Source organism: Cnephaeus nilssonii (assembly GCF_951640355.1).
Source record: "Cnephaeus nilssonii genome assembly, chromosome: 10".
NCBI classification, from domain to species: Eukaryota; Metazoa; Chordata; class Mammalia; order Chiroptera; family Vespertilionidae; genus Cnephaeus; species Cnephaeus nilssonii.
This window is the reverse complement of record NC_137081.1, coordinates 20,059,212-20,130,923: the sequence shown is the minus strand read 5'-3', so window position 1 is coordinate 20,130,923 and position 71,712 is coordinate 20,059,212. Positions and strand designations below refer to the sequence as shown.

Genomic DNA, 71,712 nt, shown 5'->3' with positions numbered 1-71,712 from the left:
TGGCATCTTCTTTTGGGGGACTTAACAGTTTCCTAATGCCTGCAAAGCTCAGAGTAATGAGCACAGTGAGCTAGAGACAACAGAGGTAGGAGCTCACCCCCACTACTTCTCAAACCTATTCACTCTCTGAACACCAGTCCTAAGGGAACGGAGGTGTGTTTCTCATTGCCAGTCAAACAGAGCGGGTCTCCTGCCCATTCTCACTCCACAGATGATGCTGACACAGGAGGTGATGGAAGCCAGGAGTTCTGATCTGTCTCCCCCGCCTCATCCCCCCTCCAACACCATTCCTGAAATAACCTGCTGTGCAGGGGCTGCCCCTCCCTCTTTTGGCGCCTCCCATCAACCCTTCTGGCAACTCCATGAATCACCAAGGCTGGTGCAAAACCCCTTCCCAGGTTTCCCCAAAAGAATTACTATTAAGTAAAACAAATGGGGGAGGGTGGTGCTTCTTGAAGGCTGATCCAGGCAGAAGCAGTTGCCAACAGGGCCTTTGTTTTCCATTACCGAGCACACCGCTCTCTTGCTGCTTCATTTTCATTTCTATTTGAGGGTGGGGGTGGGGAAGGGAGACCGCTGGGGGTGCGGGGGGGGGGGGGAGTGCTGTGAATAAACATACAGATGAAGGTGAGGCAAGTCTGGAAAAGCAGCCAGATGGCCAGGATGAAAAGCTTCTCTGTCCTAGAGTCACAATTTCTCTTTCCTTTTGGGGGCCCAAGGGAGTTCTGCTAGGCAAGGCCAACTGTCTGATGTACAGGATGTGGAAGCAAAGGGACTGCTGTGTGACGCTCTAACTCCTACACCTCAGAGAGCGCGTGCAGGAGACACAGCCACCCAATTAGACACGCACTGACCAGTCCTTGGTATGCACAAGTGCCAATGCCTTATTCATTGATTGTATCCATTTTCCACTTAATTAATTCCTATACTTGCTCAATATCATTTCACAACTTCAACCAATTGCATAATTCCCACCCCTTCTTAAGAATGAGATTTCAGCACCATCAGCTTTCCCATGTGAACTTTTCTGACACTGCCAGGATAGATTAAGTGACCCTCTTTTGTGATTCCACAACTTCCAGACCAAACCAGTGCTTATTTTAAAGAAATAATACCAAAGACTAAATTCTCAAAGAAATCCATAATTTTTTCAGCACAGCTAGCTTACCAACTACCTTATATGACCTTGGGCAGATTGCTCCTCCTCTCCAAACTCAGTTTCCTCAACTGCAAAATGAGGCGCGTGAGAGACTTGCCTCCACAGTATTGGCTGAAGATAAAACACTCTTAAGTTCTTTGTCAATTCTAAGCCAACAGAGAGATGTCATTATTCCTCATTCACTAATCACTTTACCCTAATTAGCTGTTGCACACAAAGTGAGTACCAGATTCTACCATTAAATTGTTTTATTAGAAGAGATAAAAGGCAACACAAATAAAAAATAAAATAAAAAGACAACAACCTTGTTAGCATAAGAGCACAGTGGACACAGAGCTTGAAAAGACAGTCCTGAACTGAAGTCAACAGCAGCCTGAACACATAAATGCCAACTTCCCCAACCTTTGCACCACACTCCAAAGGGCATTGGCCCCTGACTCACAGGTAACACAAATATTTTTTACTCTAATGTACTTCTTTGTTTAACATACTCATCCCATTTGCCATGGGTCCTTTCCATATGTATCAATATTATTACTGCCTTTTATGCAATAATCCCCAAATTTTGAGTGTAACAAAATGATAGGCATTTGTTTAAAATGCCAGTTTCTGGGTTCCACACCTAGAGACTCTGGGGTGGGCCCCACAAGTCTGCACCTGTACATGACCCCAGATCCATTCTTTCAGAACCTTGGCTTCAGGTTAGTTAAGTCCCTAATTAGCTGTTGCACACAAAGTATCATTTAACTGCCTGATATATCACCAATATTCAATACTCAAAAAAGATGCTTGCTAGCCCTAGCCGGTTTGGCTCAGTGGATAGAGCGTCGGCCTGTGGACTGAAGGGTCCCAGGTTCGATTCTGGTCAAGGGCACATGCCCAGTTTGCAGGCTGGATCCCCAGTAGGGGGCGTGCAGGGGGCAGCCAATCAATGATTCTCATCATTGATGTTTCTATCTCTCTCTTCCTCTCCCTTCCTCTCTAAAATCAATTTTATATATATATATATATATATATATATATATATATATATATATATATATTTATTTTTTTTTAAGATGCTTGCTAATAAATGAGATATACCAGGAATCTGAACACTTGCTTCTTAAAGGACATATGTGTTGTCCTCAATATCATTTCACAACTTCAACCAAATTGCATTATTCCCACCCCTCCTTTAGAATGAGATTCCAGCACCATCAGCTTTCCCATGTGGACTTTTCTGTCACTGCCAGGCTAGATTATGTGACCCTCCTTTGTGGGCCCTTGGCTCCCAGACTTTTATATCTACTTGCTGACTTTACTGCTAGTCTTTTCCCACCAGTAGGAAGCTTCCTCTATTCCTTGAGGACAAGAGCCGTGTCCCCTTCTCTTCCTACCATCTAGACCAGTGATCCGCACTAAATCAGCAGCGGTTAATGGAGCAAACCACAAAGGGTATGCAATGAGATAAGAGAGGGCAGTGGCCCTCTGTGGTGTTCCAGTACCAAGACCCTCTCATCCTAGGGTAAGCCACATAACTGTGCGTGGTTGTTTCTCAAGAAATGGAGATTTTGACCTTGTCCATGGCTTAGGGGTTTTGAGAAATTATTTCAAGGAGTGGGCATCCATAGATGTTCCTTTTAATGCTGTGGAAGGGTCTCTTTTTTTCTATACCAATTTTGACATCTTAGGGCAGGTGTTTCAATTGGCTTATGTCACTCACACTAAGATTATCTTTGTTTACATAGCATATTGTCATCAATTGTATAATTCTTCACCAATATCTGTTTACCTCCTGTAGGGGGATCATGTTACCCACATTGTTAAACTCCTATATGGCCATGTGGCTCACTTTAGTCAAGAAATGTGGGCAGCAGTGATCAGAGTCACTTCTAGATGGATGGTGTAAGAATCAATTTGTGTTTCGAATGCCCAGGTCCCAGAACAAGGACGATCATGAGAGGAATAGAGACCCAAGCTGACCCATAGTGAACATAGAGTGGGGGCAACAAGTAACCATTTCTGCTGTAACCCTGCCATTTAGGAGTTGTTACTGCGGCATAACCTGACCTTTCCTGGATTGTGTCCAGATGCCCATATGTCCCAAATTTTTAATCAGTGAAAATGTTCACACACAACCAGGTTGGTTTTGTGATTTTAAGAAAATAGATTTCTTAAAAATACCTCTGTGGGCCCTAGTTTCCATGCTTTTAAGGCGAGGGAAAGAATAACATAATAACAATATCAAATCTTTTTTTAAAAAATTTTAATTGATTTCAGAGCGGAAGAGAGAGATAGAAACATCAATGATGAGAGAGAATCACTGATTGGTTGCCTCCTGCACACCCCACAATGTGGATTAAGCCTGCAACCTGGGCATATGCCCTGACCAGAAATTGAACCGTGACACTCAACCATTGAGCCACACCAGTTAGGCAACAATATCAAATCTTAATCAAGTCAGACTGAGCACTTTAAAAAAAAAAAGTATCTAATTTTATCCTTACAACAACCCTATCAGGTGGGTATTATTATTATCCTCATTTTAGATATGAGGGAACGGAGGCCTGGAGAGGTTAGATACCAAGGGAATAAAGATACTAAGAATAATCAAAGATGGGATACAAACAGTCTGACACCAGAGACTAGACTCTTGACATTGGTGCTACATCTGTGGGGTCATCTCTCAGGTCCTGTCCTTCTGGACCCTAAGACTCTGTGACATTACCATATTGTAACAGCTACCCTAGGTCTTCAATTCTGAAACCAAGACCCATTTTCACTACTTCCCTACAGTTCGGGGGTTAAGGAAATCATTTGTGCTGAGTTCTGGTCATCTTAGAGGAAGGCACTGGAGAAATGGAGTAGATGCTCCGGTCTATAGAGGAGGGCATGCCTCTCCCGGATTTAGAAGGTCCCTTCAGCTTTGTCCCTCTTCAAAGTCGCTGTCTTGCTGTGTGAGAAATGTGCTGCCAAAGCAGAAAGCCTTCCTGCCCTTGCCAGATTTTTATATATGGATGGAAATGGCTTAGAGAAGAAGTGAGGCCAGGGTGAGGAGGTGTGGCCTCCTATGTGGCTCTGGACTCAGGTTTGCAGTCCCGGGTCCTAGGGAATTTTGTTCATTCTAGCCTACTAATCCTCACAGAAGTGATGAGAGAGAAGCAAGGCATAGGAATTTCCCCCAAGAATGGAAGCCCTGCTCCTTTCACGGAAGAACATCGGCAGAACACACAGACTTTCTATGCCTCATGCCAAGTTAGTCAGACCCTGTAATGAACGAACGCTATGCATCCATCTTCCTTCTGTTAGGCAAAAACCCAAGGCTTTCTTAAAAGGACATTTTCATTCTATATGACCCTATCTCTTAATAAACTTGCTGCTGAGAATTTAAAAAGTTCACGCCCTAGCTAATTTGGCTCAGTGGATAGAGCGTCGGACTGCAAACTGAAGGGTCCTGGGTTTGATTCTGGTCAGGCACATGCCAGAGTTGCGGGCTTGATACCCAGTAGGGGGTAGGCAGGAGGCAGCTGATCAATGATTCTCTCTCATCATTGATGTTTCTATCTCTATCTCCCTCTCCCTTCCTCTCTGAAATCAATAAAAATATATTAAAGAAAAGCTCAAGAGTCCAATTGACCTGAAAAGACACTGGTTCCTAGAGGAACAGAGATATCACCAAGGGCGTCCAGAGTTTCTCAGACCTTGGACAGGAAGGAATCTCTCATCCACAAACCTGTGTCAAAACAAGCCCGAACTCTTCCCAAGGCTGGTTGCAGGTGTGAGCCTGCGTTGTCATGGAAAAAGCCCTGAATGAGGTTCTGGCTCTGCAGCCATCTAGTAGGACTGTGGGCAGGTCACTTCACTGTCTGGATCTGCACCTCCTTCTCTCTAAAATGATGGGGTTGGATGAGATAACCTCTAAACACACTTCCAGTGATATGACTCCAGGATGCCATGAGGTTTGTGGTTCTGGGGACAACATTGGTATAACTGCCTTGTCTGACTGTTAGCAAGAACAGCATTATTGGTTTCCTCTTCCCATTTACTCCCTCCTCCCTGTTTCTCTAAACTTCTGTCACTCTACCTACCTGCTACCAAATGTCATCAGCCACTTTGTTTTGATCCTCAGCAGCTCTGGCAAAAGGATAGCTGAAGTGCTGCTGGGGTGTATCTGAGAATTTCACTCATCTGCCTTCTCCTCAACTTACATTCACAGAGTTCCTCACCATGTCTTCCTTTGGGCCATGAAGTTCTTCCTCCCTTCCCAGTGTCCTGCAGTACTACCCCTAACCCCACTGATCTTGGCCCAAACTCATTGGTGCTGACTCAACAAAAGAAGCAGACCCTCAGGCAGCCTAACGGTGGACCTGGGCCAGAGCCTGCAGGAGTGGACCGGCGGGCAGGCAGAGGTGGGAGCCCATCAGTCAGCCTGTCACCAAGTCTTTCCTGGGCCCCCCGAGGACTTGGTCCCAGGCTGAGCTGCATGGTGGGTTCCCAGAAGGAGAGAAGATGGGAGTCTTTATTTTGTAGCAACTAAAGATGTGAACTTAGAGCTCTTTGGTTTGGGGGGGGGGGGGTCCCCAAATGTGCTGACCCAGCCTCACTCATAGGAGGGAATTGGAGTACTGACAAAAGTGGCTGCCACAGTGGAGTTCAGGGAAGGTGGGACGGGGGCAGCCAGGGAAGGATTTTGAAGCTATATGTGCAAAGCTTTGGACATAAACCTAAGATAATATAAGTTGTTTATAAGAGAGAGGGGAGGGAAATGGAAATTATGGGGGGGGGGGGACTTTAAAACTTAAATCCACACCCCTGGTACTACCATTGCTACCAGCCCCTACATTTCTTTCCTACTGGCTTGCTGGGTGTGGGCACTTCCTTTGAGTTAAAGCATTGTTTTTAAATTGCCCCTCCTAAAATGAACCAACTAATCTACTCAGAGATTCTTTTTAACTCCATTTGTCCCCAGGATTGCATTTGTAGAGGAGGAATACGGGCCCAGGGACACAGAGAAGTGACTTTGGATTGAAGGGACTGCCCTTTAGAATCCCAGACTCCTAAGATCTGGAATCCTGAATGAGCTGCTTATCAGTTGTGTAACTAAAAGGGGGCAGTTATTCAATTCCTCTCAGGCGTGGTTTCCTGATCTACTGAAGAGTAAAGCAACAGCCTCACAGGGCCTTGTAAGAAGAGGCACAGCTGCTAGCACGTCATAGGCGCTTCTTTAGGGAAGTGACATAATCATAAATGAGATGAATAAAGATGAGAATACTAGTAGAGAGGGAAATGAGCTGGTGTTGGGAGCATGAGGAAAGGGACACTTTCTCATTCTTTTGAGTACAGACTTGAGAAGCAAAACTTATCAAGGGCTCCCCCTGCTGTCCATTTTCTGCACTCATCTTCCCTATAGAAAATATGCCAGATTCCTTAGTCAGAATGTGCACTTGCCCTAATTTAATCAGTGGGGTCCTGTTTGTACTTGTTACCATGATGCCCTGAAAACATTTTTTCCTTCCCATTCTGTTGTTTTTACTCTATTTTTTTGTCTTTTTATCTTGACTAGAATGGCACTCCCATCATCAAAACCCTTCACAATAAGCCTCTCAGAGAACCTCCATCTCTACTGTAAAAAGCGAATGAACATTCTCTGAAGTCAGTAAATGACAGAGTGGAAGTTGGGTGATATAATTATGCCTCCAAAGCTCATCCTTTGCCCACATTATTATCCCTTTCTGAAGTGTGTGACCGTACACACACCATTTAACTTCTTTAAAACCAATACATAACATATAACTTCTTTACCAATACTAGCTTTGATCTTAAAGCATGGTGCATTCAAGTAACAGAAAGTTCAGCATGGAAACAGGACATGGCACGAGAGAAGGTTGGAAAGGGAAGCAGGAGCAAAGTCATGAAGAGCCTTGTTAAAAAAATAACAAAACATGGTTCCACAGGTACCCAGTGCAGGGCTGTCATGAGGATTAAATGAGTTTATACAGGTCAAGCCCTTAGAATATTGCCAGGCTCAAAGCAAGGTGCATGCGTTAGGTTTACCAATGAAACCTCCAACTGCTAATCATGACTTAGAAACTAATGCAGGGAAATTTATGAGCAGGACAGCCTTACGTTGATCAGTTACATAGTTGCTTGGGAGGGAAAAAAAGATTAGAAGAAAGAACATTAGGAAAGATAAGTTAAGATCCACATTTCACCCCTGTAATATTGGCCTTTGAGTCTTAACAAATTGCACCATTTCTTTTTTTTTAATATATATTTCTTTATTGATTTCAGAGAGTAAGGGAGAGGGAGAGGGAGAGAGAGAGAAACATCAATGATGAGAATCATTGATCAGCTGCCTCCAGCACGTCCCCCACTGGGGATCAAGCCCACAACCCAGGCATGTGCCCTTGGCCGGAATCAAACCTGGGACCCTACAGTCCGCAGGCCAACGCGCTATCTAATGAGCCAAACCAGCCAGGCCACAAATTGCACCATTTCATGTGCATACATGCACACACACACAACACACACAGACAGCTCCCTCTAAACCAGTGGTTCTCAACCTTTCTAATGCCGCGACCCTTTAATACAGTTCCTCGTGTTGTGGTGACACCCAACCATAAAATTGTTTTCGTTGCTACTTCATATCTGTGTTTTCCGATGGTCTTAGGTGACCCTGCTAGCGGTCCTCAACCTGTGGGTCGCAATAGGTCTTAGGCTCTACAGCAGCGGTTCTCAACCTGTGGGTCGTGACCCACAGGTTGAGAACCGCTAGCAGGGTCACCTAAAACCATCGGAAAACAAAGATATTTACATTACGATTCATAACAGTAGCAAAATTACAGTTATGAAGTAGCAACGAAAATAATTTTATGGTTGGGGGTCACCACAACATGAGGAACTGTATTAAAGTGTCGCGGCATTAGAAAGGTTGAGAACCACTGCTAAACAGAAAGGAGCCCTCTCCTACTGGCTGCCTTCCAAGTTATACTACCAATGAGCATCCCATTGGCTCTGCCCATGGGTAGCACCATTAGGGTATTTCCCTGCATGAAAATAAGTTTTTGACTCATTTTAGGGGGATCACACTCTCATTTAGCAACCCCCCCTCCATTGGTTCATGTCTTCATTGCTCTACTTATTCAATTACAAAGCCAAGTGTTTTGATGGTGTATTTAATACTTTCTTCCTGTACTGACCTTTTTAAAGAGAAAAAAAAAATTCCTTTAGTCTCTGAATATGTGATCAGAGACCTGTAAACCCTAATTTGAAAAGTTCTTGATCAATAAAATTTTATTCAATTAAATGTATAAGGTTCCCCCTCCCAAAAATGTATACACACTTAACAGTTGATAGCTCAAGTGATGTTTCTTTCTTTTCAGGTTTAACCCATTGGAATTAATAACTACCAAAGTATCAATACATTTTTTGGGGGGAGTACCCTATATTTTATTGATGTATTACCACTGCTGAAGAGTTTTCTTTTTACAACTGGTAAAAATAGTTCTTAATATTAAAATGAAAATACTAAATTCAAGTTTTCTCTCCAAACTAGCAGACCCTAGAAAATACACCCAAGTTCATCTTAATTACATATTAGTAGGTTGTCTGTCCTAAAATGAACTCATTTTGGCCTTCTTTTTTCTTTACTTTAGTCTGCTTGGTCACATTATGACATAGAAACTTGACCTTACACTTAGGCTATGCTCCTTTTTTCTAGTTATATTGTATCACCCCCTAGCGTTATATATGATGCTTGCAGCCAGTACATGTTGACCAATTTCTCTGCTTTGTTGAAAGAATGGTAAGTACTTTCCTGATTTACAGACTAGTTTCCCAAAGAATATATGTATATCCATTGGGTTCCAAGGCCAAAGTGCACTATGTAAACCTTCAAAAATATCTAGAGAACTCGTGACTATACTGTGGCTCGATGCACGAAATTCATGCAAGGGTAGGTCTTCGCAGCCCCAGCTGCTTCGCCCTCGCAGCCCCGGCTGCCTTGCCCTCGCAGCCCCACCCCCCGCTCACAGGTCATTTCGTTCCAGAAGGTCATCCTGGAAGGTCGTTACACCATCCAGTCTAATTAGCATATTAGCTCTTTATTATATAGGATGACGTTGCTTTCTTTTGGCTTCAGAGGTACGTTGTGCCAATAGTTGGTCTTCAGATTCATTCTGGCGTCGTGTGCGATTGGCGTCAGCGAGAGCTTTATATGTATCATGCATGCACAAGTCAACATTTATTTTTAAATTGCCAGTGTGCATCATATGTACTGGCTGGTCAGTCAGTCAGATGTACAGTTGGTCACTTAGCCTTTTATATATATACTAGAAGCCCGGTGCACGAAATTCGTGCACAGCGGGGGGTTGTCCCTCAGCCCAGCCTGTACCCTCTCCAATCTGGGACTCCTGGAGGGATGTTCGACTGCCCGTTTAGGCCCAATCCTGGTGGGATCGGGCCTAAACGGGCAGTCGGACATCCCTCTCACAATCCAGGACTGCTGGCTCCCAACTGCTTGCCTGCCTGCCTTCCTGATTGCCCCTAACCGCTTCTGCCTGCCAGCCTGATCACCCCCTAACCACTTAGCTGCCAGCCTGTTTGCCCCCAACTTCCCTCCTCTGCCGGCCTGGTCACCCCTAACTGCCCTCTCCTGTAGGGTTGATCACCTCCTACTGCCCTCCCTTGCAAGCCTGGTCCCTCTCAACTGCCCTCCCTTGCAGGCCGGGTGCCTCCCAACTGCCCTCCCCTGCTGGCCATCTTGTGGTGGCCATCTTGTGTCCACATGGGGGCAGGATCTTTGACCACATGGGGGCAGCTATATTGTGTGTTGCAGTGATGGTCAATCTGCATATTACTCTTTTATTAGATAAGATAGAGGCCTGGTGCACGGGTGGGGGCCAGCTGGTTTGCCCTGAAGGGTGTCCCGGATCAGGTGGGGGTTCCCTTGGGGTGTGGGGCGGCCTGAGCGAGCGGACTGTGGTGGTTTGCAGGCCGGCCAAGCCCCCTGGCAACCCAAGCAGAGGCCCTGGTATCTGGGATTTATTTTCCTTCTACAATTGAAACTTTGTAGCCTGGAGCAGAGCCAAGCCTGCTGCTCCCTCTGGGGCAGGGTGGCAGCCATTTCTGTGGCAGTTAATCCACCTTCTACAATTGAAACTTTGTAGCCTTATGCGGGTGAGCCCGGCCAGGGTGTGCGGAAAGCTTTGCTTCCCCTGTTGCCGCCGGCAACCCTGGCCTGCTCTCTCAAGCTCCATTCTGCCGCCATTTGTTTGAATTTGTTTACCTTCTATAATTGAAACTTTGTAGCTTGAGTGGAGGCTTAGGCCTGCAACGGCTATGGAAAGCTTGGCTTCCTCTGTTACCTGGGAAACCTTGCTCTCTGTGGCTGTAGCCATCTTGGTTTGGGTTAATTTGCATACTCGCCCTGATTGGCTGGTGGGTGTGGCTTGGCTGGTGGGCGTGGCTTATGTAGCGGAGTGATGGTTAATTTGCATACTACCGTTTTATTAGAGAGGATATACGAGGGGCCCAGCGCACGAAATGCGCGAGGAGGCGCTCTGCCTCCTGCCTCCCGCAGGGCACCGGGCCGAGAGGTGCTCCATGCACCTCCTGGTGACTGGTCATTTGTTCGTTTTGGTCATGAAGCCTCTAGGCCTTTTATTATTATGACTAGAGGCCCGGTGCATGAAATTCATGCACTCAGGGGAGTCCCTCAGCCTGGCCTGCGCCCTCTCGCAGTCCTTGAGCCCTCAGGGGATGTCTGACTCAAGCTTTGGCTCGCTGTCCAGGGGGAGTGGGCCTAAGCCATCAGTCAGACATAGTTAGCACTGCCACGAAGGCAGGAGAAGCTCCCGCCACCGCCGCTGCGCTTGCCAGCTGTGAGCCCAGCTTCTGGCTGAGCAACGCTCCCCCTGTGGGAGTGCACTGACCACTGGGGGCAGCTCCTGCATTGAGCGTCTGCCCCCTGGTGGTCAGTGTGCATCATAGCGACTGGTCATTCCGCCTTTCGGTGGATTTGCATATTAGCCTTTTATTATGTAGGACTAGAGGCCCGGTGCATGGATTCATGCACCGGTGCGGTCCCTCGGCATCACCTGTGGGGATAGGGCCAAAACCAGCAGTCCAACACCGCCTGCCGCTCCTTCTCATGCCAGCACCGCTGTGCCTGCCACTGCCGCCGCTCGATAGACTCACTGCCTCTTGTCTGGCACCCGTTGGGTCAGCTGAGTGGCGCTCCCACTGTGGGAATGCAGTGACCACCAGGGGCAGCTCTCGCATTGAGCATCTGCCCCCTGGTGGTCAGTGCACGTCATAGTAACCGGTGGAATGGTTGACCAGTGGAACCGTCACTTAGGCTTTTATATATATATAGATATCTGATTCCTTACTCTTTTAGGTTTTTCTTTACTCTTTAAATTGTGTCTGTAATCCAATTTGACTATGTTTACATTTTAATTAAAGCATCTATTTAACTATATCTATATATATAAAAGCCTAAGTGAACGCTACGACTGGATGACCAGCTGGTAGCTATGATGCACACTGATCACCAGGGGGCAGACGTTCAACGCAGGAGCTGCCCCCTGGTGGTCAGTGCACTCCAACAGCCAACCTCTTGTGGTCCCTCCCCCCAGCTGACCTGCCCCGATTGGCCCTTCGGCCCCAATCGCTGGCCAGGATGAGGGACCCCACCCATGCATGAATTCGTGCACTGGGCCTCTAGTATGTTAATACTGATACATACATACACATATAGGTATATACATGTGTATGCTTAATCTACTGTTACTATGCACTATTGGTTCTACTAGTTCTTTTCCCATCCCTTCTGATTGAGTGCTTTTCAATTCTATTACCACTCTATTAATACATTTTCTATTCTTTTAATGACTATCAGAGATTACAATATATATTTGATTAGTTTTACCTCTTCCTGAACAATTCAAGAACCTTAGAACATTTTAACACTATTTACCATCTTTATTGACAACAGGGGTGGGCAAAAGTAGGCTTACAGTTGTGAGTACATGAAAGTGTTTATTTTTATATTACTATTGCATATTTATTGGTATTACAACTGTAAACCTACTTTTGCCTACCTCTGTATATGCTGTTGTAATACATTTTATTTTTAATATTTTATTAATTTCAGAGAGGAAGGCAAAGGAAGAGATAGAAACATCAATGATCAGAATCATTGATTAGCTGCCTCCTACACACCCCCTACTTGGCATCAAGCCCACAACCCTGGCATGTGCCCTTGACTGGAACTGAACCTGGGACCCTTCAGTCCACAGGCTGACGCTCTATCCACTGAGCTAAACCAGCTAGGGCCTAATACATTTTAATATTACCCCAAAATTTATTGCCATTATTTATAGTCTATATTCACTTGTATGTACTTCTGTATTTCCCCTTGTTGACTTTCCTCCCTTCCTGCATCTCTGCATCTCCTCCTCAGGTTTACTTTCTGTCCAATGGGTGGGTCTATGGTGATAAATGCTGTGTTGTTGTTGTTTTTAATTTTTATTTCAACTTCATATTGGTTAAATGTTTCGAGTACAGAATTTTAAGAACTTTGACTTTGAAGATATAAACCTATTATTTTGTAGAATCTATTCTTAACAAGTCGACTTAGTGTTCCTCATTATTTTTCTACTAGTTGCTTTTCAGATACTCCTTTTGTGCTTGGTTTTCATGCTATGATATTCTTGGGCTTACAGGGATTCTTGAATTTGTGGCTTGGTCTTTTTTATTGGTTTTGGAAAACTGAGCCATTATCATCCCTCCTCTCTCCTCTTACACATTATTAGAACTCTTCATTGCATCTCCTATGTCTCTTATACTTAATTCGTTCCTTCCCATTATTTATTGTGCTTCTGAATTTTTTTATACTTATTTTTCTAGTCACTGATACTCTCTTAATCTGCATCAAAGCAGGAACCAGGGTAACTGCATATAGAGGCAAATATTCATGGACTCTCAGGGTACTTCTACTAAGACTCAACTAGCCACCTGTGTGTGACTCTGCCCAATTTATAAATTTCTAGAATAATGTTTGACCAGTTACAGCTGAATCACATGACCATCCTTTTGTGTCCAAGCAAAAGGAAGGGGTCCTGTTATTGGTAACCCCACTATAACCAAATAGAATGGAGATAAGTTGTACAAAGAAAGAGAATTGGGGAGACAAAAATAATGTCTTACTACAGTACACAAGGAAAAGGAAGGAATAACAGATGAGTTATAATAGGAAAAAATATGCAGAATGATTTCTGCTTTAGAAATGTCAAAACACGTTACTATGAAACATCTGGTTTGTTCAGGGTCCTGGCAGAAAACAGACAGGACACTCAAATTGGGTAATTAAGGGACTAAGGTCAAGTGTAGTCAGGTTAAGGGTAATCAATATCGGATGAAGTCTGACAGGATTAGTAACAGCGGGAAGCCATTACCATCCTAGGACTACAGCAGTAAAGGGAGGGAGTAGTTACTAAACCTTAAGAGTAGCTATAGATACAGCAAAGAGCTGCCTCACAGCTCTATTCTTCTGTAGAATAGTCTACCTGCAGCAAGGCTGCAAGGATAAGCAGGGGAAATAAACATCACAACTCCACTTCTCATGTGCCAAGTCCTCTACTGGTGCATTCCAATTATGGAACCTAACCGGAAGCCAGAGAATAAGAGAGCCATTGCTACAACCCATATAGGTCAGGGAATCTCCTGGAGCACAGAGCTGGATGCTAAAGGTGATGTGTCTGGAGACTCCCTTTTCTGTGTTGGTTCAGTGGCATAAAGAACCCAAATGGCCCTGCCCAGGTAGCTCAGTTGTTTGGAGCGTCATCCCAATGCCCCAAGGTTTTGAGTTTGGTCCCTAGTCAGGACACATGCAGGGGTTAATCAATAAATGCATGGATGGGTGGAGTAGCAGGTCGATGTTTCTCTCAAATCAATAAAATTAAAATTTAAAAAGAGCCTAAAATGATCTCAATGTTTAGACACCAAGTTCTCCAAACTCACCTTACTCAAGGTCACAAGCAAGGGAAGCAAGAATGCCTTCAATGAGTCAACTGGGATAATTCTCAGTGGTGTGAGTCCACTTCCATCTAGATTTAACCCATGAATCCTGGCTATGATGGAGAAAGCACCAAGTACTGATAGGATTAAGGCATATCATGTATATTGTAGGATAGTACATAACCTAATTAAGTCTAGTAAGCAAGCTATGGCTAGATGGGGCACGCATGGTAAAAAAAATTTGAGTATGAGCCAATTGCTGCAATTCCTTCACTTCTGTCAGACTATACTGTATGGGATATCACAGGACTGGGCAAGATATTTTGTAAGTCCCTGAGTGACAATATTGGCAGACATATTCTAGGCCAGTCCACACTCACAAGACTTGTCTATCCCTAAGACAAACTGCTTTCCTTTGCATGATGGAAGGCATCTGATGTAATCTCTTCGCTAAATGGTACCTATAGGAAATGGTGTCCTATCAGAGCTCACCACTGGCCTCTCGAGGTTTGCCACGCTAGAGGCAAAAGCCAGGTCACCCAGGATACAAGGTCCATCTTTTTTTCTGTCATGCACAGGCTCAATCTCTGCAATTGTGATTATTTTATTCATGGGCCTATTATAGTGGCTGGGTAAGATAGTGGACACCCACTGAATGGGTTATATTAATTTATCTGGTTAGGGACAGCAATATCCAACGTATGCTTTCTGGGGGACATCAACTCTGTACTCAAAGAATTCGACCCACCTATTTCTGCAGTATCCTTGTCGAAATGTTTGTTCTTTGCAACTAGTTGGCTAACCCATTAACCACTTCCCACAAATGAGCAAATCAATCAATCCATCAAGCCTTCTTTCTCTTCATGGTCTAATAAGCTTGGCACAGGGTGTTACTTTGATAGTCTATGCCCAGTCAGTGCTGAATGAGGGGATAAACCTGTGCATAGGCCTTACAGAGCATTTAAGAGGTGGAATGAATAAAGGTGATGAAGAAAGTTAATCATAATCTTAACTATTCACAACTTTGAAAAACTTACAAGCAACTTTTTCTTTATTAGTGTGACCATCTACAGCAAATTGAATAATTCATTCCTGGAAATCCTTATGTGCAAACTGAAAAATGGAGAATGGTATGTATGATTTGCAAAATTTGTTGTGAAATTCTAATTGTTTCCCCATTTTCTGAAGATGCTGATACAATGGTCAGACAAAACACCAAAGGAGGAAGTATGTGTCCATCATACCTTTAGAAAGATTTAAAATAAAAATTTAAGTGACTTAAAAGGCTTATATTGTTATGTTATATATCACTGACTACTGAAAAATTAGATGGATTTTAATTTCCAAGTCCTTCTTTTTTGAGAAAGCAAAATTAATACAATATAAACCAGGGTGTCTAATTAATAAAATGAACAACCAAAGTAATTTTGTTATATAAATTAACCCATTTATTATAGGCTCGCAATGTTTCAAACTGTGGAGCTTCTACTGGTCTTTCAATTCCTTCAGTCTTCTGATGGCTGACTTTACTGTGACGGCAGAAGTGGTGCTGGAAAGAAAAACAAATTTGGTTCCACCATAATGAACTATGTTAACATGTGAAATGGCTAATGAGTAGTCCTGCCTCATTTTTACAGTACAATCTTGATGGATGGCATCCTTTAAGAGTCATGTCTCCAGGTTCTTGCAGAATGAGACAGGCAACAGAGCATAAAAAGATTAACACAGAAGAATGGTTGCAAGAGACTGACCTAAACTCATTAAAATGGCACAATAAGAGGTATCAAGAAAATGTTTGCCCTAACTGGCTTCCCAATGGTTAGAGCTTCGGCCCGTGGACTGAAGGGTGGCAGGTTTAATATTGGTCAAGGCCCGTGCAAGGAGGCAACCAATCCAATCTCTCACACGATGTTTCACTCTCTCTGAAAATTAGTGGAGAAATATCCTGAGGTGAGGATTAAAAACGAAACAAACAAAACAAACTAAATTTACATTTTAGAAAGACAGCTGTTAAAAAACACATACCCCACCCCGTAACACAGGCACATGAATGCTAATTCATTTTACTAACACAACCAAGAGCATACCCCTCTCCCTTCTGTCCTCATAAAACCCCACAAGGCGCTTATAGGTATATTCATTATAATTATCTCAACATTTTCCAATTTTACAGTGCTTCTGTTTTAAACTTAAAAATTCAACTTTTAACCACACTAGCCAAATCATTTTATATACAGGTGGCTAGCCAAATCATTTTATATCGGACAGCGCAAGTCAAGACAGTGGCTAAACACCTAGCCTTCAGGGTCAACAAAGAATTCCAAGTTTAGACCCCTTCAGAGTCACCCAAGAAATGAATCAACTTAAGAGCCCACGCAATCAAATAAGAGTTAATCTCAGCAATATCACCTGGCCCTTGTCAGGATCACAAAGGCCAACCAACACAAAGGGTGGTGGTCCAGATGCCCTCAAGTTCCCATACACAGTAATGAGATAAGTGACCCCATAATAGTCCCACTAACGGACCTGGTACAATATGATAGTGCTCATAACAATGACCCTTAGAACTTTAAAATTCTTAAGTAATGTGAACCAGATTTGATTTTTTCTCCAGTTTTCTTTCTATTCTTTAAATAACTCAAAGCAAACCGCAACTCAAGAGTCCTGGGAAACACACAAAAGCATCCTTCCTTTCTCACTCCCAGTCTTGCAAAGAGTTAAAACCAGCCCACAGCGTTCAGCTGGGACTATGACTGGTCCACACTTTCAAATACCACAAGGAAATGGACTCACTTGTAGGTCCAGGCACCACCAGCGACTGTTTTCATGCAGGAACCACAGTGCCAGATCCCCACAGCTCGCCTCTTCATCTTGGTCTGTAAAAGACAACCAAATTTCCCTATGAATCAAATAAAACGTTTATCTTACAAACACCCAGGGGCCTAACTTACACCGGAAAACAAAAGCTGTGTTTAGTGAGGATATGTTTCAATACCTGTAAGTTCTCTCATGCAAAATGTGCATTCATCGTGGTGCTATTGCCAGATGTGAGCCACCCCCAACAAGGACTGCTGTAATCAAGTACTTTTGTAGACATGAACATATTAAATGGGGACAGAGATACAACTCCAGTTAGCGAGACCAACAAAATCATTTCCACAAGGCAGGTTTGGCTTAGGCTGGGACTGTCGCTATTTTTTGCCCTTTAGTTCCCAAGTGGTTTACTCTAAGTGAAAAACGCTTTACAAATTATGTATTAGCAGCAATACTCTACCATCTTATGACTGATCACCACCCATTATGTGCACAACTCTCACTGTTCAACAACCAGGAACCAGGTTCATCAACCTCAGGACTCACTAAGGAAGGACGCCTTCGCTCGCTCCCTCCCCCCGCCAGGGAACATCGTACTTTGCCACAGAAGGAGCAAGTGTACTTGGCGTGCTGGCTGATTTCAATTTTCTTCACCATTTTCCTGAGGGAGGCGCCATAACGGGTCCCGTATTTACCGACAATTCCGACCTTCTTGGTGCGTTTAGCCTGTTGAGAGTTAAGAAACCAGCGATATGAAGACCTAGGAACGGAAAGCCTGCCCTTCCTCCCCCCTCCGAAACCATTCCTCCACCCAGCCAGCCCCTGCCTGTGAGCTGGCTCCCCCTGCTCCAACCCGGGGCAGCCGGGGCCCAGGATGAGCCCGGCGCTGTGAGGGCTCCCTCCGAACCCAGCCCGGACCAGCCGCCCCGCCCCTCCACCACAGCTGGCGTCCGAGAGGAGCGGCGAGGGCACAGCGGCCGAGGACACAGGGCAGGGCACGCGAGCAGAGGTGGGTTAGAGCCAAGAAGCCGACAGAAGAACAGATGCGGGTGGATAGACACCGAGGCCTCACCGGGACCAACACTCACCATGTCGCCGCGAACTAGGTCGGACGCCGAGAGGAAGCAGCGCAGCGCGCAGGCGCGGTTTTAGGCAGACGAACGGAAGTGGTGCGTGTGAGGCCTAGCTAGGATCTGAGCTCTATGGTCCGGAGGTCTCCTCGCACGCGCGGCCTCCCGGGAAGTGTGGCAAGAAGTCTTTCGGCCCGGTTTTCGGTGATTCGCAAACTGTGGCACTTATCCACATTATCTTACACCTCGCCAATCCCACAATGCAGGAGCCATTTCCTCCATTTTATGGACAAGGAAAATTTTAAGGGATTTGCTCACTGGCTCGTGGATTAGAGAAGTGCTTAAATCTTATGACTCCAAATCGCATTTTTTCTACATCGTATCGCCTAAAAGCAGCAGGCCCTGTGCAGGAGGCTGGCACAGTGATGACTAAAAACCAAGGCTCCACTCCAATGTACCATACTAATGAGATGTTAATAACACGAGAACTGTCTGGAGTATCTCCTCAAATTTTCTATAAATCTAAAACTCTTCTGAAGCATAAAATCCATTTGTAAAAAACAAACAAACAAAAAAAAACCACAACAACACCAGGTCACTGAAAGTCAATTCCATGAAGGCAAGGCCTGTGTGTCCACCTCTGCATCCCAGGACTGAGCATGGAGCCTGGCATGTCTGTGGCAATGGATACCTGTTGAATGGGGAAATGGTATCTTGCATGGTATGGTGGTGAGGTTTATAAGGGTTTAATTTGTCCGGGTCAACCCACTTACAACAGAACTAAAAAAGGCTTTAGGATAATTAACCCATACTGGAAATTGGGGCCCATGGGGGTCAAAATGACTTGCCCAAGGTCACACAGCTAATAAACGACTTACAGACCAGTTCTCTTTCTGCTAGATCACATGATTTCCTCAGCTGCAAAGTGAGTATTCCATACCCCTTGTAAAGTTCTTTGGAGGATGAAATAACTTTTATGAAGTGCCTAGTGGGCATTTCTAAATGATGGTTATTATTAAGATGATGATAAAACTTGATTTCAATATCTCCTGATGCTTATTCAATGATATTTCCTCTTCTGCCATACTCAGGAGATTACAACAGATCTGCTTTCTACTTTCCCTTCAAAATATGCCCATTACCTTTCTCCTTAATTTCTTTACCCTTAACAAAATAAACCTATTAGTCACAGCTACCTGATGCCCCCCAAGGGAGCAGGATGTGCCCAAGTTCTCTCAGTGCCATCACAGGCTTCACGTACCCTTTTCCTCTTTAGGGTGAAGAATAGCAAGGAGCCCAGGAGAAAGTCCCCCCAGTAGAGAACACACTACAATTAGGGGATGATTTCTGGAAACCTCTCCACCAAAACTATGTCCTGCTCTCGGAAAACTATAAATTAAAAAAAAAAAATGTATTCACATTGGTGCAAAAATGGACTCGTAGCAGGAGCGTTAAAACACGAGCACTCTAATGTTCAGTCCGTGCGTCCAGGCCAAGCAGTGAGTTCACCTGTCCTGGGTGAGTGGGTGAGCAAGGCCAGCCTCACATACTCTCCTGGGCTGGCTCCAGAGTCTAGTTAAGATCATGTAGAACATTTACCATTGCCTCACCCCCGTCCCTTGCATGAGTAAGAATGCAATAGAGTGGCTGAAAACGAGACACTCCATAATAGGAGGAAATTGTTCATGTTCAAAGCAATTTTGTCAAAACTGAACAATTCTTTTTAAATAGCAAGCCTGAGGATGTACAAATAGCACTCTCATGAAATCAGTTCTCAGTGGCTTCAGAGAATTGTGCCTCTCATAAAATCTCAATTTGTCTTATCTGTTGGCTAATAAATCTTCATCCCCATCAGGGGACCATCAGGTGTACAGATTGTTAACTGTAATGCATATCCATAAAAGTCCCAGTAAAAATCTCTGGTGAATCACCCTGCTCTCAAAATTCACTTTTACCTTTAGAAAAATAAATACAAGGACGCTTCCAGAGAAGAATTTTTTAAGCTGTTGAGTCAACCAGTTCTCTTGGGGACATATGGAACATTTTATCCTTCAGAGAAATCTGAGGTCCAAGTATCATCCCAAACTCATCTCATGCTGGATTCAGAAATGGTTTATCTCAGTGGTCGGCAAACTGTGGCTCGCAAGCCACATGTGGTTCGCGAGCTGCGGTTTGCCACTCTGTTGACTAATGAGTTTGCCGACCACTGGTTTATCTGGAGACCCAGGCTCCATGTTGTTCCTTCACTTCCTGCCTGAAGAACTCTTGCTTACCCTTCACTGACGTGTCTGGTGGCCACCGACATGAGCAGAGTCTGCACATAATTGTTAAGAACCTGTGGTCCAAGCTCTGCAGGGAAGGGCCAACTCAATAAGAAGGGGCCAAAGTTTGCCAAGGCTGAGTCTTGGACACTGAGAAAGAATCCAGTGTCTGAAATGCATTCAGCGCATGGATTCTTTCCTTTCTTCTCTCCACAGATTCACTATAAATGTATTCTAGTTGTTGTTTTAATGGAGGTTTCACAGAGCACTGACCCAGGCAACACATACATCAGGAATGGAGTTATTCTGCAACCCTTAAAAGAGATCAGATAGATCAATATGAAACAACTAGAGGCTTGGTGCACAGATTCGTGCACATGGGGTCCCTCGACCTGGCCTGCGGGCATCAGTGGACCTCCATGCCACCACAGCCTGGCCTTACCCGCCAGCTCGTTGGGCTCCAGCCTGCTGTCCGTGTCAATCCCGCACAGCATAAAGTAAGGTGTGAAGCGGCAGGCGGCCGGGGAGGAGCCCGGGCTGGGCACCATGCCGCTCCCGCTCATCCCAGCCCCACTATGCCTGCCGCCGCCATAGCTGGAGGTGCAAGGGGAGTGTCCGTGGGAGAGGCTTGCGCTCCCGCTGTGGGCGCACACTGACCACCAGGGGGAAGCTCCTGTGTTGAGCATCTGCCCCCTGGTGGCCAGTGCGCATCATAGCTACCAGCTGGTTGTCCGGTCATCCAGTTGCTTAGGCTTTTATATATATAGATGGCCAAATACATTATGTGAAATGAGCCATTTTCAATAAAAAGAGTTTGATACAGTTTTTATAAGAACAAATTCTACATACAGTACATCCTCACTTAATGGCAATAGGTTCTGTGACCTTAAGTGAAACAACATATAAGAAAACCAATTTTATCATAGGCTAATTGATATAAACAAGAGTTATAATGAAAGGATGTTGAACAAAGTGATATAATTCGAGGACCTGTTGTATATTTCTATATAATCGTATGCATTGGGAATATGCTACCAATGGCTCCATCCCTAACTGTTTATATTAGTTATTACCCCTAGGAACTAGGGATAATAGTAGAAGGAATGAGAATGTAGGACTTTGACATTTTTTAACTTATACATTTCTACATTAATTTTCATATCAAATCTGTAAAAGTGAAAAAGAAACCACCACGGAACAGTTTAAGAAGGGAAAGTCTTTTAAATAAGTAGTGCTGAAATAACTAAATATTCATATGGAAAGCACTTAACTTGACCTTACCTCACTCCATGTACAAAAATAAACTCGAAGTGGATTGTAAATCTAAACATTAAAGGCCAAACAATACAGTTTATAGTACTGTTATATTCATAAGCTTGGGGTCATGATTGCAAAGGTGTTTTGTAAACTCTTTTGTGTATTGTATTTTATCTCTCAAAAGGGGGAATAGAAACAGAGGAAGAATACCTGGTACTCAATAAAATCTGTTTAATGGGTTAGGGCAGTGGTCGGCAAACTGCGGCTCACGAGCCACATGCGGCTCTTTGGCCCCTTGAGTGTGGCTCTTCCACAAAATACCACATGTGGGCGCGCACATACAGTGCGATTAAAACTTCGTGGCCCATGCGCAGAAGTCAGTTTTCGGCTCTCAAAAGAAATTTCAATCGTTGTACTGTTGATATTTGGCTCTGTTGACTAATGAGTTTGCCGACCACTGGGTTAGGGGGATGAATGTAAGTAAGGTGTTGCAAAATCAAGTAACTGTTGGCTGTCATAAGACCCAAAAGACTGACTCACGGGCTTCTCAATGCTTTCTGCTATGATTAGGAATCCATTTCCTTCACTGAGACCCCAGAGGAAAACGCAAAACCAAAGTAAAACGTAAATATGAGAGACTGCTCCCATGAAACCCTTTAAGCTTCCAAGCCATTTTTTACCTTGTCATCCTGAACTTGATAAAAAGTAAGAGAATGGGGTAAAAAATATGGTTAGACTTCATTTTATCCTTTCAATTTAACTTCACCTAAAAAGAGCTTCATAAAGCATCAAGGCTCCAACAGTCAAGAATGCACAGATAAGGCAAAACCCAAGAGCCAGCAGCGAGGGAACAGCACCTCCAGCTCCGATTCCCAGCTCTCCCTCTGACCTAGAAAAAGGCCTGTTCGGAGCCAAGAAGGACAAGACATGATTAATTCAAGCACAAGTGGATCAAGGCTGACAGGATCTTCTTGGCGCCAGGCCCTAGAGGCAGAAATTAACCACCGTCACTCAGGGAACAACACTCCACTTAATGACCCTGGTGAGGGAGGCAGAGACAGGGCCAGTGGATTGGGGCAGAGGGGTGGGGGAGTTTGGGGGCTCTAGTAAAAGCCTTTAAGGGGACAATGAATGGCAGGGACAGGAGTGGGATGAGATGAGCCCATATTTTCTTCATTCAATTGACATTTCCAGAAAACACAGCGGCTGTTGGGGTGTATGTGTCTGGGCTGAGCTGCGAAGTACAGAAGGAAAAGGAGTTAGTGTGGAAATCCTTCCTTAAACCCAAAGGTATTCAGTCTCCATATAACTAAATCCAAGTGTCTTTTATTAAATCACACAGAAATGACCAACGGCTCTCAATGAATTTCGGAAGTACATTTCAGATGGTTTACCTGAAAATATATAGGCTACATGGTCTAAATAAAATTTGCTTTGGAGGACCTTGGGGATGAGACTGGGGAGTTCGGGAGGGAGAGATAATTTTAGTGATTATATGTTGAAATGTCAATATTGGGTTAAATCAAATGATTTGGTCCTTCTTTATTTTCTGAAACACTCTTAGAATATTAAAATCACACATGTGGCTTACATTATACTGGATGGTACTGCTCTAAACCAGGGGTTAACAAACTATGGTCTGCAAGCCAAACCCTCTCTACTGCCTGCTTTTGCAAGCCCTGTGAGCTATGTATGGTTTTTACATTTTTAAGTGATTGAAAATAAATCAAAGGAGTAATCATTTGTGACCCATGAAAATTACATGAAATTCAAGTTTCAGTGTCCATACCAGAGTTTTATTGGAAAAGAGCCATAATCATTTGTTTCAGATTATGTATGGTTATTTTCGCACTCTTACAGCAGAAATGTCCTGGCCAATATAAATGTCCTGGCCTATTAAGCCAAAAATACTATCTGGTTATGTACAGAAAAAACTTATCAACTCCTGCTCTACCCATAGTTCCTTCTTTCTCTTCCTGGGATATATAACTATTGCCTCTCCCTTGATATGATAGCCTCTGCAAAGGTGCACACTTTCTCACGTGTTCGGCGAATTACTGCTAGCACCCAGAACAGTGCCTGGCACATAGTAGGTGCTTTATAAATATTTTTTTGGTCAATCAATTTTAAAATTTCACATTTTGGGGGATGTGGAGGAAGCACTTCATTATTTAAACAACATGAATAACCACTACTACAACCTACTGTCTCTATTTCTCAACCAGGAAATCTGAGGTTAATTAAGACCCAAACAAACCCACACATTGTGAGGCTGGAAAGGAAACGCTGACCCTTGACCTGGAAACTTGCTGCGACTCAGCACCAGCACCCGTATGATGATAAAAGGAGCACAGGTGTTAAAAACAAAAGTTATATTTTATTAACGAATTCCATGATTTTTAAATGCCTTTTTTGCCCCTCTTATAGGGGAAAGGTAAAGCTGTCCCAGTTATCAAAAAATTCAAATCTCCTTTTCTTCTCTGGACTGCCTGTCGCTGTGTCTCCATCCAGGCAGTCTCCCAGGTCCTGGGAGCCACTTCCAGACGTTCCTGAAGCACTTCCCGGGTCAAAGGCCTCCACCGCCTCCAAGAGCTCCTTATCGCTTCCTTCCTCCTCAAAGGACTTCTGGAATAGGTCGTAGATCTTCTGCTGCTTTGGGTCCTTCATCAGAGAAAGAAAAGGAAAGATGGAAGCACCCAGCTGCACCTGACTCCCTGCCATGTGGCTGGTGGGAGAACACAGGGAGGGGCCGCACCTCTCCCGGGGTCGGGTGGGCGCTGTGCGAGGGCGAGCGCAGGCCGCTCATCACTAACACGGCCTTGCTGCCTAGTGTCTGACATCTTCTCTCCTGCTCATTAGATAAAGAAAAAAAGAGACATGGCTGTCCTTTCAGATGGGAAGTGAGGTCAAAGGCCACTAAGGCCAGCCCCTCACTGTGCTGGGCTCTCATCACCCTCCATCTGAACAGCAAGGCCAAGGAAGTGCCACATGCAGGCAGCCTGTTCCAGGGAGAAATAACTGTTAACATGCATTGGACTATGGTGATGGTAACACTATTTGCTAACTCAGAGCAGGCAAATTCCAAGGTCAGATTGGTATTTCCACAAGAAAAAGACGGCACCTCCGTTTCCTGACCAGAAACCGCAAGGCCACCTCCCTGCGTTAGGCTCGACCTCTAAGCTCTCGTTACAAACAATTCTCTCGGGAGTCGCCATCCAGCAGGCAGAACTGCCTGCGTCCTCACTTCCATGTCAACCACCCGAGTGGAAACGCAAGCCTCTGGGAGTGCTCCTTGCTCCTCTCCATCGAGTTTCGCTGAAACTCTGAAACCGAGGAGGGAGAGACCGGGGCAGCCTTTGGGCTGGAGCGCTAGGCCAGGGCAGGCTTGCTGGGCCCCAGCTGTCCTTTCCAGAGGCCAACAAGCCTCCTCTCAGCACTCTGACAAGGCCCCTCTGGCCATGGAAGGAGGCACTGGCCTCTTTCTCTCCTAGGTCATAAGAGGGGCTGGCAAAACAAGGCCTGTGACTGCGGGCAAATCACATTGTTCTGCATGCCTCAGTTTACCCCTCTGTAAAATGGGAGACACTGAGAACAAAATGCAATGAGTGAGCAGCAATAAGTGGTATAAAAGCGGTACCTGATTTTGAACATGCCTCATTCTGCGCTGAGGACATGTTCCGGGGGCAGCCCTGCGAGGTGTTGCTATGTACTTTTTGCAGTAACTCAACAGCTACATGGGGAGTTTTCTGCAGTTTGAGATGGTCTGATGGGAGGGGCAGCATGTGGAAGCCCTGGTGTTAGGAGACGCTCTGAGGGAAGGTCCAAAGCAGGAGTCAGTGTCATCACTTGTCCATAGAGGAAGCACACGTGGACTGGCCTGAGACTGACTGCAGACCATCATCTCCAGCTCCTGGGCTGCGGCGGTCCCAGGAGTGATGCCTTCCTGCTCAGGCCCCAAGGGCTGGCAGGCAGCTTAATGCCTCCTTCGGCCCCATGTGCGGCTGTTACCTTGTAGATGTAATCAGTGGCTTCTGTCATTTCTGAAAAATTGGCCTCAGAAACCCCAGCTTCACCCAGAACTTTAATCTTCTCTTGGATCAGAGGCCTGTTGGGAAGAAATGAGCCGCAGTGAATCCAACCTGCACAGAACGCAGGTGAAAGCGGACCACCCTCCTCGTCCTTAGGGGCAGTGACATGCCTGCTGCTTCACATTGTCGCATCTCTCAAGGCACAAACGCCCACCTGAAGTATCTGCCTCCTCTCAACTGTGAACCAACCAATTTCGTACTCGTATCATCAGGTTCAAAATTCCCTCTACTAGAAGATGTGTAGGGAATAAATGCTGCCTCACTGCAACATTCTGAACCTGGGGCTGTTATGAGCTGCCCAATTAACAAACCCACTAAACCAAGAGAAGAAAGTAGGGAGGAGCTACATGTGCTGCAGAGTTAAGACCCCTCAGTCACGAGGCTGGAAACCGATGAGCCGTGGAAACTGAGAGAATCAGGAAACTTACTCTCAGGAAGGGGGAAATGGGAAGGGCATGCTGGGATTTTTGCTTAGGTACCAGACATGAGCCCCCAGCTGTGCCGATGAAGCAGCACCTGGCCCGGGCTGAGCCACTTTCTCCCGATGGCCCAGCAGCTGCCCCAGCCTCGTCATAAAGGGGCAAGGGGATTGCACCCTGGCTCAGCAAGTGCCGCATCACAAGTCTCCTCCCTTGTCTCAGGCCAGTAGGGAAGGAGTCACCCCCCCTTATTCCTGTATGATTTCCTCATGCACCCTGCAGGTCCCCAGTGAATTCTGGGGGGGAGCCGGGCGTGCTCATGATGAAAGTGGGAGGAAGCCCTTAGCAAAAGCAGAAGCCCTTAGGGAGGAAAGGAACTACATCCTCGGTGTCCACCCTTGCTCAAGCCCAACTGCCGGGCCAGTGGCCAGCCGTACCAGAGGTAGTCGTCAGCCGTGCCTCTCGCCACCAGGTAGTGGATGCCCACGGAGTTCGACTGTCCAATGCGGTGCACCCGGTCCTCGGCCTGCATCAGCACCTGCAGGGTATGTAGGGCAGGGCCTGAAGCGGCTCAGCCCACCACAGCGGGCAGCCCCTGGCCCCCACGCCCCAGCACAACACTTCTTCCTCAAAGGATTTCACTGCCGTGCCTCACGGCGGAGGACCTGCCGGCCTCTACCTACAAATGACCTGTCACCTGACCAAAGACAGAACCAGACAGAACACCGGTTGGGGAAGTAAACCGCAGCTGGAGAGCTGTGATGGCCCCTCACGTTGGGCCCGGTGCTCAGCGCTGTGAAGGGGGCGCGAGCTTTGGCTCTGCCATCAGGCTGGGATGAAGGGCAAACGAAGGAAACTGGCACATTCCATTCTTCTCTCCGTGAAATAGGAACAGTCATCTCCTAGCTAAGTCAACACTGCACCAAAGGGAGAGGCCAGCTGTGAGGGGGACAGGGTGGCACTTACATGGAGGTAGCCCTGAAGGAATAATGAAAACCAGGAGCCTGTTTCCATTATAAAATGCACTCCACCCGAAGCCCACCCATCATTAGAGCAGTTGCCCTGTGCGGCCAGTGAGAGCCACAGTATGTGAGAACATGTGAGGAGAAACAAACTCTTTCTGGAGCTCAGGAGAAAATTTTATGAGTCCAAACAAATGCCTTCTATCTGCTGTCACAGCCCTTGGCTGAGCAGACAGGGCTAGTGACATGTTCAGGGAACACCCACAGCCGTCGCCCTGTTGTGGCCACACTGGCTAGAGCAGCTTACAGCAATGGCTAATAAAAGGGACACAGTGGAAAGCCAGAGGCCCGGGCAGCGACCTGGTGCTGTTATGAGCTACCCTCTTTGGTGACAGCTATGCACCCAGCTATACATCCTTCTAGCCTTCTAAAACTTCTGTTTCCCCATTGATAAGATACAGTCGATAAGACTACATATGGGGGTTATGAAGATCTAAGAGCTAGCCAATAGATGTGCGAGTCTTCACTTCTTTAAGAGAAGACTGACATGTGGAAAGTAAATGCTCTTGAGGGCAGGAAGATCCGACACTAGCTCCTCCCTCCTGCAGCCATGAGCATGCCCAGGGCTTCACGAATTCTGCGCCCCTTACCCCTGGGTTCCAAAACAACTCGGCGAACACCACCAGGCCGGCCGAGGAGAAGGTGAGGCCCATGTTGGCGGCGGTGATGGACAGCACGGCCACGGCGTGCCTCTCGGACAGCTGGAACTGCTGGCACAGCTGCTCCCGGTCTGCGGAGGAGGTGGAGCCATCGATGCGGATGTGCTGCACCTGCTGCAGGAGCAGCATGGCGAGGCGTCAGGACGGAGGTCATAGGTGGGGGGGGGAGAGGGGAATGGGACAGAGGGCTACTGAGGTATTTTATTACTCGAAATATAAACTTTGAAATAAATACAGCAAAACTTTCCATTTATTCAATCTGAATAGGGAAACAGGAGTTTGTTGTATGTTTCTCTATACTCTCACATATTTAAAATAGTACATAAATATAAAAGATGAAGGAAGACAAAAGGTAATCTATGATCTCAAATTTAACAAAAAATGAAAAAGGGGTGAAAATATGTGTTAAGTTTTCCTAGGAAATCTTCTAGGAAGATTTTCACCCGATTTACTGAGGGCCACAAAACTGGACTGAAGTCTATGCATGGCCGTGTGCAATTAACAAAGCCACCTCAAGAGTGATAAGGAGGAACAAAGGAAGAAAGAGGACACTGATACAGATACTTGTCTCCACACAGAAAGACGATTTCTGCTACCTAATCTCTTGACAATTTTCTAATTATTTACACAGAATGATGGAAGACCCACTGGGAGATGTTCCCAAAGCAGGATTCTTGGGCTATCTGTACAGAGTATGGAGGAAGTTAAATGCACTGCTGGCATATTCTGACCTGCCCCGTGGTTCTATAAGCAAGAATGCTTCTTCAGAAACATTTAGCATTGCTTCCAGAAACCATCCTCTCACTTCTTTGCTGACCTGTCCTCCACCTGCTCAGAACAACTTAGCAGCCGCCACAAACAATAAAAGCATCTGGTGTGGACTTTCAAAGGAAGCTTACCTTTCTCTCAAGCTCTTTAGTAATTGCATCCAGAACCACCTTGTGGTGTGCAAACACTAGAAACTTCTCTCTTCCACTTTCCAGCAGGTCCAGGATATATTCACTGCATTTGACAATGACAACACAAATTAAACATCTGCTCATCCCGCTGAGGTTAATTACTGAAAAATGACTGTTCCTGTATCAGACACCTTTGGGGTACCTGCCCTGCCTGGCCCATTCCCTCCCTTCCCCGAGAGCTCACCTCTCCCCCTTTCCCTCATGCCAGGCCACTTGACTAGAAGAGAGATTAGGAGCTGTGGGAAGCAAGCCATCTTCTGCCTTGTGCAGCGTGAGTTCTTCCATACTTTTTGGTCATCTCCCATACACAAAGAAATTGGAGCCTTATGTTTTATGTATCTCTGATATGTTACTGAAACATTCTTATTACCTGGGATCATGAAGGTAATTAACAGTTTGCACTTTGGCCGCTAACATCATTATAATGTGTTTTCAATACAAATTAAAGTGTTGTCTATAGATCTGAAAAATGCCTAGGCAAGGGATTAGGGGATTCTTGTCAGTAATCAAATTTCTGGACGTGTACTGTTGAGATCTAAGTAATAATCCTGAAGAGACAGTCAAGGAGAGCTCTCAGCTCCTTCCTGCATTAGATCACCCACTGCAGGGCCAGCAGGTCAGTCAATGGTAAGGGAATTCTTTCCTGAGGCAAAGCAATATATAGAGTGAAGGACCTGATTTGCTTGGTCTTTATTCTCCCTTTAATTTACTTCTCTCCTCTGTGCCCTGTGTTTTTTTTTCTCTCTTTTTTAAAAAAAATAGTTTTCTATTGTTTCATGTAATTTTCTTAAATTTTTGTTGAAGAGGGAAAGAGGGAAGAATGAAGGGTGGGAGGGAAGGAAGGGAGAGAGAGAGAAAAAAAAATCAATATGGGAGAGAAACCTTGATGTGGGAGAGAAACCTGGATATGTGTTCTGACCAGGAATAAAACCCGCCACTGTTTGGTGTACGGGACAACACTCCAACCACCTGAGCCACAAGGGCCAGGGTGCACTGTGTTTTCTTCTTGACTTCCCACCCTTGTCTTCAGCAGGGGCCTTAAAGGCAGGGAGAGTCACCTGGCAGCACCCCTGGAGAGGATTCACACTCCAGAACAGCTCACAGTGGCTCCTGCAGGGCAGCAGGGAGGTGAGCTTCCGGGACAGAAGGAGCCCTCCTCTGCCTGAGGCCATCCTCACACGTAGGATGCGCAGAGAACAGACACTGTCCACCGTAGAGCAGGACAGAGCTAAGGTTTCCTGTTATAAGCAGGTGGTAGAAAGGTAAGTGGACTGTCCTTTAACATCTAAGATTTATTTTCAAACATCACTATGGCCAGCCAGGGTACGGATTTGAGTTCAATTTGTGGATCATTGGTACTAAACAGAATCTAATTAGTGTGAGATACATAAAATTTGCCATGACATAAGCAAAAATGTTTATTGCTACAGTATTAAAAAGTCACAAGGCCATAAAATTAACTTGGCCAGCTTATAATCACCACAGACCCCAATATGCCGAGTGCCTCTCTCCCCTCTACACTGCAGACACGCTTCTGCTCTGCCCTTCCCCACACCCCTAAGACACCAGGCTGGAAATATTCACCTACCACAATAACCTTGGCTTCTGTACTGAAAGATGCCCATTAAAATGAAAACAGACAACAGCAAAAGCAAACAAACAAAAAATTAAAAAACCCAAACAACTAGCAGAGAAAATTAGAGCTTTGAGATTTTTTTTTTAAACTTACCATCTTAACCATTTCTCCTTTTTTTAACTCTCTATTGATTTGAGAGAGAAAAATAGCAACCTGCTGCTCCAACCATTCATTGGTTGCTTCTTCTATGTGCCCTGACCGGGGATCAAACCCACAACCGGGACGTATCAGGACAGTGCTCTAACCAACTGAGCTACCTGGCCAGGGCTAAGATTTATAATCTAATTTCTACTTAATAGCTATGTGACTCTCAGGTCCAGAGATTCCCATGAGATGTACTCAGTTTCTGCATTTAAGAAATGGGGTTAATATGACTTATCCTACTGATATCACAAGAGGCTGTAAATGTGAAATGGGTTAACAGGTATCAAAATTGTTGGAAATGATAATGCACCACATAATTCAAATGGAATTTTAAAAGTGTACAAGGTATGTTATGGACTGAATGTTTGTGCTCCCTCCCAAAATGCATAAGTGTGACGGTACTGAAAGGTAGGGCCTCTGGGAGGAGATGGAGTTAGGGCTCTTACAAAAGAGATCCCAGAGGGTACTTTGGCCCCTTCACCATGTGAGGACACATGAGGAGACGGCTGTCTGCAAGCCAGACTCTGAATCTGCTGCTCCTTGAACCTGAATTTCCTAGCCTCTAGAGCAGTGGTTCTCAAACTTTCTAATGCCGCGACCTTTAATACAGTTTCTCATGTTGTGGTGACCCCCAACCATAAAATTATTTTCGTTGCTACTTTATAACTGTAATTTTGCTACTGTTATGAATCATAATGTAAATATCTGTGTTTTCCAATGGCCTTAGGCGACCCTGCTAACGGTTCTCAACCTGTGGGTCACGACCCACAGGTTGAGAACTGCTGCTGTAGAGCCTAAGACCATCGGAAAACACAGATATTTACATTACGATTCATTAACAGTAGCAAAATTACAGTTATAAAGTAGCAACGAAAATAATTTTATGGTTGGGGGTCACCACAATATGAGGAACTGTATTAAAGGGTCGCGGCATTAGAAAGGTTGAGAACCACTGCTCTAGAGCTATGAGAAATATTTGTTGTTTAAGCCACCATAGTTTATTAGTCTATAGTATTTTTTTTTATGGCAGCCTGAATGGACTAAGACAAGATATTACCAAGTTTATTTATAAGGTGGAAAATGATTATATTTACAATTTCTAAGGAAAATGGTTGCTTCTAGGCCCAGCACTCCACCAACCCGGATTTTGTAGTTCACGAGCTGAGGGAGGGGACTGACACCCTTGCCATCTGCTGTTTGGCAGCGTGTGAGAAATGGACTGGTGGGTGGGGGCAATTCAGATTGTTTCTGTGAGGTGTTTGCAGGCCATAAAAACACATCTGGAGTTTGCCACAGTGTTGTAAATGAAAAGGCCATGCCCAGAGGGTGATGGACAGCTGGCCAGCATTCCGCAGCTTTGTGGAGAATCTTAGATCTGAACACCACGGTGAACTCACTCACTGCTCTTACGGGTGCGGAGGGAGAGGCTGGTGAGGCCAGAGGGCTGGTGGCTGAGTGAGGAGGGGAGGCTGTGGGTCTCAATTCACCCACAGATCTTGGTCCCCGAGGCCAACCTGGCTCTGCTCAACCCACACCAAATTCATTTTCATTGAAATTTAATCACTTGGATCATTATCCTGCCAGAGTCTCACATGAATGTTAAACAATGAAAAATGAGGCAAACTGCACATCATTAGAACTGCCTCAAGTTTCCACCCTGGTGATATCGAACATGAGTGGGTGTTTCTTTCTTAAGAAGGGCAGACAATTGAGATTTTTTAAGTCAGTGGATAATTTTAAGAATAGAAATTACTTCAGACTTAGTTATAAGGCGGAAGGAGAACTCAGTGTGGCAAAGGCCACTTGAACAAACTGAGATTCTGCTTTCACGTAGGTAAGAATGACTGAAATGCCATGTCTTTGGAGAAGAACAGAGAATCACATACTAGTAAGGCAGCTTCTTTCACAAAACCCTGCATATTTCCCTACGGGCTAGTGAGCAGTATTTTAGCAAGAGAAAAACTTCCCTTAGTGTCTGGGTCACCCCACGCTCCTCATGAGTGACAGCAGCTCCAGCTCACTTGAACGGGTTAAGACAGGATCTCACAGGGACCCACCACAGTGGGCAGCGCTCGAGGCAAACCTGCCCATGCCTGTGGGTGAGGAGGCTGTGGGGCCCGAACCCTCACACTCAAGGTGGCAGTGACTGGAGTCTCTGATCCCTTCTCTCAGAGCAGCAGCACCATTCTGGCAGACTGAGATAACAGGTGTTTCTTTTTAAAGATGAGAGAGAAGTCCACACTCGGTGACCACTTACATGACACATGGGATTTTGGCTTCAGCTGTTCTGTGGAAGAAGAGAATGAGGGCTTCTCTCTGCTGTCCTTTCTGTGGGAAGAGAAGTCGAGGTTTAAGTCTCCCACTCTGAGGACTCTGAGCTAAGCTGACATGCTTATCGTTACTATGAGCTTTACAATCCTACAGCTCTAACACCAGTTACCAGAGCCGAGACCCTGACTTACCACTCAATTCAGCCACAGAATTACCTGAGCTCTGTTCTGTCATCGGAGACGTGGTAACCACTCTGTCACCCTCCGAGAACTGGTGTGAGAATCCAAGGGGCAAGGCATGAGGAAGCTCTTTGGAAAGGCATTTCAGGGGAGGCTGCACCATGCACGCCATGCTCGCGTGAAAGGCAGACGTGCAGCCTTGCTAAGCACACCTATTCACTACGGCCTGGGGACAACTTACACACGACATGGCACTGCCCACGTTCTTTGCTCCCCCTTCTTCGGCCAAGCTGTGTCCATACCCAACTGATAAGCTCACCTCCATCCAAGACTTGCTAAATCAATTCCAATGGACCGCGACTAGTTTATTCTTGCATCATCTCAAACCATTAGTCAAGTGTTTCTGGTATGTCTCCCACACAAGGTAAATGACTTCCCAGGAGAAAAACAAAACAAAACACATTTTTTCTACAGTTTGCACCTAAATAAATCCTAATAAAGAATGTGAACACAGGAGATGCTCAAATAGTTTCATCAGAATACAAGGTAACATTTACTATCACGCTGCGCTCCCAGACACGCAGGGCAGCTGTCTCCTTCCACTAGCAAAAATGCTGCCTGGTCAAAAGGGCTTCTTGCTTTAAACAGTATCTTTCCTCTAGGTCTTGACAAGGAGAAAGATACCCAGGAACCACAGGAATTCGGGGGGACACTGGCAGAGAGTGCACCCATCTCACTTATATGTGTCCTGGCAGTGCAGGCACTGTCCCTCCTATTGGTGGCCATAGTCCAACCCAACAGCTCAAACGTCCCGGGAACTCCTGTTGAAGATGCATCTGAACTTGTTTCTCAGCTATAGGCCCAGTTTACCCTGATGAGGCTCTGGACACATGTGCAACCTTTGCCTGTGGCCAATGAACTCATGAAGTGCATTCATATACCCTCAAAGGGTCCCTTGCAGCAAGTCAGGCCCTCTAACCTACTGTGGTCCCTGGTAGGGGGACAGAGCCAGGCTCCCCGAGGATGACCACACCACAGTGTCTGCAGACCGTACCCCAGGCATCCTCAGTCTGCAGTTCTCCTGTGACCTTTGGAGACTGTCAAAACTCTTCCCACCCACACTCACTCACTCTGCACCTGCTAATAAGAAAGGGAGAGGGCAAAATAAATGGCGAAGAGCACTTTCAGAAACTGTGCCCTAAGATTTATCATGAGGTGGGTATGGCTTGGTGGGATGGCACACTGGCTGACCTTTTGGGAATGATGTGTTGATGTGTACCAATGCCTCCAAAAATGTCCCATGCGCCCTGGCCAGTGTGGCTCAGTTGGAGCATTGTCCCTTACACCAAAAGGTGGTGGGTTTGATCCCTGGTCAGTACGCAACCAATCAATGTTTCTCTCTCACACCAATGTTTCTCCCCCTTCCTCTCTCTATAAAATCAATTAAAGAAACAAAAACAACAACCATGCCAACCTGATGACCCAGCAACTTATTCCTTAAAATTTATTTTCATGTTATTATCAGATGTGCATAAGTTTACATGTAAGCTACTTTTCCAGTGTAGTATACTTAGAATAGTGAACAGTTAAATTAACTTAAATATACAACTAAAAATGGTTGGCAAAATTTTAATATAACCATGTGAGAAAATACTAAGCTATGTTTAAATATTATGTTTTAAAACAGTGGTGGGGAATCTTTTTTTCTGCCAAGGGCTATTTGGATATTTATAACATCATTCATGGGCCATACAAAATTATCAACTTAAAAATTAGCCTGCTATATTTGGTTAAACATTTAATTAACTCACTCCTAATGCTTTGGCAGGGCCAGACCAAATGATTTCTTGGGCCTTATTTGGCCCTTGGGATAGATGTTCCCCACCCCTGTTTTAAAAGAACATTTAACAACATGGAAAAGTATTCATGATACGGTTTTGTAACCTTAATGTATGTTTACATGATTCCAATTCTGCTTTAAATATATGTACCTTGCTTATGACATACATAAGTTATATATATTTATATATAAACTAGAGGCCCGGTGTACGAAATCTGTGCACGGGGTGGGTGGGGGGGGGGGAGGGGGCGGGGTCCCCTCAGCCCAGCCTGCACCCTCTCGCAATCCAGGACCGCTGGCTCCTAACCACTTGCCTGCCTGCCTGATCACCCCTAACCACTCTGTTTGCCTACCTGATCACCCCAAGCCACATCTGCCTGCCGGCCTGATGCCCCTAACTGCTCCCCTGCTGGCCTGATCGCCCTTAACTGCTCCCCTACCAGCCTGATTGCCCCTAATTGCTCCCCTGCTGGCCTGATTGCCCCTAACTGCCTCTGCCTGCCAGCCTGATCTCGCCCCTAACAACTTGCTCCCCCGCGCTGGCCTGATCTCCCCCCCTAACTGCTTGCTCCTCCACGCCCACACCAGCCTGATTTCGCCTCTAACTGCTCTCCCCTGCCGGCCTGATCGCCCCTAACAGCCTCTGCCTTGGCCCCCGCCACCGTGGCTTTGTCTGGAAGGATGTCGGACATCCAGTCAATCCGGTCTTATTAGCATATTACCCTTTTATTAATATAAATGTATATATAAATAATACGTATTTTAAAGCAAAATGTACATACATTTAAAAATCCAAATAATAATAAATGCTGAAATTAGGTGATATAAGAGATGAGTGAATCAATTTTATAGTGTAATTATAAAGCATGTTTAATAAATATTACTTATTTTAAGTACTTTATTTTTCAGATTTTATACAATAGGCATCTATTAATTTTTTAATGTGGGAGAAATCAATAGTTTCATCTTCAAAAAAGAACTCCCCCAAACTGGGTAGACAGAATACTAGTCCATTAATGATCTCATTTCTTTTGCTAGCCATGGGCCAGGAAATTTTAAATCACCTGCATTTTTTGTCCCTGTCCGCTGGACTTTTATTAAATTAGACCCACTGGGGTTTCCAATTTCTTTTTCTATGTTGGAAATCTGAACGAACTGTCAAGCGGCGGAAGGGTGAACTGATACTGTCACCAGGAAGTCTGCGCAGACTTGCTCCACGTTTCTGTTCTTGGTCTTGCTGATCAAAAAATGGCTTTAGACAAAAGATGATTAGAGCCAGCTTTTCTTAGCCGGTGAAGAGTATCTATTATTTCAGCTGAAAATGAGAAAAGGCTTTAGCCGTACATTACATTTTATAAATTGGCTGTTTCACCTTGGCTTCCGTGACTTAAAGCTTTTAAAAAAATGTCTTCCTCCAGATGGGAAGGTGTGAGGAAACAAAGGAAAACCCACTTCTTGACGGGTCAGCAGTGCTTGCTGGAGCCATGAAACTGTACAAAACTGCAGGGAAACCTGGGCCTAAAAGTAACTATAAAAATGGGGGGGCGGGTTTGGGGAGGGCGACTTCCTATAGATCCACAGGGCCTCCTTATTTGACCAAAACTAAGAAACCATGATTCCCCATTTAACTCTTCTGGCTCAGGATTTCATGGCTGGTCAAGGTTTGGAAGGGTGTCCACGGCCATCTAGTCCAACCCCCAGCTGACACTGGCTCCCCTTCTGAGTTAAGTTAGGGTGGTGCCAAATCGGTGGCCTTAGAGTAGGAAAGGTTCTGATGGTCCAAACCGCAACGCTCATAAACTTGTTTTCTACTTGGATTTTCCACTATAAAAATGAATTTACATTCAAGAACACAAAGGAGAACCACATTTTCAAGGACTTATTATCGGAAAGAATGTAGTATCTGGCTTCAGCATCACAATGAAGGTAATCTGCATTAACTCAATTTCTCTTTCAGGGACAAACTCTTCATTTTCCTAGGACCCCACGGAAGCAGACAACAACTCTCAAGCATGGGCCTGGGGAGAGCTCCAGGCTTTTTCTCTGCTGGATTCTTTAAGAATTACACTGCAAATTAGCCTTCATTTTCATAATCTGAAAAATACCATTAAGACTCTGGGATGCTGAAGAAGCAGGATGATAATTACCCTACAGGTGGGATTCTGAGCAGTCGGCATTCTCCTGATATATTTTTCTAGCACCAAGCCCATGAGGCAGGCCATGGCTTCCTTTTTTAGGTAAGAAAACATCAAAATATGCCAAATAATTTAAGGGACTTGCATAGCTACCAGAGTTATAAAACCCCCAACATTCTTGATTCCCATGGCTCAGCCTAATCAATTTCACAGCACAGCCTGTAAACTCAGGAAATCAAACTCTCAGGCTACATCTGAAACCACTGGAAGAGCACTCACCTAACCTGAGGAATGATGCAAGTTGGTGGAAAGTTAAAAAAAAAAATGCTTTCAAATCTTGCTGCACCAAGTACAGAATTCCCATACACCTCTTTCTTGTTGGCCACACGGCACAATTTATAGTTGCCTCTTGGCCAGTTAATAGGACTTTCATCCTCAATTCTAATGCCCACTGACTGCCTTTTCAGTTGTTTACGTTGGCTCTCAAACTGGTTCAGAAGGTGGACCAGGTGCAGGCAAGGGTGTTCTCCAGGAAAGCCCACGAAATGCAGATAGACTTATTCCCATCACACACGCAAGGAACTAAAACATTGCGTTTGACAAATTCGCATCTAAAAATATCACACTTCTGAATTTTTTCTGTTCATGTTCTGTTTGCTGTACTTATTCATTGACTTTCTTATCTGGCAGAGTTCACAGTAGACAGAAGTTAGACCTTAATGGTTTAAGACAGTTATAAGAAAAAACTTAAAATTGAGAAAAAATTTCCATTCATTGAATTTTCATTTGTAGAAACCAGAAGAGATCACCAAGACTGATTTTAGCAACAGAATGCTCTGGTTCCACTCGTGGTTTCACTGAAATACAACTTCAGAACCATTGGTCTGTACATCCACTTGTGAACTCGGAAAACTCTAGGCCATCCAGATAATTATACGTAATATGGCAAAAATTAATACAGCTTGACAATTGATCCATGTATCCTCTAGCCTACCTTATGTTTCTTTTTTTAGTATTACCTTTTTTTAAAAAATATGTTTTTATTGATTTTAGGGAGAGCGGAAGGGAAAGGGAGAGAAACATCGATTGGCTGCCTCCTGCACTCTTTCTACTGGAGACTGAGCCCGAAACCTGGGCATGTGCACTGACCAGGAACCAAACCAGTGACCTCTGTGTATGGGACAAAGCTCAGCCAACTGAGCCACACCCACCAGGCCCCCTCTGTTTCTTAAAAGTTACCAGTTAGTCTGCTCAATCACCTGGTAAAATATCATTAACAAAACACACACACCACACATTCTGTCTCATTATTCTTATCTGTTTTGTAATCTTCCAGAAGGCTGAGAGCTCATCTAGATCTAAGCCTCCTCATGCAGGGTAATACCAGGCCCAGATAATGCTTTATGATAATGTCAAAAATGTCAATGTCATTTTCTTGGCAATGAAAATTGCTAGGTTTCATCTCACAAGGACAGAAATGGAGCTGGTGTAGATTATCTTGTGGTACTTAGCATAGTAAGACACTAACAACAGCTATGAAATGAAAGTTTTGAAATGATAAAACCACCATAGTGGAAATAGCCCTAAAATATAGGGGTAACAGGCTTGGATATAGCCTCAGCTCTGCCACACAGTAGTCACGAGATCTTAGGCAAATCATAGCCGTTATGAACCTCAGTTTCCCTGTCTGTAAAATGAGGATCCTGCCAACCTCCTGCCAACCATAAATGACTATACTAAGGAGACAAAGGATTAAGAAGGTTTGAAAACTCGATTTTGTTAAATAACCGTTAATTTGTTAGAGCAAATTATATGACTAAAGCAAATTACATGGGATGGTTAGAGGGTTAATATGTATATCAAATACACAGAACTAATTTCTAGCAGTTGTTCCTATACTGAGGCATTCTCAAAATACACTAAGCATAAATTCCAACTTTCTCTGAGAGATTCAGAATATATATCATCATCCTGCAGATTGCCCCGATGACCACCCATCAACAGTGATCTCCACAAGCATAAAACTGCAAGTTAAAAGATTTTCAAAGTAGACTAGTCAGGCTGAGAAATGAAGCGGGCTCACTGCCCTTGCCCAGGGAGTGGTGACCCAGAGGCAGGTTCAGAGAACTCTGGGTAATCTCCACAGAACCCCCCCTGGGAAGAAACACCTGTGAACACAACTTCCAAATCCCGGTCTCCAGCCCCAGACTCACAGATTTGTCCTTGGTGGTCATCTCCTTGGCTGCAGCATCCAGGGACGCTCTGGCCTTGGCACTGATCCGGCCCGGGGCCACCACCACCATCTTGCGCTGCTTGGCCGGGAGCTGGGAGAGGACGTCGGACTTGAGGCGCCGCAGCATGATCGCCTCCTCCAGCAGCAGCTTCAGCTCCCCCAGGTTGGAGGAGCCAGAATAATCCCATCCCCAGGTGTGCTGTGGAGGAGAACCGAGACAAACGTGAGACCCCGGGGCCCAGGAATGGGGCTGTCACCCCTCTCACAACCTCCTCTTCCCCGGCTTTGTGCAGCGAACATCAAGTGGCTTTAAAGGATGAATACAACACCATATGAGAAACAGGAAGGAAAAGGGAAAGGGGAGTCAGGAATGAGGCGGACAAAAATCACCTATCATGGCGTTCTACAATTTGGCACTAATTTGCTTTCTAGCAGCAAACACAAGATGTCAGCGGTTTGGTGTCCATTACATTAAAAAACAAACAAGACTTTCACACTTTCCTGTACACTAAATACAGAAATAACATTCCTAGGGCTCATCCTACAGGGTCCATTGTACAATGTAACACCTAATGTTAGTGATCTTTATTTGATGAGATTTACAGGGATGTAAACACCTGTTGTTCTCAGTATGGTCACACCAACACATTCAAGAGCAAAGTCATAAACACAACGGCAGTGATGGTGGTAGTGGGGTTGAGGGGAGGAGTCAGAACACAGATTTTTGCCTGGCTGAAACCAGAGGAGGTCCTGCATAAACCTGGCTCCCTCATTCCATCAGGGGGGGGGGGGGCAGTGAGCAAGAATGTCTACTCCCTGCCACACTGCTAGAGATGTTACCAGTTAAAATAACACTATCTTTCACTAACAATCTTCCTGGAAACAGGACTGACTTCCACAGTCAGGGAGCCAGGGTGTCTGCTTCCTTAATTTGTAGCCACTCATCTCCCCTCTGGGCCCCCCTCCCCTGGACTGTGCACCACCTGGGTAAGGGTGCACCTAGTTCATTTTCCAGGGCCAGAGGACCTAGTATAATTGTGGAGACATGGTAGGTGTCCAAGAAACCTTTGCTGAATTGAGAATACAAAGAGAAAGTCAGAGGTAGAGAAATAAAATAATCAAAAATTGTTTCTTTAAAAAAAATACTCTGAAATCAACTGGAAGTTCAGCCAATGCCTTCACGCTATGGGGTTGAAAATGAGCTGGACATGGGGCACTCTCTTCAGTGGCTTCTATTAATGCGAGAAGCTGGCCACACACACAAAATGGGAGCCCTGGGCTACCGGCTACACAGAATAAAAATCATGCTGGGAACAAGAGGATATAATTAACCTGGATATCATGCTCCTAAGTGCTAATATTATCAGCTCTTCATCTTGCAGGTTAAAAACCCATACCAAAGATTTTAAACTGGACTTCAGAATAATCACAATCCAACAAGCTTTCACTGAAAACGTACCAGGCACCAGGCATCAGGCACTAGGCTAGGTGGGAGAAAGAACACAAAGATGAGGAAGGCACTGCCCCTGACTGTTTTATTGGGTGGTGTCAGGAAGAAGCAGCAAGAAGGAGGGAAAGGGTGAATTTGAGGATGGCACGAGAAACTGGAGAGGGTGGAGAGTAGGAACACAGGAGGGCACAGTTTGGGGAGTAAAGGCAATGAATTCCATCTTCAGCCCCTTCAATCACTGGCTGAACAGTATCCCATGGGCCAAGACAGTCAAGGAAGAGAAGAAGATCCTTTCCAGAAAGTGGATTATTTGCAAAGAGGACAAAGGTACAAATCACACATGAAGGGTTTTGAGGAAACACTGCAAGTATATACAATCTGGATTGATCCAAGGGGAGAGTGCATCACAAATGTATTAAAGTGTTAAAGAAGTATGTTTAATAACTGAGAAATTTCCTGTCTCAGTAGCAGGCTAAAAATAGTTTGCAACTAACTTTACAAAGCACTACAATTTATATTATAAATACTTAGTTTGAATGTAAGTGGGTATTTTTAAAGTACTTGAAAAGTTTTATTTTCTTTAAAAAAGTATTTAACAATAAGGCCGACAGTCTGATGTACATCATGAACTTGCAGAGCAAGGCTCTTCCCTCATGAATGGCATGGGCAACAGGCAACGAGTGTGTCCCAGCCAGTTCTCCAAAGTCAGTGTCTTTGATGCAAATAGTGGCTGGGTATATTTGTGATTTGATCACAAAGTGGGAATCTTTAAGGTCTGAATTAATGAGGTTTTGGAGTCCAGCCAGTCTATGGCAGGGCCTCCCCACAAGAAAGAGGCAGATGAAGCTCAGGGTGTGGCTCAAAGTTTACAAAGTCACAGCAGACCGACTGGGAACAAGGAGTCGATGTTTTGAATTGGGGGCTTCTGGAGAGATGCAGAGGAACCTGCGAGGAGGACAGTGTCCCACGCTCAGCCGCTTGATCAGATTAGTGATCACGAAAGAATGCAATGGCCCAGCAGGAGGAATCTGGGATTTGTGAATAATGTAATTTAAACATTTTTAAAATGTTGATTTTCTCTGCTTAAATAATCATGTTGGTGTACATTACCTTCCAGTCAGATATGAGAGAAGAATAAAGGGGAGAGAGGAAGGAAGGTAGGGAAGAAGGTAGAACAGAAGGGAGGGAACATTTTGTATCCTATTTTTTTCACCCTTGTATTTCCCCATGTTAATAAATATACATTTCTTTTTTCACTAAAAACAAAACAAAACAAAACAAAACACAAACAAAACACAAACAAACAAAAAACAAAACCACGCCAAAAAATGGAGGTTCTAGAAACCGAGATTTTCATTGCAAAGATAGTTGTGGTTACAGCTTCCCTCTGCCGCTTTTGGAGGACGGAGCTGCACAGACAAGCTCCTGAGTGTGCAGGCCAGAGGCAGCGCTCCCCATGGAGACTCGGTCCACTGAGAGCCCACCCGAGGCACGGGATCTTGCTCCCATGCCACCTGCTCAAAGGCCTCCTTTGCCTTCACTGCATATATTTTCACCTTTTCGAGGATTTTTCATACTCCTCCCCATGCCAAGTGACCTTCACCAGCCTCATCTACTCTCTTCCCTCTGTCTCTGTCTCGGTCCACCCCCAGCTCGCTTCGGAGCCATTCTCTCGGGCAAGAGCTGCTGGTTCTGAGCTCCATGCACCTACGCGTTAGCTGTGGTCCCTGTTGGAAAACACTAAGCTAGAACCACCATAAGCATTAAAAGTAGGAGGGATTGCTCTCATCTTACTCCAACGACACTCCCGGGTCAGAATTAGGGGCAGGCAGAGCTAAAATCTTAATTCAGCTCCCTGTCAGTGCTCTTCTGATCATACCATGGACAAAGAGAAGAAACAGAAAGGTAGGGGTCAAAATCAGGTGACAGATGGGGGGCTGGTGAGGAAGGGGAGAATAAGTACCCGCTTGGCATCACAGTAGCGAAGTCCGAAGGCATGAAACTGAGGGAAGAACGTTGGCTTGACGGCAATGATCTGCGTGTACAGCTCTGCAGGTCGCGACATGGCTGGTGTGCCCGACAGTAAGATCACGCGCTTGGCCATCTAGGAAACCAACAGACAAAGGTGCTGAGAACATAACTTCCCAAATGCCCCTATGAGATAAGAGCCCCAGGGACAGCACAATGCCCAGAAACCAACACAAACGTCTTCCACTTCCTGGGCACCGACTGCTGGAGTTCTCAAGTTTGATCATCGCAGAACTAAGGTGGGTCCAGATTCCAAAGACTGTAAAGACCAGCCTTGCTCTGGAGCTCAGTGTGGCCCACAACCTGGGATCTCTAAGTGAAGGTACTGTGATGAGAGAAACAGAGCACATGTGTGCCCAGAGCCTCGTGGCATGGCCTGTGTAAGCAGTTGGATGTCATCTCCTAAGCAGCCTTTGTAGCAGCCTCTGCCATCTCCACGTTGCCACTTAGCACGTGACATCGAATTCTGTATCTTCTGTCTCCCTCACTAGGTTTCAAGCTTTCTGACAGCAAGGGCTAGGCTGTGTTCCTTCATTTCTGTAGCACAGTGCCCGGCACAGAGTAAGTAACTAACAAATGTTCACCATATGTTGAAAACTATTCAGAAGGAAGCTATTTAGTGCCCTGGGGACCATAGAGTAAACCCAAAGAACCCTGCACTGGAAGAGCAAGCAGACGCAGGGGTACAGCCGCAGGCCTGCACTGCAGCATGGGTTCTGACATCCATGTTGAACCTAGGAGTAGATAATGACACCTAGGACCAGCCCCACCTCACTCCCAGGACGAAGTGTGTAAGCCATGATTTGATTTTCTTTAGAGGGAAAAAAGGCCCTCACTAACTTAGCAGCACAATACTCTGAGCTGGAGATCCCTGACTGAAGCTGCAGGTACTAAGGACTTTAAAGGTGGGACACAGACCCATTTACCTTCCTCAGTCCAGGTCTGCAACAGCTCATCAGTGGGCAGAGTGGGAATACATGGTTGGTTGATGAACTTCAGGTTTCTCACTACCCTGACACCAACCTGGTCCAATGGGATTAGACCTAAATATCCTACCTCTTATTATTAAGATGGAAAAGAGGGTGAGAAAAAAAAAAAAAAAAGACACGTTCCATTGTATTAGACCAAGTAATCACCAAAGATTACGGGAGGTAAAATTCATTTCAGCTCTGGGAAGGGACCCTACTGTGGAGCTCGGTTGTCGAGAAACAGCTTGTTAACCACTGTAACCTTGAGTTAATGACAGTAGTATAAAGAGTATAAGGCAACTGCGTGCAATAAATCACCTAGGGAGGAAATTAGGTTTTCAAATGAATACACTTGCCTCATAAAAATAAATAAATAAAGGTGCAACCGAGAGAAGAGAATGGCTCCTTATAAATATACAGTATATACAATTCTCAAGATGCACTTTTGCCCTCTTAGCAGCCACCTCTACTGAATTCCATTATGACAGGAGAGCTGTGAGCCTCTCCAGCTATAATTTTCCACAGTTCAATTACCCAGGACCTCTAATTTCCTGCGCATTTAATGCAGACTCATTAAAATAACAATGAGCTTCTTGAATGGCGTCTGCAGCACTGCTTGCCTTAGTTCAACACCATTTTAATGAAACCGGGAAAATGAAAAGTCTTATCAATAAGAGAAAATCAGTCCATCAGCCCGAACCTATTCCCCAGGTCGTTGCTACTGCTGCTGGGGATGGGGCCTGGGCAGCAGCTCTCAGCTCAGGGGGTGGAAACCCCCTCCAGGGTCCTCCACCTGATATTTACAGAATAGACCAACACTGACTGGGTTCCCCCATACACTGCCCAGACCAGGGGACAATGGAACTGTTGCTAATGAACGTTTGCGGGTGTTAGGAAGCAGAGGCAGCATTTTGGAAACAGAAACCAGCTTTGAATAGAAACCACAACGGAGTCACATCTGTTATGAAATGGCTTAGCCTGCTCCCTGCTCAGCCCCAACATGTTCGTATTGTCACCACTGTCACCCATAGTGCCTTCAACTGTGCCCAGCTGCCATGATTTATATGTCACCCTCCACCTCTGAGAACTTCCATTCTAGGAAAATATAAATGCACAAAACTACATAAATCAACACTAAATTGAACACTTTATAATTAACTCCTCTAACGAAAGAAAGCAACACTCAAGAAACCTACACAGGAACAATTATAAAAAATAATTTATATTTGATCTGATAGAAATTATGTGTTTCACATGAGTAGACACTGTTGGGTCAGACGACATAAAGATCAGGTTTAGTTTCCTCGTGGGTCTTGAGACGGGGCAGCCCTGCAGGTGAATAGCAGGACAAATAGGAATATATAATTTACCAAGGAGAATCCAATGAAGCAACTCAAAGTAGATAACCTACACATAGATTTTTTTTTTTAAATGAGCAAAGAGAATGTTCTATTGTAGAGAAAAGAGCTTTAGTTGTTTTAAGTTCATACAAGAAGTAGACTGTACTCACGCAAAAGAGAAACATTTATTAGGAAAGGATGGTGGGACTCTGAGGGCCTTTCTCCCTCTAAAAAAAACAATCAGATACTGTTAATAATGTTATAATACTGTTATAACAATAAAAAGCACTGTAAATAACACTCAGCTACAGAAAACCCAAACACACCTCACTGCTCCAAAGAGAAGATGCTGCTAAGACACCTTCAGTGCTGGAGTCAGTGGCGAAAAGACCCTGTGATTCGGGCTGAGTGGGAGTGGAGACGGTTATGCCTGGTCAGCCTGGACCTCAGGGGCATCTACCAAAAGGTAAAATTATGACCCAGCAATTCTGTGTAGGGAAATTTGTCTCAAAGTAATAAAGCTACGAATATATAGATGATGCTCATTTGCAGAACTATTTATAATAGCATCACAATGTCCAATACCAAGGGTTAAATTATGAAAAGTATCCATGGAACTGAATGCTCACAAGCCACTAAAAATGACTTGCCCTATGACCTACATGTTAGAAAAATAAACAAACTGTTCATAATGGTTTTCACTGTTGGCGGGTTTAAAGATGATTTTTTAAAAAATATATTTTTATTGATTTCAGAGAGGAAGGAGAGGAAGAGAGAGATAGAAACATCAATGAGAGAGAATCATTGATTGGCTGCCTCCTGCACGCCCCCACTGGGGATCAAGCCCACAACCCAGGCATGTGCCCTCGACCGGAATCGAACCTGGGACCCTACAGCCTGCAGGCTGACGCTCCATCCACTGAGCCAGATCAGCCAGGGCTAAAGATGATTATTAAAATGTTCTTTATAGCTTTGTCTTGCCTACCACATCTATACATATAAAAAGCTAATATGCAAAGTGTCCCCTTGGGAGTTCAACCGGGAGACTGGGAGTTCGATCACTTGCTACTATGTGCGCTGATGACCAGGGGGCGGCACGGAACGAAGGAAGGCCCCAGCTGATAGCCAGCAGCCGGGGAGGGGAGGCCCCGGCCGGCAGCCGGAAGGCCCTGATTGGCCCTGATCACTGGCCAGGCCTAAGGACCCTACCCGTGCATGAATTTCATGCACAGGGCCTCTAGTCTATATATATAAAAGCCTAAGCGACTGGTCGACCATTTGACTGGTAGCTACGACGTGCACTGACCACTAGGGGGCAGACGCTCAACGCAGGAGCTGCAGAGCTGCGGTGACTTGGCAGCTGCAGTTCTCGGGTGACACACCCAGAACCAGAGAGGAGGGAGCCCGATTCTGGGGTGCGTCACCCGAGAACCACCCTCTCATAATCTGGGACTCCTCGGGGGATGTCAGAGAGCCGGTTTTGGCCTGATCCCCGCAGGCCAGGTCAAGGGAGCTGGGCCTCTAGTTTATATATAAAAATAGAACCTTGCTTAGTAGCCCAGGCAAATAGTGCCATGGAGAGAGAGCTGTCACACTTCCTAGGGGACAATGACACAGTTTTTTACAGCCTGAGCCTGCTGTCGTCATTTACAAACCCCGCTTTTTCTTGATACCATCTGGCCTGGCTACCTCACAGACTATATGATATAAACTCATCACCCCTTCATGCACATTTGCTGAAAAATCTTGAACTATTAAAAGTCTTGAAATATGTTACCAGAATATAGTGCTAAGAGATGCATGCGTTAGAGCAGGGGTCCTCAAACTTTTTAAACAGGGGGCCAGTTCACTGCCCCTCAGACCATTGGAGGGCTGGACTATAGTTTAAAAAAAAACTATGAACAAATTCCTATGCACACTGCACATATCTTATTTTGAAGTAAAAAAACAAAACGGCAAAAACACCCGCATGTGGCCCGCGGGCTGTAGTTTGAGGACGCCTGCGTTAGAGGGACAGTCAAGTGGTATTAAGTTAGGTCCTCATAAATTAGGTCCTTATAAAGTTTTAGTTGTACAACTTGATAATTTGACATCTATATACACTACAAAGAGATCATCCCCAAAAGTCTAGTTGCTCCTCCACCACATAACTGACTGCCTTCACCCCTTTCTATATGGCTTTTCCAAGGCACATTTTACTTCTTCCTAACTCTCTCCTTGTTCCAAAAATATTCAGTCACTTCCTTAGAGTATCTAGATCAGCAACAGAGATGGGAAGAAGTGATTTGCCACCCCGGGGATGTTTGGCAACATCTGGAGACAATTCTGGCTGTCACAACATGGGGGCACAAGTGGCATTCAGTGGTAAAGGCCAGGGATGCTGCTACACATCCCACAATGCACAGGACAGCTCCGCACAACAAAGAATTATCTAGCCCAAAGAGTCAGTAGTGCCAAGATTGAGAAATTCCAACCTAGATGAAAATATGGCAGAGAGTGAAAGGTTTGGTTAACAGAATAACACAAACTGCCTCTCCCCCCGTCCGCCTAATCCTGACAGCAGGCCAGCATCGTGTGGAGTCAACGTTACGGAAGAAAGTGGCTTTCACACACCTTCATAAGCAGCAGACTGGACCCATGGCTCCTATTTTTATTATTAATTCATTCAAGTTCTACAGCAAATGCAGAGTAATATATACTAGTTAACAGTTAAAAGATTTGCTTTGAATATGTCACTTTAAAGATGTAAATGCTGCTTTAAGAGGTCTGGCTCAGAAACACATATTTCAGACCCAGTACGGGGCCCAGTGTGTGGCCAAGAGTGCCTGACCAGGCAATGAAATATTAACAAGACAGTCACCAAGAAGCTTTCCCATTATACCTTTAATGATATAATCTATCCATGTGCAGTTTTTGTCTAAACAATCCGGGGTACAGATTTAATTTTAGTTATGGCTGTAATATTGGAACCACAGTACTGAGGTCTATTAACATTTTTCAAAAGGAAACAAGGGTCAGCAGTATGGGAAAAACATTTCATTTAAGTGTGTCCACAAATGGCTCTCATATTTATGGGTAATATGAGCATAAGATCAAGGTTTTTAAGTAAAGGACTTTTATTTTTAAAGTTGGAGCAAATGACATAATCCTACTTTGGAAAATGTAGCATATTACTTGTAATTATCATATAACTTGCTACTCCTAAAACAAAGCAAAACTTGAAATGAGTAGACACTTGTGTGTGTTTTGTGGGGAGGTGGAAAAATTAAGTTATTTTTCAAATGCTACTAAGCTCCCCCAACATTTGACAAACTAGCTTTCCCTAGTTTCAGTATAACTCAAAGCTTCTTTTAAGCAACGAAAGCTTGTGAAACACAAAGACTGTTAAACACGCACTCCTGTTTTCTCAATCTATACAAACAGAAGTAGATTTCCACAACATCACCTCTGAGATCTCTGCCTTGTTATGAGAGAAAAAGCTACTTTTCCCCCTGCACTACTTCCTCCCGATATTAGGAAAAAGCTCATTGCAAATAGATGGAAGGAAATTTTGGGGGGCCTTCCCTCTGTCGGGACACAAAACCTGGGCACAGAAGTGCGTGAGATGAGACAGGGCGCTTACACTGCTCGTCAGAATAATTTCACATGAAGATCTGAAGCTACGCTGAAGCACACACACGCACACACACACATACACGCCTGCTCGCAGCCAGGACTCAACCAGCCAAAGTGCTCAGGCACAAGCTCAGACCACCCCAGAAAGGGATGTGGATGGCTGAACCTCCTTTGTTAACAAAACTGCGTAGGGCAGCCTGAGAAAAGGGCATCGGCTTACAGGGCATGTCTCAGCTTTGCCAGCGCTTCCTGCTGGTACCCACTGGCCTGTCTGCATAACTCATCTCCCTCGGTTCAAAGCTCTGCCCCACAGCCACTTAGAAGACAGGCAGTTTCCGCTGAGCTGCTCAGGACACGCTGCGGGGGGTGCTCCCTCCGCCTTGCCCAGGAGCCCAGGAGGCTCTGGAGTGCAGTCCTGACCATCAACAGGTCTTCATCTCTGAGAGGCTGGGACCACTGCATCAACCACAAGTTCTTTAGCAGGATGGTAGGAAGGAAGTGGAATCGAGCACTACAGCTTTGAGCAGAGATGCTTTAAGTCACATCCATGGCCCACCGTCCCCACCCTGCAGCCCCGGCTCTCCTTGGACCCTTTGCCAGCCAGAGCAAACCACAGCGGGATCTCCAGGCCGAGTGGGCTCAGACTCCTAGTCCACTCTCGGCAGGACTCACCTTGAGGAGGGGCATAGCTGCGCGACAGCGGGCCGTCTTCACGTTTTTGAGGAAGTGAGACTCATCCTGAAAGAAACAGTCACATAGGTGAACAAGGTCACATCCCGTGTAGAAGGAAACAGAGCCCACGTTAAGCTTGACCCTAGCAAGCGTCATGTTGAGGACTCTTCCCTCAGCCCTTTCTCATTTAGACAGCTGTAGGCCTGGGAAAGTTTCTCCACCACATGTTGGTCAAGTCACTTTCTCTCTTTGAGAGTTTTCTACCTATACAGTGGGGTTAGTGACTCCTCTGTCCTACCCACCTCACAGGCTGCGTTGAACAAACTGCTGAAAGGTGGCTTCTTCTTTGTAACACACACACCTAACATCTGCCCGGCACTAAAGCAAAATGTGCTGTAGACCCATTGTGTGCCCTGCAGATCCACTATGTGCCCTACACTGGGGCCCAGGCCTCACCCCCTAGGGGCTGGCAGGATGTCAGCTACACTGACAACTGATCAGATGATATTATGAGTGCTGTCACTGAGTCAGGCGTGACAAAGTAGTGTGGGAACTTGGACTAGGGAGGAAGACAGGATTCCTGCCATGCTTAGAACATGGAGCCTGGTTATTTATAGCTCTACATTCTGTGCATAAGCAAACTAAAAAATGTCATGTTTTCTAAAGCTCAATGCGGAATTAATACATTCTTAGTATCTGGGGCAAGTTTTTCTATTTTGGTCACTGTTGAATTACTTGCTATGTGACTCTGAGCAACTATTTGACCTCTCTACAGTGCCAGTTTCTCCATCTGTAAAATGGGTATAATACCAGCACCCAATGTAGTGGGTTGTCTTAAACAAGCTAAGACACATAGAGCCCTTAGACAGTCCTGCCACTTAATAAGCACTCAGCGGATACCAGGAAGATCCTGGCTCTAAAGATTTAAAGATGACGTATAAGACCCATCCCTCAGTTCTATTTCAGCTAAGATGAACCAAAAAAATGAGCTCAAAAACACAATATATGGGAATGTGAGATGAATCTCCAAATGTCACTGCATGTATTCCCACAAACCTGGGGTATAACATTTGTACTCCTGTGTGAGGATAAGCCCATATTTATAGCCAAGAAAAAGGGTTTTATAGAGAAAGTAGCACAGAGTCCAGAGATATGGAAGGGAATGGACCCTTTTATAAATGGGTAACAACGGACCACTATTATAACTAACCACAAGGAGTAGCTTCTCCTTCATATATAAAAGTGACATCTCAGGACCGTCACTTTATTCCCTCCTTCAACATTCCTCTGGAGTAGGGGGAGGATAGGGACCTTAATTCACTGAAGAACAAACCATCCATGGTGGTAAGTCATTTGCTAAAAATCACATGGCTGATTAAGTGTTGAGTCAGAAACAGAAATGCAGGAATTCTGCAGCCAGACGCAATCCAGCTGTGATCAGTGACTCCACTTTGCCAGCTTCGTGCCTACGGGCAGATTATGTAAGCTCTCTCACTGTCAGTTTTCATCAGCTGAGAAATGGGACAGTCTCTGCCCAGGGGCCATTGTAAGATCAGCGATTATACATCAAGTACCTGATAGAGGAACACACATGAGAAATGAAGGCTTTAGTCTTCCTACACATCACCATCATCCTGGGGTACTTCTTTCAATGTTTTTATTTCACATGATTGCTGACATTTTTTTTCACCACAGTTGAATTTGTGCCAAACCAGAAATGACTCCCTCAAAGATTAGTTATTTTTTTAGCTTATAAAAAATATAAACATTTAAGTTTGCTTATGCTATCAACACAGTATGATTCTCATGTTCAAATCAAAATAACAGATCCTTCTCTGATTGCCACAGTACTTGGTTCACAAGTCTATGAAAGCACTAAGATGTATTCTAATGACCTGTGCATGTGTCCGTCTGTCCTACTGAACTGTCCTAGTGCACAGCGCTGCATGGGGCTCGAAGCTGGTGCACAACTGCTAGTTAGATGAACACATGGATGAATGTACTTCCCAACCCCCAACAGCCAGCCCCGTGCTCAAAGCACAGAGTCCCTACTGCTCAGAGCGCAGGTCCCTTGTTGACCTGTGCGACTCAGACCCCACTTCCTGGGCCTCCTAAAGCTCTTTCCTTTCTCTCCTTCTACATGACACGCGCACTCTAATCTTGAATATCAAGATTTGAGAAGCCACAATCAGGAGAGAATTCTATTTTTAAGAGAAGGAAAACACCACTAGCTTTTAAAATTCACGTATTTGAGTAAAAAAGAACCTTGTGTATCATCTGGAGGCATTGGGTTTCGCTGTTTCACCAACAGGAACACGGAGGGTAAACGTCCATTGGAAATCACCCATCAGAGGCTCTGCCTCTGAATGCCGGTTAGTGGTTCCTGAACTGGGAGTGGGAACTGGACAGATGGGGCGGGGGCACAAGAAGCTGCACACCCTCCAGAACTTTTTTTTCTGAGCCATGGCACCCAGTGAGTGCTGACAGGGGGCACGGACCAAGTCTCCCTAGAGACCAAAAGAAGGAAAGCCAGTCCCTGAGAAGTGTGCCGTCACATCTGGACTTAAGTGAAGTCATCTTTTAAAAAAGGACTTAGAGTAAAGAGTGCTTTTCTGGGAGGGGAGGGAGTGTCCTTCTATTGGCTGGAAGAAAACATATGAACTGTTGGAACAGTTCTGAGCTGTTCTGAGAAGAGGGCACCAGATGAAGGCACACGGCTGGAATTCCCGGAGCCCCGGCAGTCCGGAGTCCACACACAGGCCTCCACAGCCGACCTCACATCGGGGAGAGACAGGCTTGAAACCCCAGTGCAGACCTAGTAAATCGCACTTCTCAAAAAGATCCCCTGGAATTCTAATACGTAGTCAGGGCTGAGAACTGCTAATTGAGAGAAATGAAATGTTGGTTCACCACAAAATGAGACCATGATTTCTGTTCTCCTAGAGACTGAGTCGGACTCATGAGAGTACAGGTATGAAAGAAGAAAGTTTCCACTGAGATCAAGTACTTAAAGACTTTTCCAAGTCACTTACAATGATGACAACTTTAAAAGGAGTTTTTAGCTGCTTTTCCAACTTGCTCAGGAGGTCAAAACTGACAATGTTGACCAAACCAGTTGTCAGGCGGTCCTTGCCGGTCACCACGACATTGATGTGCTCTGGCTTCAGAGACGGCAGCCACTGAAGGAAGGCCTGGGGATGACAGCAGAGAACAAACCCAAAATGATGACCCGGGCCGGCAGCTACCGGCTGTGACCACAGCCGACCCGCCACTGCACTCTCACTGTGGACCAATGTCACAGCTCCCTGAAAAGCCAACGCCCCTCCACGCCCTCCCACAGTGGCTGTTACCATCCCCCAAACAGCTGCCACCTCCATCTTCCTCTCACCCACTCGCTCCCCTCACTTTCCCTAGCAGAACACTTCCTTCCTGCGTAGCAAGTGTAGTCAAGCAGCTACTCTGTGGTGCCTGTGGACTTCACGTCTGTGACCCCTAACTAGACGGCAAGTTTCTGCAGAGAAAGAACGTGCCTCTTTTAAGAGGAATTTTTAGCAAAGCTTGCTACACTGAAGGCACTAATGGTGATATTTTCTACAAAGCGCCTGCTCTCTCCAGAAATGCTGCCATCTCTAGCCAAAGCCAGTACCGAGGGTCAGCAGAGAGCCACCCAGTGCCTCCGTGGCGGTGTCCGGGTGCTCTCTGGCATGCCTGGGCTGACACGATTCTGATATAGGGAGTGCCGGTTCTTTCTCCAGCCTCATCTGACCACCTGACCCTTCCCTAGAATTTCTGAGGGTGCTGTGGGAATCTAACACACAAAATACATGTGTCGAATCATTAGTTTCTGGAGGTACTGACAGAATTCAGCTCGCAGGACAGGAAAAGAATGTGGCACTGTTTCAATGCACCCTTTTAAAGTTTCGATGGGCACGTCTGGGCACCAGGCTGAGCAGCTGCAGGCGGAGCTGCTTCTTCCCCAGGGCAGCTCCTGGGGGCTTAGGAAGAAGCCAAGGTGTGACGAAGCCGACAGCCGCCACAGGCAGCATAAGGCATGGGGCTTCCTTCTTTATCAAGTTGGCTTATCTGGATTTTTATTCATGTCACAGAACCACTCTGATCCCTGGATGTATGGCAGACAAAGCTCGAGGCTGACTGATAATAAAGCTAAGTTCATGTCAGATTTTTTTAGCCATAAAGGTACCTGGTAGACAGGGAACATCCTGCCCTCACCCCTTTCCACAGAGAGCAAAAGCTCTGAGCCAGGAAGTCCGGCACACAACCTCTAGGCTCTGCACTGCTCCACATTAGCAGGAAGTGTGGAGCTTGCCCTCTCTGAGATCAGTGTTCTCATCTGTAAATGGGCTAATCTCTCTTGCACCTGCTGCACATGGCTACTATGGGATTATGGGAACTAAAGGAGGAATAATATTTTGAAAATTAAGTGCAGAGTACAGACAAAAGGTGCTACTAACAGGAAGTGTCTGCCAACAGAATGAGGTGAGTCTGAGCCCTGTGGCTCCGTGGCTTCCTTCCCTGAAGGTAGAACGGGACTCTACTTTGGAGCCCATGAGCGCAGGCTCAGGGGGAATCTCCTTTCCATTCTGCCTTCAGCTGAAGCAGGACTTTAAATATCCCAGGCCCCGTCCCCAAGCTGTTACTTGATTCCTCTAACCCTGAGGAAAAGCGTCTTTGTTAAAATCCGAACACAAAGAGCACAGACCTGCTCCCAGGTGAATCGCACAGATGAGGGCACCACCACCAGGAGCGGCCACTCCTTCTGGTAGAAGGCGGCGATGCAGATGGCCTGGATGGTCTTCCCCAGGCCCATGTCATCAGCAAGCAGCAGGCGGCCTCCTTTTGCGATGGCAAAACTGGAAGCAGACAAGGTAAGGAAAGGAACACACTGATCCCTGGATGTATGGCAGACAAAGCTCAAAGCTCAATGATCTGAATTCTGTCAGTACCCCAGGGGCACGAGTTTACCTGCCACCACGTAAAGTGATACGTGTGCATGGCTCGGTGTAGGCTGTGCGCAGTCAGCATGGGCCCTGCTTGTGAGAAAAGATCTGCTCCCCAAAGAGGGGAAAGCAGGAGCTAATCAGGGAGCAGAATTATAATTTAAAAAGGAGTCAAAATCGGGAAGATGTGAAGTGGTGGTCAAAGGTAGGGAGAAGCTCTGTAAGATAATCAGGTCATAAAAGTCTGCAATAAGAGTCACCCTCAGCCCAATGCAGGCGAACCCGGGGGTGTGCAAAGACAGTGGGAAACGGTCTCCAATAAGGGGCTGGGCGGGGTACCCTTGTTCACACAAGAGATCTACCTAGAGGGGAGGAGAGAAATTAGAGATGAAGATTAGAGAGGATGCTGTGTGCAAAGGGCAGAGGGAAGGAACTAGTAAAGACACCATGCTGCAGAGGAGGTGGCAGCCAGAGGACAGGGTGGAACAGGGAGTTTATCTAAGAGGGAGCAGCAACCTCAGCAAAGGTGCTCACTAGTCAGCAGTCTCCAGGCCCCAAGCCTTCCAGTGCAACAACTCTTGCTAATGGTTTGTAAATAAGGGTGAAGTCCACTCTTTTGAAGCCCAATTTGCCAGGCTGGAATCCCCATTCCACCACTCAGAGGTAAGTTATCTGACCTCCTGGTGCCTCAGCCATAGATGGGAATAGCAACAGGATCTACCCCAGAAACTGTTTCTAGGATTAATGAAGTTAGTAAGTAAAGCACTTAAAACAGGGTCACAGGAATGTTCTCTTATAGCTACTATTTGACAAAAAGGCACAACAGTAAGAATGACTTGCTCGAGTCATGTGATGACTCAGTGAAACGTTGAGGGGATCCCGAGTGCCAGCTGTCTGGTCTCCTGCTCCACACACCCATCCCCATTCAGATGATTCCTGAAAAATTGATTATCTGCTCAGAAACTTGGTAATAAGCAAGATGACTAACTCTTTTTCTTCCCTTCTCACACAGTAAAGACAGAGAACGTAATCTCTTTTAATTAGTAGCTGGTTTGGCCGACAAGAACTCTAGGCTGCACACGGCCTTTCTGAATTGCCTGGAAAGGCCAGTGTTTGACGAAGGTGGAGAATGCACATGCAGACCTGTGGGTGGCATGAGGCCAGCACGCCTGGGCTCAGCAGCACACGGAGACAACGGGCGTCACATCGTTGCACTTCCTTGTCCTCCCAGCAGTCACAACAGCCCACCCAATGAGAGGGAGCACCCCAGGCCGTGGCCACCACGTTCCTTCAGTGGGAAGGCAGGGAGCCCAGTGGCCCGCCACCTCACCTCCCTGAACAGGCCTCTTCTTGGCACACCTACCTCAGACCTGGGTTAAACCTCTGGACCATTTCAGGATGAACCCACAACTCAGACGGAGGGAGGGCAAGTGTGAAAAGATTTATTCCCTATCTTACTTTCTGATTTACAAAACTGGCAGCCAGGGCAGCCAGGGAGCACCGAAGCACTTCAGTCTATCTGGTCATGTTCAAAGCAGAATGGACTCTGAATTTCACAGTCTTTCCTTTTTCCCTGCCTTGAGGTAGCCCAGCTCAGGAACCAAGTGGCCAAAAATGAGAACAAAGCAAACACCTGGGTAAACAGAGAAACAATCACACAGCTGATGCCTCCTCTAAAGGGCAGGCTTTGTAACAGAAGCTCTGCCCTCATCAGAAAACGTGATTTAAGCCCCAATTTCACTGTGGGAGCTAAGAGACCTTAGGCCAGTGGTTCTCAACCTTTCTAATGCCGCGACCCTTTAATACAGTTCCTCATGTTGTGGTGACCCCCAACCATAAAATTATTTTCGTTGCTACTTCATAACTGAAATTTTGCTACTGTTATGAATCGTAATGTAAATATCTGTGTTTTCTGATGGTCTTAGGCTCTACAGCAGCGGTTCTCAACCTGTGGGTCACTAGCAGGGTCACCTAAGACCATCGGAAAACACAGATATTTACATTACGATTCATAACAGTAGCAAAATTACAGTTATGAAGCAGCAACGAAAATAATTTTATGGTTGGGAGTCACCACAACATGAGGAACTGTATTAAAGGGTCGCGGCATTAGAAAGGTTGAGAACCACTGCCTTAGGCAGATGGCTGTCTGCCAGAGCCTCGATTCACTGGTTCATTGAGAGACCATTTAGTCATTAGAGGAAGCTGATATGTATCTAAGAGATTTTACTCCATAAGTATAAGGGAGTTTTCAACTGAGTTCTTACATGCAAAAACAAAACAAAAAAACATGTGGAATTCATAGCCCTCTTCCCTCAACACCAGAGAATGAAAGTTAAAATCTGGATTTAATTAGAAAGTGTTGAAGAAAGGCTGTAAGTACCATAGCACTTTCAGAGCCCTAGAGAAAAAGATGGGAGCTGCTGGCCCCACTTTGTCTCGATGCACACTGGCCCGGTGCCTTGAACAGTGCCCCAGTGGTGAGGAGATTAACTGGCAAGGCCAGCAGGTATCACATGGGCCCATGGATCTCTACTGGAGCCATGAAGAACTTGATGCTGAAGTCAGAGTGGGCAACATTGTCATGAAGGAGCCAGAGGAAGTAAAGAGCAAAGGACAAAACTGCCTTGAGTCTGGGTAAAACGCAGCCCAAAGGACATCACAGATCACAGCAGATGCAGGACCGAAATGGCAAAGTGTGTTACCTCAGAGGAACAGAGGCTGAAGGATAGGAAGAGGAGAGGGTGGGCGGAGCTGGGGCCATGGGAACGCAGTTAGGTGTGGCTGTGCCAAAACCACACCCAGGACAGAACCCTGTCTGAGATAGTAGCCGAGCTTTAACTAAAACACCACAGTGGGCGGCACACAGGCAGACTGCCTTTGCTCGCCAGTGCCATTGCAGTTCAGTTCTTCCCATGCACAGGGCTCTTCTCCAACCATACTGCCTACCAACACATCACATCTAGCGCTCATATTTTTGGATGGACTATCAAGACCTCCCCCCTCTCCTTGACCTCCCATATATTCACTAGAAGGCAAGTTCAAACCTGTTGTTTTGCTTCTCCCAAGAAACTCTGGAGAAAAGGACAGGTCAGGCCACAAGTTTATCTTTTTTCTTTCTATAATAAGTGCACCCTAGCTTTCTTTTGGAAAACTACCACCTGCCACTCTCAGGCCAAGAAATTCTTCTGGGGCAGGCCTATCACCCAGCCTCACCAAGACTTCAAGCTCCGGGCCACAATGACTGATTAGGTCCAGATCCATGCATTTCAGTGTGGGATTCCGAGGAAAGAGGTGCTCCTGCTGGGATGCTGGGCTGATGGCTGTGAGCTGGAAGTCCCTGGCAGCCCCAGCTGCCACACCTGAGTAACATCAGGCTGAGAATAAAGCAAACTAAGAGGAAAGCAGAGCTGAGAGAGGGACAGAGTCTGATGAGATCCTTTTAGATTCTGGGTTTTCTATTACATGCACTGAGAAATCTCTTTGTTCAACTAGTTTGAGTAGGTTTCTGCACACCTGCAACGCAGAGCCCTGCTAACTCACAGAATTTGAAATCAGTGGTTACACTAGGGCTCTGGTAACAGCACACCTGGCTGTTTAATGCCTAACCGCTTCCAGACGTCTGTGAAAGATGAGCATTCACAAAAGAAGGAGCATCTGAACACAGCTGGTGGGGAGGGATGAAATGCGAGGGAAAGGGAGCAAGAGGAAGACCAGGCACCTACTTGACTCCAGCTCTCTGGAAGGGCAGTAGACTGGACACGAGCTTGGGGTCTACTCCAGAGAGGTCGGCCTCAGGGACATCCGCTGTGAGACAAAGAGACGTCTTCTCCAGCTGAGAAGCAAAGGCCAGGGTGAGTGTCTTGGGCAGAGGATTCAGCTGCACTTGTGGGAGGCAGCGCACCCTTTCAACTAGAAGGAAGAAGAGAGGCATATGAATTGGGGTGTTATGTCCAAGAGATCCAGGGGTTATGAAATACAAAGTTCAATGGCTGAAATTCTGCTGCATGCCAACTTAAAAAACTAACTGGACAGAAAATCAGGGCTGATAGACGCGTGCTAGAGAACAAGTCTTCCCTCTCTATTCCTTAATTTCTCCAAATATGAGGGCAATCAATCACACAAAATTGATTTTCTATTCTACACAAACACTAGAAAGTAATACAAAGTGATTTTGTGACTGATCTTTTTTTTAACCTAAAGTAATGTAAAAAAAAATTATCTTAGTATTCCCATTCAAATAAGGAAAAAAAAAATCAGCCCAGAAAAAGCAAGAATGTAAATGAAAAAATCTTGTCTCCTTTCCATTCTCCTCATGTTTTATTTTGGTTCCGACGTTTGAGAAGTCAGAAAACTCTAAGTCACCTGCTGTCAACAGGCAAGGAAGCACTGAGCTCCACACAGAGAAGATGCTAGGCATTTCTGAGAAAGATCAGTAAGATGGTACTTACTTCCAAACAACAACAAAGGGCAAAGTCCACGCAAAGGCCACAACTGATAATGCATGTGGCCCTGCACACTCTTGACCCTTTCAGCAAGAGAATGATGACCTCCCTTTGAGAGGTAAGTTTTACAGTAGTGATCTCAGTGGTGAGGCAGCCAGAAAATCCATTAGTCCTGAGGTGGCCTGCTAGCTCCCTACTCAGCCTCCAAAGCAGGTGCTGGCAAGCAAAGGCCTGTGGGCCAAATCGGCCTGTTTTTGTAAATAAAGGTTTACTGGACAGAGTTGTGCCAGTTTGTTTATGGATTATCATGGCTGCTTTCATGCTACAGAGTTGTATAGTTGTGACAAATACCGCATGGCCCACAAAGCCTAAAATATTTACTCTCTGGCCCTTTACAAAAAAACATTTACCAACCCTGATAAGTTCAGTCTGACTTGCCATTACAGCTCATCTTTAGGGGTCTCTACTTTCCTTTCAAGTGTGAGGAACCAGACCTCCTCACACTTGAAAGGAAATCTCTTTTTCTAGTCAGAAGCCATTAACCCAAGTGGGAAAAATAAATTACCTGAGATCTACATGGAAATGGAAGCAAATTAATTTCACTGATCTTACTATTTGAAAGAATTTAAGCCTCACCTGATTTTAAAATTAAGAGGAAAAAGACTTCTTCAATAGAGAAAAGGAAAAAGAATAAACCAGGATACAAATGAAACATACAATTTGGGGGGAATAGGCAGGGGAAGATTAAAAAATCCAAGTTAGAGAAAAGATGATAGACTTAGAGATTGCTGGTGGTAGAAGAATCATTAACCTACCAATCACAGCCCGCTCTCCTATGGGTTGTAGCTTTCTAATGTTCTTCCCTTTCAGCATTGTCCTTTGAAAAATCAAGTTAGAAGGGTGACCACTGTTCACAGATCCTCATTTGCTCTTTATCCTTTTCCTTTTCAGGGGCACCCTGGGAGAGTCACAGTAAAACCAAGGGGCTTACTGTGCTCAGGAATCCAGTAAAGAGAAACTGGGCATGTTTCATTTCTACCCAATATTATTTGAAATTCTAAGGTTGTTGGTTCTCTATTCCATATGGTCATGTTTTTCCTTAATATATTCACAAGATATTACAAGGTGTTTTGCCACACAACCAATTGGCTACAATTGCAAATACTGATGTGAATTTGGAGGACGGAGCCACCCACTACCTTAAATAGTTTTGTATTTTCAATACATTTAAATCCATTTTGTCCTTCACTAAATATATGTACCAGTTATTTCTGGGAACAGTTGGCAAGAACAGAATCACCAGGATAGGAAATTAGGTAAGGTTGGCGGCTTCATCATAAAGAGACTGTCCATCTTGATGCAGAAGTACATTTTATGCCTCCAAATTAAATCTGAGCATGCTGATTTCGCCACACATCAGGAGACTGAGCACTCCACGTGCTTTCAGAAACCATTTTCATTATAATCCTAGTGACCTTCAGAACTCAAATACCTGACGAAAACTGAGACACGGCTGATGATCCGGCCGCTGTGAAATACGGTGCTTTGTAAGCGTTACGTTCTTTCAGCCACTCAAGAGGAAAAAACCTCCACTCTGCTTCCTACCAACTACTGTCTCCAAATCCCTGTGCTGCTACCTGGGCCAACGGGGTGTGTTTCTGAGAAAGCCCCACGCATTGCCGACGGTGGCTGTGTCCCGTCCCTGTGCTGGGAGGTGGCAGGAGCGTGCTTGGCTTCAGGAGCCATCTAGAAGTCGTTTCAGTGAAAGCGCTTTGGCAGACCACCACTAAGCCACCCAGCAGAGAGATGGGAATGTTTTCAAATAGCAGCTGACAAGACAGGATCGCTGAGGGGGATGCAGAGTCCTTCTGGACTGTGACAGTTGGGGAAACAAAGGGCCGTATGCCAATTTCCCTGTGGGCAAAGGCCTCAAGTCACTTAGAAAAGAGAGAGGAAAGCTTAGTCACCTAATCTGGAGAAAATAATTATCACCAGGTCACCAATGAGCATTCATCTACTCAGAAGGTCTTACTGTCATTTTTAATTAGTTTTCCATGCACATGTTCCCTAGCTCAGGGTCAGTCATCTAATTTCCACAGAGGAACCAGCCCCAGGGATGAGGAGAGGTGTCCTGTCCGATAGCGATGGAACCAGAGCTCACCGGGACCTGCGGCACTCTGCCGGGCCCTGTCTCCTCAGCCTCTCAGTGCATGGGTCTGGCTTCTAAATTTCCATACAGGTCATGATACAAACTCAAGATCTCAAAGTTTAGTCTGAGTCTGAGTTTATCATGACCTGCAATGCTCCCAATAAGGAAAACAACGTTTCCTGTCTCTGGGCCTAAGCTTTTTCCAATCTATGAAATGGGGAGAATCAGTCATAACTTCCACTAGACATTGGAATGACCAGACAACATGGAAAACAGTAATCTGAACTCTGAATCTAGAATTCTTAACTCCAGATCCAAGGGATTATTGATGACAAACACAAACTGTATGTCTGGCCATTGTGTGCGTTTTTCTGGATGAAGAATTGTTGTTTCATCACATATTCCAAAGAATATGTGGCCCACTAAAGACGTGGAACCATTATACAATACTGTGTGAGTCGAGAGTCATGGTTCTCAACGTTACATTCACCTGCGAATGCTGTAAGTATCCTGCTTTTTATCCTTCCATGAAAGTCAAGCCTTTATAGCTAACACATTTATGTCTTTCTGTGGTTGAAAGACAAAGGGATGAGAGGGAAAAACCCACTCTTATTTCTCACCAAAAATTTGGCAGCAGCCATGGGGTCTCAGATCCTTTCTGCTTCAGCTAGTGTTCCCTGATACTAAGTATCTCATCATATTCAAACTTAGCCTTGAGTTTGCCACAATCTTTCCTCAAGGATCAAAGCCTTTCTCTTATATTTAATTTCTGCCAGAAGGGCAGGTATGGATTAAAGACCCCCCACTTTTTTTTTTTTTTTACTAAAAGGACAAATGGGACCCAGAATGTCGAATAATCCGCCTGATGTCCCATAGTAAGTCACAAGGAGGAGACAGAGGGAAGAAACCCAGATTTCCTCTTTGTTAAAGCTCCAGCCAGGTGGGCAAGAGGGCCGATGTCTCAGCCTCCCTGGCCTGACCGGTGCGAACACTGGCTGGGAGGCCCACAAGTCATCGGGGTCAAACAGGAGGAATGCTGATGCCAGCAGCAAACCCTCTGTAGAGCTGTGACAGCATGGAAGATGGGTGTTAGACGGACATTCAGGACAGGCTGAGATAAGACCATGTCCCCCTTCCTCAGACATATTGTATTACCCCACCCAAGTAGGCAGAGAAGAAACATGTTAAGTCCAAACTGGCTTCTCCTTCTTGTAGTTACATCTGTACCCATATCCCTTCCTTTGGTCCATCTCCAAAGTGCTCATTAAAGCTGTGCGCCCTGGCCTAGGCCACGCCTCTGGCAGACCTCAGCCCACCTGGAGCCCAGTATTGCTGAGACCCTCCCACCTTCATCGATCATCTGGTTCTAGAAGTAATCTGAGAGCCTGTCCTCAGAGGGCGTCCAAAGCAGCTTCCATCTAAGCAAGGCAATCCTCGCTCACCTCTGATCCCCACACTTCCATGATGGGCGGGAGGGAGGTTCCCCGGCCTCTGGAATCTGACCAGTACCACCTCACGCTGATGGAAGCAGAGGCCCCTGTTCGTTGGGCTGCTGTAAAGCCACTATCTCAGCGGATGGGCCTGGGGCTGCCTGAGAACATCTCCACCTTTCCTAGTCCTGTACACAGCATGCGCAGTCATCACGGGGGAAGGAGGAGAATCTTTTAAAACACTTAATTTAAGGCAGATAATTAAAGCTTAACAACAGCATGATATAAAACAAGCAAGGTGGGCATCTCACTTAGTTTATTGTGCTCTTCCAAGAGAAAGTTCCACTTCCTGGTCTTGACATCTGCAACGAGAAGAAACAAAATAAGCAAACGTGCCAGCCTGCCTCTGCTGCGTCCTCACACTCAGTCCCTGGTTTCCTAAACCTCCAGAGAGCTCACATGGTGTGGTGACCATGATGTCTCAAAGGCAAGAGGTTTTAAGACCTTGCTTTCTACTTGCCCAGGGAAAGGCTAAAACCATTTCAAGAATGTGAATATCTATATATATAAAACCCTAAGTGACCAGTAAACCGAACGTCTGTTTGACCAGTCACTATGACACTCACCACCAGGAGGCAGATGCTCAATGCAGGAGCTGCCCCCTGGTGGTCAGTGTGCTCCCACAGCCAGAGCCCTGCTCAGCTTACCGACAGGCGCCAGATGCTAATGGCTGGTGGGTGCCAATGCAGCAGTGTGAGCCTCTCCCGATCGGGACTGACTGGGTACAAGCCTGTGGCAGGTGCAGTGGGGCCAGGATGAGTAGGAGCAGCAGGCAGGAGCAGCAGGCGATGTTGGACTGCCAGTTTCGGCCCAATCCCCGCAGGCCATGCCGAGGGACCCCACTGATGCACAAATCCGTGCACCAGTCCTCTAGTTAATCCATATGAGCCACACCATTTTGTAAAACCACATGGCCCATGCTAAGTATGAACTCCAGGAGTTCAGAATTCTGAAGCTGATTTCTGCCCTTTATTCGGATGGGACAGTTTTGGAAGAACCTCACAAAAAATAAAGCAAAATTGTTTGGTTTTGGCCAGTGGTTGTCAATCCTGGCTGATTATTAGACTCCCCTGAAGATTTTTAAAACGACCAGTGCCCCACCTCAAACCAATGAATTCAGTATCTCTGGGTGGGAAGTAGGCATCAACACTGACCCTGGGGGCAGGGCCCAGCAATCTGGGCTTACCAGGCCCTCCAGGTGGTTCTGATGATGCTCAAGTTTGAGAACTATGGTCTTAGTCTACAGAAAGACATTTATTTTTATGACAACCATCTGTTTTTCTAGCTCTGCTACAAAATCTAAACAGGTAGGTTTAAATGGCTGAAGCAGAAATTTATCTGCTTCTACCAAGAAAACACTGACCAAGTGACTGGGGGAAATTGGGGGGGCGGGAGGGGGGGGAGGGTGTCTTCTCTTTGGGAGGCCTCTGAGGACAAAACAGGCCAATTGTTCACTATCTGGACAATTTAGGCATCACCTCTCTACAAGAGGAGCAGATCAGGAAGGCTCTACCAAGAAAGCCATTTTTGAGTGTTCAAATTGAGAGAAAAACACCCTACTCTGAGACCACAGACCACTACCCACCCTGAAAAGCAGGCAGGGGCCAATTACTTGCCGTAATTTCTAGAATCCATCTGTTTAAACAGTGCAATCAACTCTTGTGAATAGCCAATGTCTGCCTCAAAGCGGGCCCGGGAGATGAGCATGCACTGCCCTTTGACAAAGGTAAGAGAGGGAGCCGAAGGCAAGCCGGTCTGTGCCATACTGCTGGCCCCTTCCAAAGGCTGCAGGGTGACCGTGTGGAGGCGCTGGGCTGCTTTCACTGCGAAGGAGAAGAGGAGAACAGATGTGACAAGGTGGATGACTTTCACATGGCCCTTGGATGCTCAGACAGGCAAAGGAAGAGGGCAGGGACAAGGTCATAGGGAATTACACATGGCAGGTACTGTTGGATTGAGAAGCTCTGCAAGCATGCTTTAACTGAGGCTTTGGAAAATTCACTATTTATTGAACATTACTCTTCTGCTCCTTAAGTTTTCAAATTAAAACACAAGTCAGAAAATAACAGGGGAAGAGGGATTTCACCAGAATGAGCAAGTTTATTAGATCATTTCTGTTGCTGAAGTCAACACACCAGAATCGCCCAGTTGACCCTATTTCTAGGCCCCTACTCTGCTTAGAGAACAAGGGAGAGAGACAAAGGCCCACCAGGCCACAGAACACAGTTTTGAACCTTATTTCACCTATTACTGATGTACTTTATAGGTTAATAGATTAGACTACATAAAACTAAATTGTCAAAACACACAAACTAAATTAAAAGGCAAAACTACCAAGTAAAGATACTTGTAAGAAAGGCAAGCAGAGTCCAAACTTAAATAAAAACCAAGACCATGCCCTAGCTGGTTTGGCTCAACGGATGGAGTGTCGGCCTGTGGACTGAAGGGTCCCAAGTTCGATTCCAGTCAAGGGCACATGCCTGGATTGCGGGCTCGAGCCCCAGTGGGGGCGTGCAGAAGGCAGCCAATCAATGATTCTCTCTTATCATTGATGTTTCTATCTCTCTCTCCCTCTGCCTTCCTCTCTCAAATCAATATATATATATATATATATATATATATATATATATATATATATACATATATATATATATATATATAAACACACACACACACACACACACACACACACACACACACAAAACAAACCCAAGACCACAAAAGATAGAGATGAAAAGACGGGGGAAATGACTAATAAACATTTGAAAAAAATGTTCAACTGCACAAATAATCAGAGAAATAAAAAGCCCTTTTTTAACTTATAAAAAATAGATACCTGCATTGCCAGTTGGGAATAAATTCTTTGGAAAAATAATGTGGTGATATACAGCAAGAACCATAAAAAGTGATCAAATGATCCAACTTCTAGGAATCTCCCCCAACTAACAATTGAAAATACAAAAATTTATGGATAAAGATGTTTCTTACAGCTTTAACACTGAAAAAAAAACAAAAACAACTGGGAGCAAATTAAAACAGATAAAGAGAAAATGATTTAAGCAATTTATGACATATTTATACAATGAAATATCATATAATCAATAATGATTTTTTGGAAGAAATTTTGGAAAAGACAGAAATACAAAATAATTGAGTTCAATAGTATGAAATCATTTTTTTGGAAGTCAAAGTGGTCTGATAATGGGCATTTTTTTATTTTTTTTATTTTTAAATATATTTTATTGATTTTTTACAGAGAGGAAGGGAGAGAAATAGAGAGTTAGAAACATCATTCAGCATGAAAATAAAAATGCTATGCTGAAACACTAAGTGAATTATGCAAGATAAAAATTACATTACATATGTAAAAATTTGTATATTTTAATGCACAGATAAAAGGCTGGAAGGTACAAAACTAAAATGTTTTTTTTTTAAATATATTTTATTGATTTTTTTACAGAGAGGAAGAGAGAGGGATAGAGAGTTAGAAACATCGATGAGAGAGAAACATCGATCAGCTGCCTCTTGCACACCCCCTACTTGACCGGAATCGAACCTGGGACCCTTGAGTCCGCAGGCCAATGCTCTATCCACTGAGCCAAACCGGTTTCGGCTGATAATGGGCATTTTTATCACTCAGCATTAACTGTTAACATTCAGCATGAAAATAAAAATGCTATGCTGAAACACTAAGTGAATTATGCAAGATAAAAATTACATTACATATGTAAAAATTTGTATATTTTAATGCACAGATAAAAGGCTGGAAGGTACAAAACTAAAATGTTAATAGTGGTTAACTGAGTGGGGCGTTTGTGGGGAAAGTGTTTCTTCTTTGCATGTTGATATACTTTCCATATGATGCGTGTGTGATAGGATTGAAAAGGCAAAATCGCCGAAACTGGTTTGGCTCAGTGGATAGAGCGTCGGCCTGCAGACTGAAAGGTCCCGGGTTCGATTCCGGTCAAGGGCATGTACCTTGGTTGCGGGCAATGGGGGTGTGCAGGAGGCAGCTGATCGATGTTTCTAACTCTCTATCTCTCTCCCTTCCTCTCTGTAAAAAATCAATAAAATATATTTAAAAAAAAAAAGGCAAAATCCAGACGTATACCCGAAGCAAAATGACGGAAAGACTGGTAGACCACCCTTTATATGTTATACCGATGAAAAACTATAATCTACTAAGAAGACACAACAATCATGAACCTATCTGAAAATTTAAAAAGAAGAATAAATGCACAAATCCATGATCATTGTGAGAGTGTTAATATATCTTGGGAGACAGCAGCTTAAGTGTGCAAAACACTGGTAAGGACACAGAGGAGTTAAACAAATAATCAGTAAAATTCTTCTAAAAGCTATGAACAGCCTTTTGTGCCTGTTAAATAGTTTTCAAAAAAATATGTGAAGCATAACTGAAGGCAAGCATATCACACAGAAAACATAAATGAATTTGCAAACACAGAAGTCATTTAGGTCACCATGCAGTGTGGTCAGAGAACAGGAGTAAAAAGATAATAAAACAAACAAAATCAAGGCAGTGGAAAACAATGGTTTAATCTGAGGAACCATGAGAATACAGTGTGTCAAAACCTGCATTCTTAACTTAGGGCACTGGGTCTCCCCTTTCCAACACCTAACAAATGGATTAAGAGTAAAAATGAGCCCCCCCAAAAGTCCACTGGCAGCTACCAAAGAAAAGGATATCACCAAGTGTCACACATTTCAAGATGGGGAGGTCAAGGAGAGAAACAGGAACTTCTGCCGGGAGCTGACCATCACCCTCCAGAAACTGTACTGGTGCCCCAAATCGGAGGAGTGACCTCACCATGTATCCTCATCTTTTCCCTCTTTGAACTGGGAGGGAAGAGAAGGGACAGAAATGGCTGCTGGGAGATGTGAGGACACCCAGGGCAGAGGAACAGACTTCAGGCACCAGGAGAAGGTGACAAAAACCCTGAAGCAGGGACAGTCAACAAAATCTCAGAAGTGGTGCGTGCACCCAGGGGCCCTGACAACAACCTGACCGCGTCTCCCCAGACCTGGCCGTGGCTGGAGCCTGCCTGGGCAATGCCCCTCCCTGCAATCTCTAGTTAGCTAGCTGTATAAAGAGTGCTGTGAGGACTTGGGTGGTTTGAGGAACTGTAAACCTTCCTGAGAGCAGTGGCTGGCATAGCTGCCTGCCATGGCTGGAGCCAGCGATCCAGTGGGAACATGCACCCTGAAGTCAGACTGTCTGGGTTTGGATCCTATTTGCTCAACTTATTGGCTGTGTGACCCTATGTTAGTTACACACCCTCTCTGGGCCTCAGTTTTCCCATCTGTAAAATGGTTGTCATAAGGAATAAAAGAGTTATAGCACATGTAAGGGGCTTAGAACAGCCTGGAACATGCCAGTCTCCATTTGATGCCAGCTTTTGTTAATATTGCCAGTGACTATCACCCAGTGAGCTGCCTCACTAGATTGGCCATAGTGAGAAGGAAGAAGAGCACTGGGGCGGTGGCCTGAAAGCCTTCCGAACCACCAGCCAGACCACACCTGCTACTCCAGAGAAACTTCTCAATACCAGTGTTTCCTGCATGAGGGTGACAGCACACCTACTTACTCAGGGCACTGTAGTCGGACATGCTGAAGTTCCACAGCTTGGTGTCAGGATCTAAAATGAAACACAAATACTCGGTCTGTCCACAATGAGGCTGCTGACTGTTGTTATAATCTGTACTTGGACACTCAATAAAAGCTTGTTTAATGAATGAATGAATGAATGAATGAATGCTAAATTAAAAAAGTTGGCTAAACAAGCCCCCACTGATTTACAAAATCCTTGTACAGGACAGATAGGAAATATAAATAAGAATAATGCTTTTTATTCCATATCAAGAAATTTAAGCCAGGCTCTGACATGTTATGGGCCTCACTTCAGACGGCTGAGGGCAGAGGTGGGACCCTGTGTAGTCTGGTAAAGCTCAGGTATGAGAAGGAACGTGCACTGAGGCAAGGCAGAGCTAGCCACATTCCGGCTCTGCCCTTCAGACAAACCAACCCGAGCCCGTAACTTTACCGTGCTGAGCCAGTCCCATCTCCTTCAAAATAACATCTAGTTATCTCAAAAAATTGTTAGGCTTAAGCGCTACAGGGCATATGAAGCACCTGGCAGAGGAGCTGGCCTCTCAGTAAACACTCATCCATTCTCCATATGGCCGTGTGGCAGCCACTAATTTTGGCAGCTGTTTGAAGGAACGTCTATGACAAAAGAAAACATGGACTAAAATAGAAAATCGTTAACAACTGGTTAGACAGAATGTGCCAATGCACCCTCTTCATATGTATGAGAAACTGCTAGATTAAAAGGGATTCTAGAAATAGAAAAAAAAAAACATCTGAAAAACTAGACTGAATGAAGATGCATTACCAAACTTTCTGCTGGGCAGACGCTTGAACACGGCAATGAGCTCTGCGTTGTACCCAATCTTCACCTGGAAACGGTCTCCATCCCTTACACATATTCCCTCCTGGGAGCTCACTGCTTTGTGAGGTGAGGCCGCCAATTTCTGTGGGAGTCTTCCTTCAGTCCTGGGCATCACATTCCCGGAGCCACAATGGACATCAGAAATGTTCTGCCCCGAGGTGGAGGGTCCGGCTGCCTTGGCCTCTAATTGAGCTTCCCTGGGGAGCTGTCCAGAGGAAGAAGCTGGTGCATCCTGGGAACTCTTTGCGTTGGCCAAAGGCTCATGAGTTGTGTTAGCAAAGGGTGTCGATTTGGTCCAGTGGGAAACCTGAGGATGACCTTGACCCAAGAGCTGCTGGTTGGAAACCTCTGGAGGACTTTGTGCCAAGGGAGGGGAGATCCTGGTGAGAGTCACTTGATTTGGTGGGCTGTGGTGTGGGCAGGCTGTGGGCATCTCTCCTGGACTCTTCCATGTCCCCTTTGCCTGCTCCAGAGTGCTGGGATGAAAACTGTGGGGACTGTGAGATGAACCACTGGTTTTCTGTTGCTTGAAAACGACACCATGGCTCACTGGCTTAGAAGAATCCCTGGGGAGACTGTGAGAAGAACCCTGCTTGGACTGGGAAGGAAGGGCAGCAATGGAGGAGCCCGATCCTGCACTCTGATGCTGTTCTGCTAGTTTCTCGGCTCTACGGGCCAGAGCCTTTTGTCGATTCTCTTCAATCTTTTTCCTTTGCTCCTCTGTAAGGGGCAAGGACATTGTAACAGGAAAATGCTTATGCAGGAACGTCAATCTTTAATCAGAAACGTGGTAAAAGCTGGGAAAGAAAAACATTTGAAATAAACATGAGATGTATGTATTTATCATGTGCCTACCTTGATTTTAACAAACTTTTGTCCCAGGAAATGCACAAGAAGCACAACAGTGGATATATTGAAGTTTCTTTTATAATTAACCCCCCCCACACACCCGCCACACACACACAGAAATACTAGGTAGCACAGGCTAGAACGATACCCTGACAAAAGAGAAAAAAGAAGGATCAAATCCAAAGTTGAAGAGGCATTCCATCTACAATATTTTTCTCCCTCTCATCCCCTAGCCAACTGAGTTTTCAGATCCCAAGGAAGTTATGCAGTGCAAACCAAATCCACCAGTTAATGAGAAGAACATTTCAAACTAGAAAGGATAAAGGATTAGACAGACATAGATCAAAACAACCACATACCATGGTGTGAGACTTGCTAACATAAACTCTTTCCAACCTAGAAGAAGAAAAAAAGCATTAGCCTCACATAGACTGCACACTAAATTCACTCCTCCAATTGGGCCTCCAATGCAATCCTCTTATCATTCTTGGCGAATCAGCCTGCACGGGCCCGACAGATGCAAGCCCCAGAGCAGTGCCTGCCTTCCAAAATGCACCCCCTCAGAGCAATCCAGTGACTCTTTGGGAAAAATTAAGGGGGAATAAAAAGTAATGCGTGCTCATTGTACAGATTCAGATGCTACATAAAGATGCAAAAAGTAAAATTAATCTGTAATGTCACCACCCATCAATAACCACTCTTCAGCGTTTAAAGTACAGAATAGTTCTGATTCTTTTTCTATCCATAGACATAGACACATGTCCCATATTTGGGAAATATACTTATAGGGACAATATATACATTGTTTTGTACCTTATTTTTTAAAATTAATTTACTCAAGTCATTTTTCTATGAGCAGAGCCACTTTTACAATATTCTACAGCCAGGGAGCTGGACACCAATCTCTCTGGATTGGTTCAGACTCAACAGCCCCCACCCCATGTCATAGGATGTAATGCTTATAATGACATAGGGGGCACTCCGGCAGCACTGTTTAGGCCTCCGAGGTTCAAAGGTTTCCTTCCTGCTGGGATTCCCTTTGCTCAGAACCCCAAACATCCCCAGAGACCTTCCAACCTCAATCGCCAAGAGTTAGGAAGGGGCTGGGAAAGGCTTTCTTCCGGGACATAGCTGAAGCCTCGGGTGCCCTGGGTAACTTCCCAACAACACTCCTGCCTAACTTTCCAACTGGGGTCCTCCTGCACCTGCACTCCCCGCGCCCACGGCCCGGGGTGCCAACTGCCTCCAAGGGCCAGGGAAGGCCAGGCCATGGGGTGAAGTTCCACTCATCAGTCCCAAATCATAAGCCATCGAACTATACGGACGCCCCTCCTCTTCTCCCTGATGGGACATCTAAAATTCTAATTTTAGGGGCGCGCTTCACGACGGCCCGTTAGTAAAGAGCCACGCCCTATTTCCACCCCTACTATCTCCGCTTGGATTCACCCTTCCCCTCAGCCCCCTCCCCGCTCCAGGCTGGCACTTGGTCTCGTCCGCCTCCCTGTCTACCTTCTAGTCTGGCAACGCCTGGAGCACGGCCACCTTCCCGGCGGACCGAGACGAGGCGCGTCTCGAGTCCTCCCGAGCCAGACTGCGCTTCCGAGCGGGCGGTTAGGAGCCGGCATCCGAACGCTGCCCGTTCGCGCGCCTGATTGCAGCGCCCCGTTCCTGGGCCTGAAAAGGGAAGGGTGTTTGAGACATTTCCCAGCGGGCAACACGGGCACACTTACGCTTCAAAAGTGGGAGTGGCGAACCCAGAGACCGGAGCAGTGCTGCAGGGTCTTCTGGGATTTGTAGTTTGGGCAGGGGACCTGGGGAGACGCTAGCTCTTGGGCGAGGCGGGGCTGAAGTGGTGCACCCTGGGAATTGTAGTCCTCGGTTTCCCCCAAAGGTTAAGTCAAGCACCAGATCGTGAAAACCTGGGACGTCGAGGTTTACAAATCTGGAGTCTCGCTGTGAGAACGGTCTCCAGAGGGTTGGTTGTCAGAGTGGCCTCCAGAGGGCATCCCAGTCGGAACTGTTTGGAAGCTCTTAATAAAAAGTGTCCCCTGGGGCATTCTTCCTGGCATTGATAACCTTACAACTTAAGCCCCACTCACTATTCCATCTTCGCTGGAAAATTAACATCAC

The 71,712-nt window shown here is 45.5% G+C and overlaps 2 protein-coding genes across 3 annotated transcripts; both read right to left on the bottom strand.

Moving 5' to 3' along the window:
- Window positions 1–15,583: 15,583 nt before the first annotated feature.
- On the bottom strand, window positions 15,584–18,154 carry RPL37A (ribosomal protein L37a). Its single transcript, XM_079782691.1, has 4 exons — window positions 18,064–18,154; window positions 17,573–17,701; window positions 16,955–17,037; window positions 15,584–15,710 (listed from the first exon to the last, which is right to left on the bottom strand). Exons 1-4 carry the CDS (start codon window positions 18,064–18,066, stop codon window positions 15,647–15,649), a joined length of 279 nt encoding a protein of 92 aa, XP_079638817.1. The 5' UTR covers window positions 18,067–18,154; the 3' UTR covers window positions 15,584–15,646.
- A 4,637-nt stretch (window positions 18,155–22,791) lies between these two features.
- On the bottom strand, window positions 22,792–71,295 carry SMARCAL1 (SNF2 related chromatin remodeling annealing helicase 1). 2 transcript variants are annotated; one of them, XM_079782800.1, is made up of 18 exons: window positions 71,092–71,295; window positions 69,942–69,978; window positions 68,677–69,530; window positions 67,870–67,920; window positions 63,880–64,086; window positions 62,515–62,565; window positions 57,905–58,091; window positions 53,942–54,092; window positions 52,254–52,412; window positions 49,222–49,287; window positions 42,562–42,702; window positions 39,129–39,347; window positions 32,748–32,818; window positions 28,651–28,753; window positions 27,683–27,865; window positions 26,508–26,608; window positions 25,572–25,668; window positions 22,793–24,224 (listed from the first exon to the last, which is right to left on the bottom strand). In XM_079782800.1, the coding sequence occupies exons 3-18, from the start codon at window positions 69,470–69,472 to the stop codon at window positions 23,985–23,987; spliced, it is 2,823 nt and encodes a 940-aa protein (XP_079638926.1). In that variant the 5' UTR covers window positions 69,473–69,530; window positions 69,942–69,978; window positions 71,092–71,295; the 3' UTR covers window positions 22,793–23,984. The 2 variants fall into 2 exon arrangements, with proteins under 2 accessions (XP_079638927.1, XP_079638926.1); XM_079782801.1 differs by lacking the exons at window positions 69,942–69,978; window positions 71,092–71,295 and having other exon boundaries at window positions 22,792–24,224; window positions 68,677–69,500.
- Between the last annotated feature and the right edge of the window lie 417 nt (window positions 71,296–71,712).

Coding starts and splice junctions, on each gene's coding strand:
- RPL37A (XM_079782691.1), bottom strand. Junction 17,038..17,572: donor CTTGCTCCTTCTGTGGCAAA/GTACGATGTTCC, acceptor TGTCTTTTACAG/ACCAAGATGAAGAGGCGAGC. Junction 15,711..16,954: donor GGTGGTGCCTGGACCTACAA/GTGAGTCCATTT, acceptor TTTTCTTTCCAG/CACCACTTCTGCCGTCACAG.
- SMARCAL1 (XM_079782800.1), bottom strand. CDS start 69,472: ATGTCCTTGCCCCTTACAGAGGAGCAAAGGAAAAAGATTGAAGAGAAT. Junction 42,703..49,221: donor CAGCTATGCCCCTCCTCAAG/GTGAGTCCTGCC, acceptor TTGGTTTCCTAG/ATGGCCAAGCGCGTGATCTT. Junction 39,348..42,561: donor GCTACTGTGATGCCAAGCGG/GTACTTATTCTC, acceptor TCTCCTCCACAG/CACACCTGGGGATGGGATTA.